The following is a 72,089-nucleotide window of genomic DNA, read 5'->3' on the forward strand; positions in this document are numbered from 1 at the left end:
TAATAGCCTCAAATTTTGACATCAATTGACAAGAAATTTCAAAAATAGGAAAAACACTTCCACTTTTTGTCCAAAAGTGAGACCCAACTTCTTGCACTTACCCGTTAAGGATCAAGAAAAATCCAATCATGGCAAGCTTGATATTTATGGTTAGGACCTTTTGTGGTATCTAAAAAGAAAGTAGAGCATTCATTTCTTATGCAAGAAATAGATGGGAATTTACAAGAATTTCCTATTCATGCCCAATTTCTTAAACCCTTTTTCTTTTAAAATGGCATGTCAAGAGTAGGGCTGATTTTATTTGCTTTCTTGTTGTAGAGATAATTGGATTCTCATCATATTCATATGAATAGGCATCCCCTGAAAGAGCCACAGATGGAGCTTCAAAAAAATTGTTCTCCATAAGCAAAGTATGCCTCATTTTTCATGCTTTAAATGTGCAATGATGTGATCTAACCATTTTTTGGAGCTCCAAATATGAAATAAAATAAGGATTCTAATTTCACAATTTCACTGAGTAGTGAATGATAGTTCTTTGATTTCGCAATTTCATTGAGTACTGAAAGTTAGCCATTTGATTTTTTGATTTCGCATAAACAAGGATTTGTTGATTCCAATATCGCAATTTCACATTAAGCATGGATTCCTAAGTTTGATTTTTCCATTTCACAACTTCTGACCTCCTAACATGCTAATTTTGTGATTTTGCATTGGGATGAATTCTTCGGGACCACAATTGCAAAAATCAATATTTTGAAGGAGAATTTATTTAGTACCATGACAAGAAATATGCATTAAAAGTCTAAGTATCTTTTCATTTGTCTTAAATTAGAACTAAGATAGATGTGACAATTTCTTTATGTCTGTGCAGGTGAATAGTTGATCGAATTACTTGCATCACCTAACTGTTTCTTAAAGGACATTATAAAGATGATTTCACCTATAACATTCTTGTTGTGCAAGATTTATTTTTCCTATGTTTTTGTAGGTCTAGGGATTATCCAACATGGGATTACCAATCTAGGCTTATAATGAAGAAGATGATCCAAAGCTAGTCATGCAACTTAACTTATCACCAACCCAAAAAGATCAATTGGATGTCATGAATAGCATGTACATGGTTGCATGGGAACTATGAATAAGCTATGCCAATTATGTCAGTGATAATCATGAACAGGAAATTGAAGAAGACAGAGCTAAGGTATGTGTCATCCATGCTGAATTTGATAACCTTCGTGGGAATCGACACTTTCAGAAATTATGGATATGATATGAGAATTATAATTTTGTTTTAAGATTCTTAAAGCCTTGTGTTGTATGTTGTAGTGAATGGTTGCAATTAGTTATTACTAGGTTTCTTTTGTAAACATCTTAAGCATTTTTCACCCTTTTTCTTTCTATTAGAAATGGTATTAGGACCTTAGATAGATATTAAAAAAGGATTCAAAAAAGAGCATTTCTTCGAAATGCATATTTACAATGTAGGGTAGACAATGCAACCAGTCACAGCGCAATTGTACTCATTTTTAGAATCAATAAAAATACTCTATTTCCTTTCCAAAGGATGAGTATTAATCATAAATATTGTCATCTACAAATTTTCTTCTTAGATCTATATTGTTGTTGGTCGATTGAAATTAGGGTGAACCCTCGATAAGAAAAACCTATTAAGGGGTTTTGTATAATTAATCTTCATCTTATTGAGGTTAAACTCAATTAATTAGGGTTTAAAGACTTTGGGTTCTCTATCCAACAACTGATGGTAGCATTCCTCTTGTTGATCTCAGATTGGTTTTGACATTTGACTGTCAACACACTTAACCAAATTCTCAAGTTGATACCGAGTATAATACAGAAGCTGAGCTACAATGTGTGTCGAGCCAGAGAAATCAATAGGTGTCAAGTAAACTTCAGGTGTCGAGTGAACTTCAGGTGCCGAGAGAAGTTCAAGTGCCGAGTGATAAGTGATGTCGAGTCACTACAAGTTCTGAGCAGAGTATAAATGCCAAGTGAAATAGAATTTCTATAGGATCCGAGTGATAGAATTTCTATATGAGTCGAGCATTAGCAACTAGTAAGTGTTGAGTAACACGGAATTAGCATATGAATTTGTATCTTCACAAACTCATATGTAAACCATTTTTGGAGCCTGCATAGGATGAATCTTAAAGGATCTTGAAGATAAGATCGAATCTTTTGCATTACCTATGTAGTCAGCATGTAGCCAATAAGAAAAATAGAGAAGGCATGCAACCAATAGAAAAAGTGAAAGAATTGAGTAGGAAATGAAGAGTGAATATTGATCATATATTCATACCTAATCCTAAGGCTTCAAAGTCTTTAAAAGGAGGACAATACCCCATTGTATGTGTGCATGAGTGAGAAGTGTATGGGTGAACTATAGTGAAGTTCAGAGGGGTGTTTAAGGACTTAGACAGAGTAGAACAACATTGCAGAATTTAGTTGATCAAGAATAGAGTATCAGAGTTGCAAAGAGTGACATATCAAATCAAGCAAGGATTAGAACAGATAGAGCAAAACAAGGATCTGGAATCAGCAATTCAGGATTACAAGTCATTAGGTCAAGACATTCTACCATACTTTCTAACCATTGTATTGTAAGAATGGAAATCCTATGTTGATAGGTTGGCTTAGCATCTATATTGGTTTAGCAGCCATATTGTAGATCCTTAAGAAGATTATAAATCCTTTAACAGGGTAACATTCCAAGTGAATGTTTGTAAATCCTTTGACCAAGTCACTTTTAATAGGGGGTAAAGTCTTTAACAAGATAGGCCTTTCACAAGGCAGGCCATTGGAAGTGGTCAAACTTTGTAACCTTGAATAGTTACATATTGTTGTAGTGATACTTTGTGGGTGTCATTCCCACCCCAGTTTTACCTTCTCATTTTGGAGCATTTCTGGGTTACCAAATCTTGTGTTATCTATTTTCATGCATGTCTTTACTTTCATGTTTATTAGATGAATTAGATGCATGTGAATGTTATTAGTTAAAAGGTTAAATTAGTTACTTTTGATCCACCCCCCTCTCAAAAGTAAATCTTCCCACTTGTAAGTTACAACAATTGGTATCAGAGCTAACTTCTCACAAGAAGGAGCCTTACAGCCTTGAGAAAAGATCTGGAAATGGAATTCTACAAACTTGGGAAGATCATAGAGAATTAGGAAATTGATATACAACTTGCTCTACATGCTTTGGAAGAAGCTAGAGAAGACTGAGAAAATCCTTAAAGAGAAGAAGAGAGATTGCCATAGCTGAGAATGATACACAATACAAGAAGATTGACACCTCAAAACTATTTTCAAATGGAGATTTCAAAGAGTTTGATGCAGTAATATCAGACCTAATGGAGAAGAATAGAGCTCAAACAGAAGAAATCAAAACACTCAAGATTGAACAAGAGTCACAAGCCATGATGCTTTGTGAGGTAACTAAATAGAAGATCAGAGCCATTGAAGATAAGGCTATGCTAGAAGAAGATAAGAGAAACCTTGCCAATAGACTAGAAGAGAAGTCCATTGAACTTGCAATAATTTCAAACATGCAGCTAGACACCCTAAGTCAGATGATGAATGCACATCATGAACTAAATGTCAAAGACATTGAGATCTCTACACTGAAGATGCAAAATGAACAACTACAAAATGACCTAAAAAGAGAGAAGGAGATTGCAGAGAGCTTCAAAAAAACCAATGAGGCTATCAAGTACTTTGAGTAGCTACTAAAATCACCAAGGGTTAGAAATGATACTTTAGGACTAGGATACACTAGCACTGAACAAGGAGAGTCATCCAAGACTGTAGAAGAAATGAGTAATAAAGGTAAGAACACTAAACCTACTTGTCATTTTTGTGGTAAAAAAGGACATACCTCTGATGTATGCAGAAGTAAGAATACCCATTAGCATGACCAACCTAAGAATGTGAGTCATTGTCATAAGTGCAAAAAGCAAGGACATTAAGCACATAACTGCAGGACTAGTACTGTCAGAATGCCAAGATTTGAAGGTCACTGCCACAGTTGCAAGAAGTATGGACATAGAGATTTTGAGTACAGATCAAAGCCTATGTGGACACCTAATCAGCCAACAAGAGGAAATAACCATGGACATCACTACAATTAGGACTACAACACAAGTTATAGCTATCATTAATGTCAGGAATATGGACACATTTTAGAAGAAACTACAGTAGATGGTTGAGTCAAACCACATGTTTTAGTTGTTTGAAGATTGGTCATATCAACAGGAATTGCCCAACAAGGTCAAAGGCACCCAACTCAAGGAACAATAAAGGTAAAGAGAAGGTAGCTATTGAACACATCAGAGGAGAAATGAATAAGACATGAAAGAAGAAAGATGGGTGTAGCACATCAAATGAAAGGATCACTTCACCTAACAGGTCAAGTGATCACACTTCATCAAACTAAGCAAAGAGAAGGCATGAGGGACTAATAAATAAGGCTTTATCATACATCAATTCCTAATAACAAGCAAGTACTGAAAAGAAGAGATTAAATGCATGATTAGAGATGCAAAGTTAAAATTTCAAGATTTCAAAAGTATTGTCAAGTTGCTCTTAGATTTTGAGTAAAATTTTAATACATGCTGAGTTAATTGCCAAAGACAGTAGAAGCTGAATGATTCGTTGAAGCTGAGTTGGTAATGGAAGTTGAGTGAAAAGGAAAATTTAGTTGAAGCTGAGTAAAGGATACTTCTGTGGATGTCGAGTGATGAAAAGGCAATGGAAGCCAAGTAATGTAGAAATCCTCCAGAAGCTAAGTGGACAGTTGTAAACGCACTATGCATTAAATGCAGTAAAAATAGGGTATATTATAGAATTTTCAATCATTTTTCTTCACCATGAATGAAGATAAAAGATTAAAAAGAGTGCTAAGTGACCTCACAGCAAAGAATCCAATTTTTAAGCAAATTTCAACAACATTTCAGCATAATTTCATCAATTTCAAGGTATTTGCATTTGTACCAAGCTACACAGTTTCATATTGTCTTTGTGTACAAACCCTAGATTGCACAAATGGCTTCTAGCTCTAGGAAAACTCAGGAGAAGGAACCATTTGAAGTCCATCTAGTGTCCAATGAAGTGAAACAACCTGATTTCTACCCAATACCAGAAGTAGCGTATAAAAATGACTCAGCTAGAGCCCTATCTATCATACCTCCTAAGGTAGTTATGGTTTAGGATCTAAGAAGATGTTACAACTATAAGATTGGAGCCATAGGTGACATGGAAATGAGGGAAGCCTATGAGAAACCATGTGAAGATGAATTTTTAAAGGAAGAATATCAAATTGTTGAAAAGAAGGGTTTGACTCATGCCGTAGAATTCCCTACAATTTTCAAGACTGAGTGGATCAGACTAGTGCTTAGCAAGATACATGATGGAAGCTTATGGTTGGAGGATGGTCCAGTGAAAATCACAAAGAGAATTGTACATAGAGTAATAGGGTACCCAACCCTAGATCAACCAAAGACCCTTAGGAGTGATTCTAAGGAGGCAATTGTGAAAAATATTGGTGCCAAGTGGAACAAGAGAGGGATGACAATAGATACCATTCAAGACCCTCTTTTTGATTTTGTTGTTAGAGTCATTGCACATAAATTCTACCAATCCATCAAACTTAATAGTGTGCCTTGCATTGCAGTGGATGTGGGCTACAAACTAGTGAAGAAGGATCATACCTATGATCTTGTAGAACTGCAACTGCAACAAATTAATGAAAATTTAGCAGCAATCAGAAGAACCTAGGGAACCCAATGCAAATTTGGTGCTATTTTGATTTGTATTTTCTTTTATGTATAGAATGAGTTTCCTTTTGAAAAATTTGACTAGAAAATAAATAGGTCTATCATAGCTCAAGTTAATGAATACATAGAACAGATGGGAGCTAATTTTGAGACCCTTATGACTAGCTATTTTGAAGACTTCAAAAAGACAATGAAGCAAAGGCTAAGAATTCTAATTTCCTTAGTAGAGAAACATGTAAATGATGTATGTTTTCTTGTAGATATTGATTACACTTATATACAAGCTACCATACCAAGAGTTAGATGGTTAAGACCTCTTGGCTATGAAATAAACATAGATGAGGCATCAACAGCAATAACTGCATTACTAGTTGAAGAAGTAGACAAGAGTGCACCATATTTTGGAACCTATGATGTGGTCAGGTCAAAGGTGGATATGGAGTTGAAATCTACCTCCACATTGAAAAAGAAAGATAAACTTGTAAAGAAATTAAAGGCCAAATTTGGTGAGGGAACAGTAGAAGAAGAAGAAGGTGATGAAGAGGAACAAGGTCAGGAAACTCTTGCATTAATCCAAGGAATGGGGGAGGATGCAAAAGAAGAGGAAGGTGCCGAGTAGGAAGCACCCAAAGCTAAACCAAAGAAAAGAAAAGCACAAAAATAGCCAACTGCACAGCCCAAGGGGAAGAAGAAGGCAACAAAACCAAGCCCAGCAAAGTGAACTACAAGGGAAGATACCAAGGCAACAACCCAAGTGGAAAAAGAATAGGAGAAGCAAAAAGCAAGAGAGCAAGGAGGGCTTGCAGAACCAAAGAAGAGAAGAAAATATGTTGCACCTCTTGAATCAAATGAAGAAAGGGCAGAGTCTAATGATGAGCAATTCAAATTGGTAAGACATTCTACCAAATCTAAATTGGAAAGCATCTATAATAACATTAGAGATAATGCAGATTTAACTGGTTTGAAGACCATTGATTTTAATAAGTCGTCAAAGGAAGAACAAAACATAGTGGAAGACTCTATCTACACTATGATGGCTAAGTTCAAGACCACCCCACTTGAACTAGACAATTCAATGCCTAAGGAGCTAAGCTTCATTGTTAAGAATAAATGGCATTACTGCCTTAAAATGGAGAAGGAAATAAGGGAGTCAACATTGGCTCATGTAGTGCCAAACCTAACTAAAGGTCAAATAACTAAGGCTAACAAGAAACATGGGAGTAAATTTGCACCTAAATATAGAGCCTTTAGAATTTTGCAAAATCAAATTGAAGATGTTGTGCAAAAGTCCACACAAATGTGGAAATTAATTTATGGCTTGACTACAGTCAAGGAAGGGAAGGAAGACCCCTTTGAAGGAAGAAATGATGAAGAAGAAGAGGAGAATGAAAAATATGAAGGAGAGCAAGAAAAAGAAGAGGAAATAATGGAGAAGACACTGGGTAAAGAGGCAACAGCTAAAGAGTAGTAGCCAGAACAGAGTGTCCAAGACAACCAACTCCCACCACCAAGTCCTCCGCATCTAGCGCCTGCAAAAACAATAATTGTAAAGGATTTTCCTGACACCTTAGGTCAGAACATCAATACATTAACTGCAGGGGATCTCAAAAAGATCCTTCACCAAACTTCATTGCAATCACAACTATGTACAAATCTTGTTTTGGTGAGTGTGGAATAATTACAAAAGGTTGTAGCAAAAATTACAAGGGAGAATGTGAACACAAAAGAACCACCTTCACAACCTCCCACAGCTATAGAAAATCAACCAAAAGAGCAAGAAGCATAGGATACAACTACTAGGGTTGATCATACAGTCATAGCAACAGTAACTACTGAGGAGCCAGCAAAGGAAAAAATAGGGCAATATGTTCCTACAGCACAAATCCAAGGTGCACCTCCTCAAATCATTTTTATTGATCAGGGCAGTAGAGAAGAGGAGAAGGAAGAGGAGAAAACCCCTAAAGAAAAGAAGCAGAAAACCCCTAAAGAAAAGGAGCAAGAGGCAATACAAACATTGGTGAAATTGCCTACCTTAGGGACTCCTACCAAGAAGCTGAGCACTGATGCAATACCACTACAAATATCAGCACCAGGTTCAAGCTCCACCAAGTTTGCAAGGGTACTTCACTATGGAGACCCTACACTTGATGAGGAAATAGTCATACCAAGTTATGACTCCAAAACAATGAATTTAACACAAATAAATGAAGTGCAAGAGGCACTTGAGAGAAGGAAGAAGCAGGAGATACTCAAAAATGAGTATAGACAGAAGCAAGCACTTGTAGAAATCAAAGATATATTCCTTGATGCTTTTAGCTTGTCAGTACCTGATGAAACCAAGTTCATCATGGAGTAATTATCCAACATAGTGGACCAGGTACAGAACGAAGACCTAGATACAAATGTTAAATTATATAGAATGGTTTGAAAAGAAGTTTCAAATGAAAGTTAATGAGAAAAATATCTAGTGAAATAGCACTTTCACAAGTTGAATTGGCTAAGAAGGTTGAAAAGGTGAAAGCAGTACTTGGGAATATATTCTCATTGTGCTCTAAATTGTGTGACTCATCATACTTCACACAAGAAACTAGCCAAAGGATTCTGAACTTGGAATGAAATCTCAAGATTTCTAGCACACAGCTACACAAAGATCCAGCTCAAAGTGAGAAGCATTTTGCAACTACGCTTCGCACCCAGAAGGAGTTAGTTGTATTAATAGCAGAAGAGACCAATATTAAGGCCAAATTAATAAAGATTCAATCTTCTATTACTCCACATCTAGAAGTCCTGCATAAGGAACAGACCTATGCAGAAAATGTTTTAAAGAAAGACCCAAATCTTTCTACCTTATAATGCCTTGTACATCTTGTAGCAGAGACATCCATCAAGCACAAATCACTAGAAATAGCGTTGGACAATTGGGATGCTTCTTTGAAGATGATCTTGGAGGTAAATAAAACATTTTTGGCTAAATTTTATATTCATTCTTGTCAAAAAGGGGGAGATATTGCATATTGCATTATGTAAGTAAAAGAGAGGGATATGAAATACATTATGTAAATATGGGGGAGATATATTCAAATTTTGAAGATTTTGAAGAAGAAATAAGGAAATAAAGCCAAAAGGATGCAAAAACTGCAAGAAGATATGAAAGGGGGAGATATTAAATATTGCATTATGTAAGTAAAAGGGGGAGATATGAAATACATTATGTATATATGGGGGAGATATACCCAAAGGGAGAGATATTCAAATTTTGAAGATTTTGAAGAAGAACTAAGGAAATAAAGCCAAAAGGATGCAAAACTACAAGAAGATATGAAAGGGGGAGAAGAAACAAAGGAGGAGATACAAAGTACAAACAAAGTAGAAATAGGGTACACAGAGACAAAGGCAAAAGAGTATCAAACACATCAACATGAGACAACTTCAACACAAGAGATTTTGGATACAAAAATGGCACATCAGCTCAGGGGGGGTTACAAATTTTTTGAGGTATATAGTCTTCTACAAAATTTTGAACAAGTTTTTGAAGTTTTGTACATATGTTGAACAGAATGTGAAGTATACTCGTAGAGATCAGATTCATAATGTTTAGCTAAGTGTTTTTGCCACTCATGTCAAAGGGGGAGATTGTTGGTCTTGGATTGATTTTGACATTTGAGTGTCAACACACTTAACCAAATTCTCAATTTGATGCCAAGTATAATACAGAGGCCAAGCTATAGTGTGTGCCAAGCCAGAGAAATCAATAGGTGCTGAGTGAACTTCAAGTACCGAGTGAAGTTCAAGTGCCGAGTGATAAGTGATGTCAAGTCACTATAGGTGTCAAGCAGAGTATAAATACCAAGCAAAACAAAATTGCTATAGGAGCCGAGTGAGACAGAATTTCTATATGAGTCAAGCATAAGCAACTAGTAAGTGCCGAGTAACACATAATCAGCATATGAGTTTGTATCTTCACAAAATCAAATGTAAACCATTTTTGGAGCCAACATAGGATGAATCTCGAAGGATCTTGAATATAAGATCGAATCTTTTGCATTACCTATGTAGTCAGCATGCAGCCAATAAGAAAAATGGAGAAGGCATGCAACCAATAGAAAAAGTGAAAGAATTGAGCGAGAAATGAAGAGTGAATATTGATCATAGATTCATACCTAACCCTAAGGCTTCGAAGTCTTTAAAAGGAGGACAATACCCCATTGTATTTGTGCATGAGTGAGAAGTGTATGGGTGAACTATAGCGAAGTTCAGAGGGGTGTTTAAGGACTTAGATAGAGCAGAACAGCATTGCAGAATTCAGTTGATCAAGAATAGAGTATCAGAGTTGCAAAGAGTGACATATCAAATCAAGCAAGGATTAGAAGAGATAGAGTAGAACAAGGATTTGGAATTAGCAATTGAGGATTGCAAGTCATCAGGTCAAGACATTCTGCCATACTTTCTAATCAACATGAATCCATCTCTCATGAGAATAAATGGAACACTTAGCACTCATTGGATCTAGGTGATGCTCACAGGGGTGAAGCACTGGGACTTCCCGGGAGGTCACCCATCCCAGTACTACTCCAGCCTGAGCGCGCTTAACTACGGAGTTTCCTCTACAGTTAAACCCAAAGCTTGCAACCCCATTTGCAAAACCTTCACCAAGTGTTGTGCTTTATGAACCATTCATTAGGAAGCCCCTTAAGCTCATCAATCGATAAGTAGGAGATGATTTCCACAGCTAGTCAAATTGTGATGTGAATATCAGGATTTAACTGTGTGATTTTGGAGTCAAACTCGATGACCCATGTTTCATGAGTAGTGATTCAACATGAATCCATCTCTCATGAGAATAAATGGAACACTTAGCACTCATTGGATCTAGGTGATGCTCACAGGGGTGAAGCACCGGGACTTCCCGGGAGGTCACCCATCCCAGTACTACTCCAGCCTGAGCGCGCTTAACTACGGAGTTTCCTCTACAGTTAAACCCAAAGCTTGCAACCCCATTTGCAAAACCTTCACCAAGTGTTGTGCCTTATGAACCATTCATTAGGAAGCCCCTTAAGCTCATCAATTGATAAGTAGGAGATGATTTCCACAGCTAGTCAAATTGTGATGTGAATATCAGGATTTAACTGTGTGATTTTGGAGTCAAACTCGATGACCCATGTTTCATGAGTAGTGATTCAACATGAATCCATCTCTCATGAGAATAAATGGAACACTTAGCACTCATTGGATCTAGGTGATGCTCACAGGGGTGAAGCACCGGGACTTCCCGGGAGGTCACCCATCCCAGTACTACTCCAGCCTGAGCGCGCTTAACTACGGAGTTTTCTCATGTTGTATTGTCAACTAGCATTTTGAATTACTATGTACTTTCTATTTTAAAAATTAATAAAATATTAATATCATCAATCAATAAATTCCCTTTTTTGAAATTATACACACACTAGTAAAAAATTATAACATTAAAAGATGTTCTTAAAAGAAGAAAAGAAAAAATGTTTTGAGCACATTTTATTTCCTATAAATTATATTTCGATATGTATATGTTTTTATTTTATGTCTCCAATAATACAAAACCTTATCTACCATTTTTTAGCACCTGAAAGTTGATTTGAAAATGGATTAACAAGAATCTAAAGTGGTTAGAACCAAGAAACAAGTTTAGTGGTAGATTACAAAAAGAGTAGTCCACAATGTAAAGTCTATCAACTACTAACAAAATGCAAATCCAAGGGAGGTTTAATTGCACAAGATATTGTTACAATTACAAAAAAAAATCAATTGCCTTAAAAATTCCAAATAATACATGATAAAGAGTTGACACAAACATTCAATAATAATGGACGTGACTAGCAAATTATCTAATGTATAGGTAAAAGAGTAATGTTAACAACAGCCTCATAGATTAAAGATAGTCTTATCAATGAAACTTTTAGAAAGGTCATATTTACTATTGTCAACTTTGGCCAAAAATACCTAGATATAATAGTTGCTACCAATAAAGTGTGTTTACCATTAAGAAATACTCTTTTACATGTCCTAGGTAGTTACCACATATACACCCAAGGTCTTAATACTAAATAATACTAGATTTTTAATTTATTTATTCACTTGTTTACTACAAAGGTCTTAATACTAAATAATACTAGATTTTTTATTTATTTGTTCACTTGTTTACTACAAATAATTTATTGTGTTTCATAATTTAGTTTTGATGCATAGGAAAATGTCAAAACTGATAAACAATTCAATTACATCTAGAATTACAAAACATAGTAAATAGAAGTTGAGACTAACATTGTAAATAAAAAATGGGAGCAACGAGTTGTCTTATACATAGGCTAATCAATTATGTTAACAACGAGTTGTCTTACATATAGACTAATCAATTATGTTAACAAGGGAAGTCACAAATGTCATTAAAAAAACTAAAATGTTATTAATTTATCTCATGATAACTAAATGGCCATGTGTGAATGAATCGGATATATTCCTACGGTACCTAAAACTTGCATCAGATATACTCCTAAGGTACCTAAAACTTGCAGAAATCATAAGCAAATTCCCCTCTACGTGGCCTAGGCAAATACTATACATAAAACCTAAATCCTATACATTAAACACAGCCAATTGATTTATATTTAAAATTATATCTATATTCAAATCCTTACAATGCCTCCATAGACCACTAGCATTCTTATATAATACTACTCGAGAAGCAGCATATGTTCTGCAGTTGCTTTCTCTACACCAAATTCTTATCTCTTCATATAAATTGTCAAAATATAATATACTCTATATTCAGTCCTGATTTTATCCATTGACTAATGGTGTTGACTAATGATGCTAAACTAGCTAAATCATGATGTCGGTCAAAGGATCTCTACCTCTACTAAAAAGATTTGTACTCAAAGCAATAAAACGGACCTCTTAAACAAAAGTAGATGTTCGCGCATATATTCCCTTTCCAAGTGATCTTTGGGTTATATGTTAAGGCATATGTAACCCAGCAAGTTTGAAAGGTACCCCATCAATGTTGTAATTTATCCAATTGAGCATTCAATGTTTAGACATATAAAGCATGTAGCATATACACGTTCAAACCCCTTTATTGGACCAAACTCATGATGAGGTCGAAGATTAAAGATGTTCACATAAATGTAAGCCGCCTGAATTAGGAAGAAATTTTGATTCCTTTACTGCTCTTCATTTTGAAATTACTCCCATCGTGTTTTATGAGCATGCTAAATGTCCCGTAAGTCTACCATATAGAGTTCACTGAATGGGTTCTTATACCATGGCATATCACCCAATTGCATGAAATATGTGCTAGATTGCCTCATAACTCTAAAAAGAATGCAGAAGTTTTAAACTAGTAAAAAGCCTTGAGATTCATGGCACATCAATATGCAACTTTGAAGATCAACCCATATCAAACCCACATCAATCAAAAAATGACTTGCGAGGGTAAGCTCATAACATCAAAGCAAACTGAAATAATAAATGTATGAAAATTAGTTTGAATACGACTATATATGCATAGATAGAAATTGAAGTATTCGCCAAACTTAGCACAAGAGCATGTCATATGTTCATCTTATTGTCTTTAACACATTCTATTAAGTTTGGACCCAAACCTAAATAGAAAAAAGGCATGGGTATGTTAAATGGTGTGAACTTTTAAAAGCATTAACATCTACACCCAATTGTAAACATATAGAAAACATAGAAAAGAGAATACATGTTTCCAATCCAAATCAAAATTAATCATAAACCAACACAGAGAAACTGGCAACCATAAAGATTGTTAATAACCAATGCCTGCATTCATGGTAGCCAAATAAACACAGAACACGTATATCACCATTGCCATTCCTAAGAAATTTATAATAATAAAAGCTGTTCTTACCCCTCTACATGGCATAGGCAACTACCATGCATAAATTATCCCCCAAAAGAATTGCAGCTTTTCTTTTTTCATCTTAATTCTGCAGCTGAACTAAATTTTTAAATTAAAAAGAGCCTGCTAAGTAGGAATGCTTCCTATATTAAGTCCTGCAATGCAAGAATGCTTACTTCACGCAAACACAATCAAACATATAATACAGGATGAAGTTTATATGTCATCAAAAACTACTATTGAACATAAAGTTGAATAGCAGATGTTACGCAAATTATAAATGACAACATTTTTAGTTTGAGAGAAGCTATTACATGCAATCAGTAATTGTTCTGTGCAGAGGATGGCACATAAAAAAGAGAATGGTCCCAAAAGGAAGCATATGGCATCATGACTACAAACAGAATCGATCAAAAACTCGTAATAACAACAGAGGCATAAGCAAATTATCACAACACAAGCCATCCTGTAAAAATATGATACCCATCCAAATACAAAATTTCATGATTTTTGCCATGAGCACATCTGACAAATGAGATGCAAATCATTTGACCATTCAGCATGGTTGAAAACCGATGACTCCAAGCAACTTCACTAGAAATGAATGTATCACAAATTGGATGGTATTCATCTATTGTTGCTCTCATCGCCTGCGCATGCCTCGACCTCGGCCTGGGAAACCACCACCACGCCCTCGGCCAGCCATTGCATTTGCAGCTCCTTCTCCTTGAGCACTTTCAGACTGATGCAAAAGTTGCTTCCATAAATTACTCTATCAAGATAACAGAAGATAATACATAATATAAGTTCAAAAAAGAAAACTCGTGTCCTCACCTTTGGATTCTTTATTGTTTCATCCACACTGAGAATAAGACAAGCAGCTTCTGTGGCAGCATTGATTGCATTTACCTGCAATATTCAATAATTGATATATTAAGAGTCGAAACTTAATGATGGTATCATCAAATTTTTAGCTGTCTAGAACTAAACCAGGTTCATGGACACTGATCTGTAACAAACCAAAAATGTATACCTTTACAACGGCAGGTTCCCACACAAAGTTTGCAAGAGAATCAGCTATACCCCCTGTATTTATATCCACACCATAAGGTGCACCCTCACCTGATAACAAATAAATGCACAGGTCAAGAACATTCCCTTTAAACATTACTAATATCATAGCCTTGTCATTGTAAACAAATTACCAGAAGGGAGTGCATGCTTCTGTCTGAGCTTATTTAGCACATCTGTCGCATCAAACCCAGCATTGTCACAAAGTTGACGTGGAATAACCTGAAAATGATAATATTCAATTACTAGAGATTGAATAGAACCACTTGAAATCTAAACTTAAATCCCTAATGTACATACCACAATTGTAACTGCACTTACCTCGAGGGCTTTTGCATAGGAGTTGATAAACAGCTGTGACTTCCCTGCTATGGTTCGTGCATGTTGTCTCAAATACCTACTAATTTCCATCTGCAAGCACTCAAACATATCTCAGCAAAGTTTAAAGGGTTATAAATTATTGTTCAAGCATGGAACTTGCATGATTTACTTTCCATTCATTAAAACACAGGAGACAATTGAAAGAAACAATTGAAACTAGAAACAATACCATACATCAATAGCACCACCACCAGCTACAACAGTTGAGTTCTTCAAAGCTCTTCGAACTATCATTATAGCATCATGCAAGCTTCTTTCTGCTTCGTCAATGAACTGACAGACATATTAACATTAAATTGATTGCTTACCTTCACCTGATATATCAAATATTAAAATAATTTTCAATGCTAAATAAATTGTAGAACAGTTTCTCCATATATGAAAAAGGATGAGTAGTACCTGATCTGCCCCACCACGTAAAACTATAGTTGCAGTCAAGCCAGATGGGCACCCACTGAATACATTGAATCTCTCATTTCCCACTTGCTTCTCTTCAAAAAGTTCACAGGTTCCGAGCACCTACAGAACAAGGCAGATTAGCACAAAATGTCCACTTTGTGACACTTAAACTAGACATTGATTTTATACAACACCATCAAACCTCAGGCACAATATTGTTCACAGAAGTTTGGACTGATCCCCCTGTCGCAGCAGCAACACGCTGTAGATCCTCCTCTGTTACACGACCAGCACAGAACACATCTCGATCGGCAAAATACTGCAGAAATAAACATAAATTTCTTTTAAATTCTGCCAAAAAATGTGTTTTGATAAAATGATCTAAAAAATATTCTAAGCCAGCAATAACTAGATTCATTTATAGCCATACTTGAGTCGCCAAATCACCAATTGCCAATCGAGACAAGATAATTTTTGCCCCACTTTTCACACATTTATCCAATTTATCATATATAATATTCCACTCTGCATCTACAATTGATTGATACTTTGTTGGATCAGACAACCTGCAAAAGCGAGGAGCTCCCAATTACAAAATATACAAATTGAACAATAATAGAATTCAGCACAATTCATATAAAGCCACATGTAGTGAAGTACAAATGCCTAATTGTTCAGCTACAGACTTACCTAACTTCTGCATTTTCCTTTTCTGATTTAAGCTCCAACTCAACATTCAACAAAAGTAGTTTGGGATGCAAAAATTTCTTTGGTTGTTGCTCAAAACCAGCATATGAAAATGTCTTTTTAAAAGCAACACCCTTAACTAAAAATGAGTCACGCATATTACCTCCCTGTACCTGTAAAATATAGTACAACTCAAGATTCATAAATGCATGAATGTTAGTTTGAAATTAAACATTGTTGTATAACTAGTAAGAAACAAAAACAATTAAATGATTGATTAACTAACAATAAAAATATGGATATAAGCTGTTGCATTTGTTCCTCCCTACTAGGGCAAATTGATACCACTGTCAAAAGTTCATTTCAATGGTTTGCTGGCCTTAGTGCAGTGATTAGTTCCAACTCAAGTCTCTAAGGAAGTGTGATGGGCAATGAAGCTGAAACCCCTATTATAGATAACTGAATTTTGATCTTGAATAATAATAGTGACAAAGCTTTCCATGGTCCAATAAAAATAATAAAATGCATCTAAATTTCTTTTAAATTTATACTTCAGAATATTTGGTAGGGTCACCAAGTGCTTTTAGCTGATCTTAAAGACTTATAGGAAATGTTTGTACACATAAATGCAAAATAGTAAAAGGAGATTAAAGGATGTTAGGAAATATCTTTACTTGGTAAATGTTATTTATTTTACTTTGTTACAAGTAGGAATATTCCAAAGTAATCCCTACAAGTCTTTTGTCTAACTAGAGTAATCTCAACATGTGAGAATGACTAATGTCTTTTATTACAATTTTGCGGAATATGTAGATTCCTCTTTATGAGGACCTTGCCATCTGTCATGCCCCAGGCTGAGATCGTGACTGTAATAAAGACAAATCTCATTTATAGATAACAAACCCCAGATAATTGAATAAATATTAGAGAGTGGACCCAAAATAAATTTGAATTAGAACATCCAGGAGTAAAATAAAAAAGGGGCTGAATAAATTAATCAGATTAAAATAGAAGTGGTTGTGTTAAGGAGGGTTGAAGAGAATTTTAGAGCAGCACTCAGCCTTGAACAGATGTGACCCTTGGGAAAAGGAGTGTTGACGAAGGGGTGCAACTTTCTCCAAATGAGAAATATAAACAAAAGGTTAAATCAATTGGAACAGGGCAGAAAAAGGGATGAATAAAATAAGAGATCAGATAAAAATGACCTGGTCAAGATAAAGGAGAAATGTACAAATCAATGGCATTCATACACATACAGATTACAGATGTATGGAGCAGAAATAAAGATATATCAACAAAATGAATTAAATGGAGTAAGCGTTTGATCTCCTCTCAGGTATCAAGCCAATAAAGAGAAGATTCTGAAGTTATATATACAGCCTAAAATTAATAAGCACATGTGTGGAGATCAAACAGCATCAGCAGCCTGGCATCACAGTACTGCAATCAGATCAGTATTGATACACGCAATCTGCATTTCAGAATGCAGCCATCTGGTATTATAGTGAATATTGTGATACGCATGACATTATCTAAAATGTAATTTCTTGTGTATTTGCTATAAAAATTATGTGAAAAAGGAATCTATATTTATTTATATTCTCCCACAAAAAAATAACTAACAGAGATGTGGTTTACTGGCTCCCCTAAACTAAGTCGACCAAACAAGGGATAGAAATGGTCATAGTTGGATATTCCTGCCACTTGAGGAATAAGAGGCAATGTTACCATGAGTGGATGATTGTGCTAAACTCTCAGGCTTAGTTGGGTTGGGCAGTTGTAATGTCCCCTATTAGAACGATTTATAGGACAGTTGGTTCAATTCCATAAACTTACAATATCTAATTTTAATAAATCTATGTAATGGATAATATGAAGATAACTCTGTACAATAACAATGAACAATGTCACTTGCTATCTCTGATATATGCAATTATATGCATGCTAAAGTGAATTGATATTACTTGCACTTAGTGCAATGATCACTTGCTATGTCAAAAATGACAATGTCGCTTGCTATGCAATGGAGATGCAAATGTATTGCTTACAGCAATACAAATTGCCTGATTTAACTCCTATAACATGCAATGTCTGATCTGTAATTATCCCTTAGCAATATATTTGCTGTTTCTAATGAAATCTTTCAGTCCATGAAATTGATTAAACTTATTGCTGCTGTGTCTACTATGCCAATATGCTTATGCACTTCTGAGTATGCTTCTACGTCCGATAAGGTTGATCATTCTTGCAACAAGGTGCTGTCTCTGATCTTCCTTTGTAAATATGCAACCATTAGTGCCAAATAGGCATACTTGAAATAATTGACATGCCTCTCACTATCTTTCTTGGAAAGGTGATCATCATCTTGGAGTAATCCTTATTCCTTCTAAGGCAACTAGGAAAATCATCTCATGAATAAGAGTTTATGATTATGGGTGTTCTACTAATAACGTATCTACTTCTAACCATCCAGTTGCTATGTATCTACTTTTTCTAACTTATACAGGCTATAGATGTTCAAGGGCTGCTACTCCTTAACCAAAAAAGTACTTGATTACTTATATATTTTTGGGTTAAGGATGGGACCATCACAGCAGTTTACTGGCTCCCTTTCGAGTTCCCTACCAAAATAAGCTACGATTGGTTGTAAGATAGTTAACTAGTCAAAATGCTTACCATAATCTGCTTATTTACTAACTAATGTATTTAATCATTATCTCAAATTATTAAGTTCACTTTAGTATTACATTGGAATTGCTGTTTTATGTGCAAGCAGATTAGTTCCAATTTGGGACATTACAACATCTTGCACACACATGGGATGAAAGGCAACATGCATAGACTCAGGATTTATTTATGCAACTCCTTTATCACCTCTATTTACTTGAGGTGCTCATCTCATTCTTCACATGCAGCATTCAATCTTGAGTGCTCTCTCCCATTCTCTCATTGTATAATTATTAGGTTTTATGCCATCTTCATAATATTGATAGTTTATTCTTCTTCTCCCCTTACAAAATTGTGTCTCCTCTTGGTTATTTGGTCCACAAGCTCTTGGATATTTTTGTTTACACATTCAATCATAAACTACCCCTTCAAAAAATTGCAAATTCAAAAATAAAAGTATATGAAGAACACAAAATTCATAGTTGCTTTGTCAAAAACACTCGTAACACTTTAATAGACACTAGTAAAATACTACAAACGTGAGGAGTGAAAAGAAGCAAAAACAGGGTAAAAGAAAAGAAAATATTAGCTAAGGGCCTCACAAAAATTGAGGCCATAACTCAACCAACAAACAGAAGAAAATGACAAAACTGACCAAGAATACAAGCACTTATATAACCCTAGACCAACACCGCTAATTCAGACATCAGAATTGTATGTTAGCAAGATCATAATTATGAAAAAAGAGTTCAAACCTTACAAAAAAGGGATCAACATGAAGACATCAGATTGATCGATGACATGAAATGCAATTAGTAAGAGAATAAATCACTCAAGGAAAAAGTAAACAATGTTCTAAACACCATGTAAATTGCTCAAAGAACTATCCATTAAAATTTCAATTCATCTTTATCACTATAATTGATCAATGATGAAGTATCATACCATCAAATGTATTTACAATTCTGTGAGAAAAATCTTTTTTTTTTTTTGGTAAAAAGTATATAGCTGTACCCAAACATTACCCACCCAAGGAAAAAAAATTGTAATACTATGGTACCGTACCCGTACAATTAACATAGAGCCTGGAACAATGATGTTAAACAAAATCTTCCTGGTCACCAAAGCTTCATCTACCTCTTTCATATGCTCAAGAAATTTTGGAACATCTCTGAGGCAGCTATGTTACAAGCTCTACTGATAGGAAACTATCATGGGCACATATTAGTTTTACACTATGTTATGATTTTCTTTTTCATTCTTGCCACAAATGTGACTATGACAAGGCATTGATAGTTTAACTTTTACACTATATTATGATTTCCTTTTTTATTCTGTCCACTTGGGCCCTTGGCAAACAATTGTTCTGTGCACAAATGAAATAGAAGATAAATTGACAAATCTAAGACTAAAAATAGAGAAGTAGAAACCTACCATTTTAAAATTTTAATCGATTACTTTGTATATATCAAGCTCAGGAAACATGTTTTAAGCATGCATTTATCAAGTTGGAAACCTTCCCCATTGGAGTATCAGACCAAAATGAAATAGGTTTTATTGTGATATGTCTTTCCTCTCCTGAACAAGATTTTCCAATTCTAAAATACAACCATCTTTGAAGAGGACATCATTCTGCAAATTCTCTGACAACATACACCTGTCCTCAAGCTCCTCTTTAATGCCTATAAGCATTAATTATTTGAGTTTCCTGACTGCCAAATCCCCTCTGCCCCTACTTGGGCACATGCATCCCTGTATCCGTATTATAACGAGTACATTGGATTCCCAACCCGTGTGCCCAAAAATCCTTAATATTTCAACTGTGTGAAATACTTTGTGATTTGACTTTTTAAAGATTTCACAGAAATCTTCCTTGAATCAAAACAAACTTCAATCATGCAACTTTATTTAGTTAGTATAACTATAAAGAAAAACCTATGTGAAATAAGGAAGACAAATGAAATGTTTTAACTTTTTCTGTTTCAGCATGCCAGTTTTTTGGGTTATCTTAGGAAGCAACTCTATATTTTTAAAATATTGTAAATATTTAAACCAACTTATAATTATGTATGTAGCAATTATATGTCTAAATTGCTTTTGAAGTAATAAAAATATCCTCTAATAACTTAGAAAACTGTGTTAAATATAGGCCTATTTGTGTTTTATGAATGTTGTATCTAGCCATTTCCATATTGGGGATCTTCAAAAAGGCCATATCCATATCCAACACAGTACCCATATTTGCATCCGTATCTGTATCCATGCAACTTTGCAGATACGAATATTATCTGAAAAATCTAATTTTCTTCTTATAAAATTTTCCAACTGGTTCACTTTTGCAATATCTGAAGGCTTTATAGATCTTATCAAATGATAATTAAATCAAGTGACTAATAAAGAAGGTATTCTTTCATCATAAGTTGGTTCAGATGAGATACTAGGTCAAGAATTGTATTGCGTTATTTAGATGAATTTTTGCTATCATAATTTGTCAAATACAAGAAGCTGCAGCTTCCATCTTCACATAGGGAACTCCTCTGAAACCTTTCCACAAATCCATTTTGTGGATATCCTGCATCTACAGCAGCCGCAACTACAATATCCAACACAATCCCTCCACCTTCTACACCAAGTCTTGCTTGGCAAGAAAATGGAAACCATGCTCGTGTGCCCTTGGGAAGGGTTGGACTACTTCTTGTGACCTTTCCACACATCGCCCCATTGCAAATGGTGACCCCCTACTTTTTCAGTTCGCTTGGCCCTATTTAGTTTTTTTCCTATGTAGTTTTGGTGTTGATTTCCTAAGCCTCCCTATGTTCCAAATGAGAATTGGTTTTGGCTAGGTTTGGAGTAGAGAATTGCTTCATGCCTTTTAATGTTCCAATTTTCATTGCTTTTCTGATTGAGAATTGTGATTTACAATGAGAATTGAGTTGAAAGCCCTTCCAAAGATGAGCCAGTAGAATTTTAGGTCCTTTGGTGAAGTTCTTATTATAGGGTTTGCTATTTTTAGTAATGCTCAGAATGCTATAATTTGGAGTTTTAAAGTGGTTCCTACTTTCTAGGGACATCTATTTTTAGTAACCTCAGATCGCCCTAATTCAACTTTTAAATGAACTTCCTATTCTTAGCAAGCCAGTTGTACACTGGCTAGGAATGAGAAAATGGATATTCTGAAACATAATAAAAAAAACGCAGTTTGAAAATCGCAAGGCAGAAAACTAGTTCAAAAAGTGAATAAAGTACTGAAATGAGGCCAGCACACAATACATTGCTCACTTCTACAAAAGCATGAGAACAGGACTAATAACTATATAGAGGGACAATGTTCAATCGTTGGGCGAGCTCCAACATTGGAAAGAAATGCAATGCAATGAGCAGAGTTTGGAAAACTTGGGAAATGAGCTGAAATGACTAACTGCGGGTCAATACCAGCACTGGTAAGCATGAAGAAAACATGAAAAAGAAGAATAACAAAGATGATCAAGCATTGATTTAAGATTGAGGGGAAAGGAAAATGTTAAGTATGAGAATTCATTGACTTCTAACCTTTGTATGTGCCCAAGAATGATGCAGCACAAGCATCCAAGAATTCTCATGAGCAACAAAAGGATCCTCTCTCAAGACCAAACACACTTAGGGCACAATTTTGTGGCAGTCAAGAAAGTTCTAGGGATATCAAAATCCTTCCTCGCCCACACAATTGTGCTAATATGCTAAAGCCTGACATGACCCCAAATTTTAATGGAATGATTTAATTTAATTAATTAATAAACTGGTCCCAAAACTTAGATAATATAATAAAAGGATCTTTAATTAGTTACTTTAATTAATTAATATGGGGCCAAAGTTAATAATATTTGTATTTGTAGTTTCAATTGATTTAGTATATCTTGGACCCATTTTTATTTTTTTTGTTTCCGAAAGTGTTGCCGTCGGCTATCTTTGTAAACCGTCGGAAAGTTTCTTTGAAGGGTATTTAAGCACAGCATGTAGGTAGTAGTAGGTATGCAATTTGGATTATTTCTCTGCACTAGGAATTCCTGTTTGAATTATGTATTGTTCTCCATTTTGGAAGTGAAAGATCTTCCCTACTTGGTTTCTCTAGTTTCGGTGGGATTCAACCCTCACCCTATTCCGTTGTATTACTTTGCTTCGGATTTAGTAAATCCGAAACATCATTTTAGTTTGGAATATATGTGTGCGTGTGTGTGTTTATCAAAATATACTCTGGTGTCTCTTTCTACAATTTCCTTGAGTTGTCAATCCATTTTGGAGGACTTAGCTTGAGCGAATCTGAAGAACAAGTTGTATTGCATCTCCTTCGTCATGTGCACCATCTTCAATCCCTCACCATGCGAGTCATCTACCATCACCATACGGCATCCTTCTGTCACACCGTATAGACACTCGATCTCTACTCTAGTTGCCATATGGCCTTCCACCAATCATATTGCATGTATCACCAACCGTAAAGCTTGCTATTTCCATCGTACGACCCTACTTGGTTGTCATCCTACTACCTGCACTCCCTACCATACGGCCTTGCCTATGGCCACCGTACAATCACTATCCTCCCCATCAACTGTATGGACACCAGTTTCACTTCCAAGCCTAGCAGAAGTCAATTCCAAAGGTGCAGTTTTGGAGCGGATGAAGGATGTCCTTGTTTATTGCTAGAAAGGAACATTACAGTAGTATCAAAGCTGGTGATTCTGCCAACCTGTTGGTAGAATGGAGATCTTTGACTTGGATTACACTATGACTCAGTTTCAAGCCGATTGGAGGGCACATCTGTTAGTCGAATACTCCAAGAATAATTTTGTGTGCCAACTATTGGATGGTCAAGTATAAGATGACAAATACAAGGTGGTTAGCGAAATCATTTACCACAAAGACAAAATCTACTTGGTACCTGAGTCCAAGATGAAGGAAATGATTCAAGAAAAAGGTACTTGCACAAATATCATTGAACCAATGCCCAATAATCAACTTGATGGAAATTTAGGTTCCACCAGCGACTCTCCGAATAAGCAAACCCTACCGGAAGTTGTTCAACCTCCTAGTGATGCGAATTCGTTCGAGGATTATTTGCAAGAGCAATCTTTATAGTTGGTTGCCAAAGCACGAAGCTGTCAAAAAGCATAAAAGACAAATTATGTCTACTCAAGGGGCTCTACATTGTTCCCTGTGAGTTGTGAACTAGATTGCTTAGATAGGGCAGCTAAGCATTTCCGACATTCAACCTTCATGTGCCCATACTTGTGGCAATAGTTGCATTGAATGTTCTTTTTTCAAGAGCCTTTTGAATCTAGAGTAGAGGATGTTTGCTGAGAAGACTACTGATGGTACTTGAGATAATGTTCCAAAACTTAACAAATGAGCATAATGCTCCAAAACAAACCGCAAGAAGATATGATTTTTAGGAGAAAATCAAAAAAACCGAACACAATTTTTGGAGTGAAAAATCAATCAAAACCCAACATGATTTTTGAGGTGAAAAATCAATCAAAACCCAACATGATTTTTGAGATGAAAAACCAATCAAAACCCAACATGATTTTTGAGATAAAAAACCAATCAAAACCTGACAATACAAAGCTTCATTTTTTTAGGAAAAAATGTAAAACCCAACAAATAATTTTTGACGAAAAAATTACAAACCCACAAAGGACTCCCACACAACTTTGTGAATTACAAAATCAAGATTTTTTAAGGGAAAATTTATAGAAACCATAAAATATTTCTTTTTAGGGAAAAAAATATGAAAACCCATCAAAAAAACAAAAACAAAAAATTGAGGAAAAAAATTATGAAAACCCACCAAAATTTTTAAGGGAGGCAAAACACGAGAAGCAGCACATGCAAACAAAATGCAACAAACATGCAAGTACATGCAACCCTCAAAAAGTAGAGACCCAAAAAATTTGAAGGGTGACCCAAAAGAGAGCTCCAAAAACCCAGAAAAAATATGTTGTCAGCTTTTGGATCGGCTGGCTCAAAAAATTGAGATACAAAAATCGAGGCACCCAAAAAAATCAAACGACCACCCAATTAAGATCTCAAAAAGCCCACCAATAAACTATAAAAAAATGATCCGGTAGAAAAAAATTTGGTTTTTGAACAAAAACGGCCTTGCTGCAAAAAAAAATCGCAAAAAATGGCAGAAATGTGCAAAAAAACATACAGATTTGGATAGAAATGGGTTGCAGAACCGAACCAGAAGTCGGCGGATTCAAATATCTCTGAACGGAAACCCTAGTCAGACTATAGAGAGAGTTGGAAGCAAATATGCATGTAAATAATTTCAAAAATAAAAGGCAGATAATTTCAACCAAGAAATTATAATTATTTTTTGAAAAAAAATTAGAATATTGGCTTTAATACCATATTACGAAGTAATTGGAAAATATTTGCTTGTTATTAACAGTGATCAAGACATCAATTTATATAAGAGACTGAACGATGTTTCCTTAAGAAACAATCGTAAAAAATAGAAACATTTTGTTCTAGAAACAAAAAACTAAATATTAGAAACATTCTAATATTTACAGAAGATTACAATAGACAACCATTAGATACTAAACAGAGATCATAGACACTATCTATTATTGTAATATTTTCTTCATAGCCACATAGACTTTCATGATATCTGACTAACAAGATAGTTCTGCTAGAAGTCACCACATAACTCACAACATATGACGATCCAGAAAAGGAAAAAGTTGGGACTTGAAATCCCTATCGCCATAGGAGATGAAGATGAGATGTGTCCCTACCTACAAGCAGTCGAAAAATCAGCAAATGAGCCACATTAACTATTTTTGGCATTTTACCCAGCAAGACTAGATTACGATCCCTACAATAGAACCAAAGTGGTGGCTGGTCTCAAATACCAACACAAGGTTCACCTTGAAGATTTCTAGGGCAATGATGCAGAAGCATCTTGCATGGGAAAATTATTGGAAAAAAAAAAAAAATTTGAAAAAAAAAATTTGAACAAAAAAAAAAAAAATGGTTGACATTCCATTTATCGAGGTGTGTGGGAAGAATTCTAGAAAGTTATGAATATTGTAGAAAGTTGTAGATATTGTAGAAGGTTGTGGAGGAACTCTAGAAAGTTGTGGATAAGTCATACATGGGGTGGTAAGTGCCTATTTAAGCAAGGCATATGAGCATTTATAAATCAAGCTCAAGGGGAAGCTTGAGGAGTAGAAGCTCAAGGAGAAGCTTGAGAAGTGGAAGCTTGGAAAGGTGAAGGCTTCAAGGTGTGAAAGAGAAAGAGGAGAAAGTGAAGAGTGAGTTTTCCTGAGACTGTGGACAGAGCACTGAATGTGAGGCAGTTTACAGCAGGATTGTGATGGAGTTGTGAGTGTGTAGACAGAGCGCCAAATGTGAGGCAGTTTACACTTGGATCTTGGATTAAGTTTGTGAGAAGAGCTAGTGACTGCGATTTAGAAACAAGGAGGTTGCTTGGTGGCTTGCGAGCACAAGTTGAGATCTCAGAGGTTTCTACCAGAGTGTGGATCTGGACTAGCTTAGGCTTGGATTGGATCTTGAGAGATCTTGGAGAAATGTTATTGTAATTGCTATTGGATTTTCAAGTATAATAAAATTGTCTTCAAATTGTTGCATTCTTGGTTGTGATTTGGTAAAGGTGGTGTGGCCCTTCATCAAGTGGAATCAGAGCGTACTTACATTAGTGGTATCAGAGCAGTACTTCATTAGTGGTATCAGAGTTGTACCTTCATCAGTGGTATCAGAGCAGGAGTTCCTGAGTGTACAAGCAGATCGCCGAAGTGTGAGGCAGTTTGTACCAAGACCTTGGTTGGGTGCAGTTTATCAGAGCAGGAGTTCCTGAGTGTACAAGCAAATCGCCAAAGTGTGAGGCAGCTTGTATCAGGACCTTGGTTAGGTGAAGTTTATTAAGGTGGGATTTCCTGAGCGTGTAAACAGATCGCCAAAGCTGAGGCAGTTTGCACTAAGACCTTGGGAGGACATGCAGATTGATGGATTGATGCGGAGATGGAAGACTGAACTTGTTGAGGCATGATTGTGGAGAGCTTGTGGATTGCAAATCCGTTGTCCTAGACTTGTGATGTGGTTCTTGATTGTTCATGCGAGGTGGCAGGTTGCGATCTGACTTGCAAACAATTTGGTTGTCACAAGGAGCGTGGGAAGGATTTGTTGCAGAGGGTTTACGAAGATTTTGGGAGATGGCTCTAAGAGGATTGGACCCTAAGATGATTGCGAAAATCCATGATATAGTGGAGAGGAATTTTTCTAAGATGTTTGCTCGGTTGGATGCTAGATTGGCTGATCAAGCTAAGAAGGTCAAGGTGGAAGAGGTTGGTTTTGCTGATCAGTTTGTTGAGTCTAATGCAGAACCTGCAGAGCAACTAGAGGTTGTTGCTGAAGATATTCCTAATGTTGTTGATGTTGGGACAGAGGTTGGTTTTCATGATCAATTGGTTGAATCTGACATGGAGATTGTGGAGCACTCGGTCGTGGATGATCCGATTGTTGTTGGAGGTGAGTTATGTATTGCAGAGCATCTTGTTGTGAGCAATGAGGTTGCTAGTGTTGAGAGTTTGGCATGTGTTGATGGAAATCTACATGTGGTTGTTGATGTGGAGTTTGTTATTGCTAGTATGGATGCACTAGTTGTTGATGTGAATGGGAGTTTGCTAATGCAACATTATGTTTAGTTTGTTCCTGGGAGTGAGCACGCTGATTGGATGGTTGAGATTCTGGTGTTTGATAGAGTAATGCAGATGTGGAGGATTTGCATGGTGGTTTTGTTGTCCCTATTGAGGTGGAAGCCTTTGGTGAAGATGAAAATGGTGGTAGATCTTACTTTTGGCGTCAAAGTGTGGGACACACTTTTCTATCTACCGGGGGAGTCTGATGCAAGAGCATCTTGCATGGGAAAATTATTGGAAAAAAAAAAATTTTGAAAAAAAAAATTTTGTGAAGGAGAGAGAAAGTGACGAAAATTAGAGGAGAAATAATAAAAAAATAAAAAAAGGGGAAAAAGGAGAAAAGAAAGGAAAGGAGAAATTTCTATTTTCGAGGTGCATAGGTGGCATAATAGAAAAAAATTAAAAAATAAATGGTTGACATTCCATTTATGGAGGTGTGTGGGAAGAATTCTAGAAAGTTATGAATATTGTAGAAAGTTGTAGATATTGTAGAAGGTTGTGGAAGTTGTAGAAGGTTGTGGAGGAATTCTAGAAGGTTGTGGATAAGTCATGCATGGGGTGGTAAGTGCCTATTTAAGCAAGGCATATGAGCATTTCTAAATCAAGCTCAAAGGGAAGCTTGAGGAGTAGAAGCTCAAGGAGAAGCTTGAGAAGTGGAAGCTTGGGAAGGTGAAGGCTTCAAGGTGTGAAAGAGAAAGAGGAGAAAGTGAAGAGTGAGTTTTCTTGAGACTGTGGACAGAGCGTTGAATGTGAGGCAGTTTACAGCAGGATTGTGATGGAGTTGTGAGTGTGTAGACAGAGCGCCGAATGTGAGGCAGTTTACACTTGAATCTTGGATTAAGTTTGTGAGAAGAGCTAGTGACTACGGTTTAGAAGCAAGGAGGTTGCTTGGTGGCTTGCGAGCACAAGTTGAGATCTCAGAGGTTTCTACCAGAGTGTGGATCTGGACTAGCTTAGGCTTGGATTGGATCTTGAGAGATCTTGGAGAAATGTTATTGTAATTGCTATTGGATTTTCAAGTATAATAAAATTGTCTTCAAATTGTTGCATTCTTGGTTGTGATTTGGTAAGGGTGGTGTGGCCCTTCATCAAGTGGTATCAGAGCGTACTTACATTAGTGGTATCAGAGCAGTACTTCATTAGTGGTATCAGAGCTGTACCTTCATCAGGCAATGTTGCAGATGAGTATGAGGTCAAAAGGAGGTTGTTTCCCAGATTGCCACCCAACATGATCAGGACATGCAAAATCATCGAAGTGTCAGACCAAGTGGAAGAAGATACAAATGTGATCCAATTTGGATATGTAGCGGAAGAGGAGAAGATCATCCAATTGTATGATTGGTCCAAGAAGGAAATATTGAATCTTGATTCAATATCAAGATGAGTCTTCAATTTTACCAATGTTACACTAGTACTAGGGTACATCAGGACGACAAGATGGTGGAACAAGTTTCCAAGACAAGGGAAAATGGGCCTCATTTTCGAGACAGCAGGGTGATGGTTAGGGGACGGTGGCAAGGGGAGGACGAGGCAAGGAGGAGTGTTGTATAGTATACATATAGAACTTGAAATGCTTGTTATGAAATGATGTTTCAATAGAACATACCAAATTAAAATACTTGAACATAGCCAAATTGCAACATGAACTAGAAACATTGAACATTCAACATAGTAACATATTACATATCCAATAGTAACATTCAAAAAACAAAAGTCAAATAGAAATCGAAGTCCCCATACTAGCGGCAACATGATTGCTGAATGGTGGAGGTGGAGGTACTTGGGTACGTGAGTACCTAGTGCAAGGACGTCTCGGGGACGGGTACTCCGAGGTTTGAGAGTGGTGTGCGAGTCCCCGTGTAACACTGAAATTTACAAAATTGTAGGTTGAATGTCAAATTGGCATACTGAACAAGGTCAAATTGGCATATTGAACCTGACTAAAGATAGCTTGACTTATATATTGATTAGACATCAGATATTGCAAGATGATAGACCAAGGCAAACACTGGAAGTTAAAATCAAAGAACAAGAAATTCCACCAGAGATTGATCCTTCCACAAGGTGAGAGGTTGGAATAAGTAGGAGAAGGATGTCACAGGAAAATCAGATGACTACGCCAGTGCAAGATAGAGAGAGTATCAATGCTTATCAAGGAATCTGCTGAAGGGACAGAGAGCAAGAGATTGCCATGGAGGAAAGCCTTGGGGCCACATAGGACAAGAATTGATAGAAATGGAAGTTCCTACGACAAAGATGGAAGTTCCTACCATAGAAATTCCTGTCCCAACAGCAGAAAGTCTCATAGCCCAAAAAGAAATTAATGAAAGGATGGTGAAGGGAAAAGAATAGCTGTCAGTCCATAATCACGGTGTTGCCATTCCAGATTTGGTTAAGACAAAGGTTGCAAAGGAATTATGAAAAGGAAATTGACCTTGCATTGGAATTATAATAAACCTTGGACTGAGTCAACAGGCCAGAAGATAAGGGAAAAGTGAAAAAGTATGCAAAGTTCATCAGGGGTGAATCTAGATCCATGACTCTACAAATTGCAATTCTTACAGTTGAATAACTAAGGAACAGATCGCTACCAACAAGTACATGGTGACAGAAATGGATTTAGGACATACCTCTAGTGACTGTCCAAGCGATAAAAGAGAAAATGAGGTAGGAGGAAAATTACCAAAAGGTGAAACGTGTGAACAGGGCTTTGTGTGAATATCTGAACAACTTATCTCTTCCAATACTGAAAGAAAGTCAGCCCTTTGTTCCTCCTACAGCTCTTTTAGCTGAGCCATTGGAAGGTATTGAGAAAATGAGACAAATTTCCCAAATAGCAGAGGCTTAGATGGAGGAAATTCAGAAAGCAGAAGATAAATTTGCTGAAGACTTGGAACTGAAATATCAAATGGCATTAACCGTCCTTTCCAGGATAAATTGCAAAGAAAGTGAGACATGGAATGATGAGAATATTTATCAAAAAGATGAGCATATTTATTAATTTCTTTTTGAAGGATGACTTCGAGACCTTTTCCATATTCTCAAATGTCATGCACATGTCCCAAGACTCAATGTCAGATTGGGAAACCATTTGCAAGTGCAAATGAAAAATGACTGTTTTGTAGTTCAAGCAAATTTTGGCACAAAGTGTCAAAGTAGATGAGTCGGAGACAGTGTTGTCCAGATTCCATGTATTCAAGGAACAAATGCTATTCTTGGCAATGGAGCATTTAATGCATGGATGGCATTCATATCACCTCACTCTCCTGTTGAATGGGCTAACATAGTGAGCATTTATTACCCCACTAAGGAACTCACTTTCTTTTGGTTGGTCTGTGCAGACCCTCTCACTAAATGTAGATTCTCTCAGCTTAAAATTTGATACAAGTTGCTCATTGTAATTTGAGAACTATATAAAGGCCTCACTTCAAATTTGTAAACGACAGAATTTTGAAATTGTTGCCAGTGAGCTATTGAGATGATCAAGCTGTCATTGAAGTTTGGTGATTTCTTGATGTATCTCAGTGCTTTCACGTTCTCTCTGTTCCCTTGCTTAGATTAGATTTGTTTTCAAGTGCTTAGATAATTGCAATTGTAATGTTGTTATGGTAAAACCGGCTTGCTCATACCTTTTGTTCTTAGGTGATTCTTAAGCACGGTGTCAGGTTGGATCTGAGTCATTATGTGGATTTTTCACTTCTATTTTTTATGCACATTGTTTTTATGGTGTTCACTAGGATATAAAAACTATTTTAACAACCCTTGAAGATTGCACTAGCTTTGTGCAGCTGAATTTGGTGAAGCAAAATTTGATAGATTTCATTTTAACAACATTCATCTTTCAAATTGTTCAAATTAAAACAGAATTCCTAGACCCCACTACCCTTTTCTTTCTACATATTGCCAAAAACCCCAACAACGTAATCTCATTGCGATATCATTTGAAAGCTCCCATAGCCAGTATTGCTTGAAGTCGACTTGAGAAAATTACATACGGTCCCTGTGATATTAGTATATCATATCAACCAGAGAGCTTATCTGTAGTCAAGAACTGACATAAAGTATGATCTTTCACAATCTTAGCATACACATGATTTTGATCAAGAGAGTATAGGATATCTCAATATTTGTTCTACTATTGATCAATCATAAAACACACATCAACACTACTTCAACTAGAAGTTGTACAGGTGACTATTTGTCATGATCAAAAGATGGTTGGGTGGTAAAAACCCCTGATGATACTCTTTTGCCAATGATGGATGTAAGCTAAAGAAGGAAAAAATGAAAAGGGACAGCATATACAGGTTCTTTTCTTGTTAGTTAATTCATTTATATCATATTCAATATTCTATAATGTTTTACTTCCCTTGGAAAATTTATGGATTTGGTTAGATTCAGTTGACATGTCAAAAGCAAGTAATGACTTATTTTGGATTGTTAATGGTAACTTACTTTTCATGTTCATAGGAAATGAAAGTTATTTCGGTTTTTATTGGCATTTTCTTTTCTTGCAAGTAATTTCTGGTACTACAATGTGTGGCAACCTAGAAAGTCCTGATGGTTCACTCCTATAAGCATCATCTAGATGCAGCGAGTCCTAAGCAGACTGTTGATAATTATAAGTGCTATATTCATGTGAACCACTGCTCATGAATGTGTCAATGAGTTTGACTGAGGAACTACATAATTGAATCCTGTTAAACCACTATAACTTGTCATACTACAAAAAATACTCCCTAATTGTCAGAACTATAGATTTCACTCTAAGTTGTTCCATTCCAAGATATATAATCATCTTAATTTTGTACACTACAAATCATACATGGGAACATCATTCATGAGATACTTCCTGCTTGTCAGGCTACAGATTCAACTCTAAGCTCTTCTATTACATATTCATCTTAGTTATGTGCAATACATATCAAAAATAGGAACATCATTCACATGATACTTATATACAGGTACCGATTTCCTATGTGTTAAGGTACAAGCTTTAAAGTTTTACATGTGTAGTGAATGTTAATTCTGAGGTGCAATCAAATATGCTAGCTGTTCTTGCTTGGGCCCAAAGTGGCAACAATCCCCATTCTTGACATACATACTATCATTCATGTAATGCTGCTCTTATGTTTTTCCTAAACGGTTAAAACAGTAATTATCTACCTACCTTTTTTATGCCTATCATATTTAATCGATCTTCTTGACCAATTGAAATTACAGAATCAACAACCATCTTGGCAAAGAATTCCTTTTCTCCTCCAATAAGTTTAGATGAGAGTGTAGTAGCAGCACATTTCTCCAGGAGGCCTTTCTTTTCCTCAAGACTTTTTCCTTCTATACTGATAGAAGATTCTTTAACTTTGTTAATAGCCTGCATAACATACTTCTTTTGATTAGAAATATAAATTCATTACAACATATTAATTTCAGCAGCACATTTCTGAGAAAATAGAAATAAGAAAGCACATAATAATACAAACCAAATAAGCTGCTGTCCGATAACTCCGAATAAGGCTTTGAGGATGTACACCCTCTTCTATAAAAGGCTTTGCCTCTTTAAGGAACTCTCCCGCAAGAAGTACAACAGTTGTAGTTCCATCACCAACCTGATCATAAGGAAATCATATAATCAACAGTTTAACTTTACAAATATCAAGAACCAACTCTATCCAGAATTCTCATAAGCAAACAGCAATATATTCAACTCTGACACACGAAAAAGGGATAACTGGACCACTCCTTGGATTTCAATATAATTGTATTTTCAAAAAGATTCAAGAATATAAAACGCAACATTTTTCATTTCATCCATGCAAATAAATGTGGCAATCGGGAAAAATGAAACCAAAGGACTAAAGGCTACACAAAAAAGAGAGCTACTAACTTTCCTTTGAGCACAAACATTTATGATTAAAGATCACCATAGCAGATGCGGCTGTAAAATGCAAGATATCTTATGTCAGTGGGAATTCAACAGTAGCCATCTAGAAGGATCAGCAGCTTTCTTAGAAAGCTCTTGTTACCAACATGTATGAAGGAAAAAAATAGATAGTCGTAATGCAAGGGGGAAGCTTAATTTTGACAGTGCTTCCCACTGTAACCCAGTCCATCAAGTGTCTTTCATGTGTTCAAAATTACTTCACCTAGTTTCTTGATTGGGGGCGCCCATGATATTGGCATCAAAACTGGTAAAAAGGAGGAGAGGGAGGCACTTCTAGCTGGGCTAATGCTCGTATACTCTAAAGGATACCATAATATTACAGTGGAAGGTAATTCAATGGTTGTCATTAATGCCTCAAAGAAGGCTCATTGCACGAACTGTAAACTTAACTCTGTTCTGGACGAAATCCTAATATGGATGAACAAATTTGGTTCAGTTGAGACTTGAAATTGCTATAGAGAACAAAACAAAGTTGCAGACCTATTGGCTGACCACAGAATCGAACAGACTTATGTTTCTTTCTTTGGAAAGCCATGAATATCAAAATGGTAAGGGACTGCTAAGCTCATTGAAAAGGACTGTCCCCCATGATTTGAAGATGATCCCATTTAAAGCCAACATAGTTGATGAAGCCGGATAAACTCTGTTGGATGTACCAGTCGCACACAAGTTTCAACCTAGCAAGCTTGTGGCATATCATATAATAATGCTAGGGGAATTTTGGTATTTAACTGGCTGCTAGTTGAGTTCTTCCAACTGCTTAGTGAGCTACCATTTTATGCCTGGCATCAAAGTCTGTATCAATATGGTATGTGTGGCTGTCTCCCGGGAATATTCACTACCCCTAATGTGGCTCTGCTGAAAATGGTATGATCCATTCTAGGAAAAAAGGCTTAGAAGGTATTGCACATAATGGAATGTTGCATTCTCAAGCAATAATATTAATAGAATTCAAGCAAAATGCAAAGTTGCACCTTAGCCTGGATCGACTTCTAGCATGGAGAGATGATATCCTGGAGGGTCCTCTCTGAGATAAAGGGTGTGTGCTCCAGACCTCAGGTGGTTCAGTTGATCATGAGCTCAAGTGAGGAATGAAATCCTTGCCCTTGATATTGATTGGCAATTTTTACAAATTGTCTTAAAATTAATGTCTGGTAATTAAGTACCTAGTGACTTCCATAGCAAAAGTTTATTGAGCTGGTAAATAGAACATGACCTACAGTAGCCCATGCAATGACCAGAAATCATCAAAGGCATAAGATTGGATGGAGTGCAAGACTCTGATTGGCTGATGCAGACCAAGGTTGTGGCAATTTCCAGGGTGTTCATAACAGAGTGTATGATAGATGAAGATGACTCATACTTGTTGGGGTTTATCGCACTGGGGTTTATCAGAAAATTATTTACTGGGGTTTAGTGCAATGGTTGTTAGCTAATTTTTTGGGTATGGATTCTAGGTGGCTTCGTAGTGTTCTGGTTTGCTCACATTTCCCTGTTGTGAATACACTCAATTAGATTGCTCTTGCCAATCTTTTTCTGCACTCTATTGAATGATTCTTCTAGTAATGTTTTGAGCAGGTGGCCACAATAGAACCCATAAAAAAATAATAAAAAAAAATGTTTATAAAGAAAGTTTTGCAATGATGGCACATGGTAACATCCATTACATAATCAAAAGTTTTCAAATCTTTGTTTAAAGGAGTGTTGGATACGCATAATGCTCAAAAAATTGGATATGAATGTCAATACCAAAGCCAGGGACCCAACTGTAATAAGGCTTGTGATCCCCAATATATCTAAACCAAAGAGCAAAAATTAAAAAATCTGTTGTCTCCATTAACAGTCTCATCTCCGTCAGACAATCAATTTTAATCACAAAGATCCCACAATTTCAAGGCCAACCTAAAGCACAATGAAGTAACTTTCAACATTACTTAGCATCTCAAAATGTGTGTGCTAGTTTTCAATATTATTATCTCAAGATATAGGAAGAGCGCACTAATTACCACTACTTAAATCCAAAGAAAAATAAAAATACCAAGCAAATGTTAGTTCCAGCATAAGGAAGATAAATTCTATCGCTACTTAAATACAAACATAATCTCAACAAATGGAATAATAAAAATACCAAGCAAGTGTTAGTTCCAGCATAAGGAAGATAAATTCTATCGCTTTTAAAGGTACTATCAAGGACTTCATGCATTACCATGTCACCTAGTTATCAAAATAATAGAAAGACATTATAAAAACAAATTCTAAAGTGTAAGAGAGATGAAAAACCAAGTGAATGAGGATTTTTAATAGGAATTACTTCTGTTAAATATTTGCCAGAATGATACATAAAATGCAGAAAGCTCATGTTTCCAAAGGCAAGTATGCTTGTACAGATCCAATTACTTTTAAAGGTAATATCAAGGACTTCATGTATAATCATATCATCTAGTTAGCATAAAAAGAGAGTGACATAATAAACACAAATTCAAAAGTGCAAGAGAGATTTAAAACCAAGTGAATAGGGACGTTTAATAGGAATATATTTCTGTCAAATATTTGTCAGTGTGATACATAAAATGCATAAAGCCTACGTTTCCAACTGTAAATATTCTTGTGCAGATCCCATAACTGTCCCAAACGTGTCTAGGTCTAGGTCCAAGGATGTATTTGCCTCAGACTGGTGGGTATCAGGCTATAAGCTTACCTAAAACATCTTACCATGTGTGATTCTTCCCTGAATCCTGACATGTCTTGCGATTTCTCTCTTCAAGATTTTTTGTTCAAACTTACTCTCCTTTCCTCATCATTCCAAACCTCTTTAAGTCCCAAACTAGCAACATTTTTCACATTCATCTCACCTACCTCCAAGCATGTCACTTACACCACTAATACACAATCCTAACAATGTAACTTCCTGTAAGGGGTCCCTTTATGCACTATGTGCACTTACAACCAAGATAACAAAGGAAGTTCCACGATTAATGTAGTGACTAGGGTTTTCAAACCACGAGGCCTGATGCAATTATAACTAAAGACTAGTTGGTCATTGGTATCTTAGTCTAGTACCTTTCAAGTACAGCTCAACATACATCAGCAAAATTTCATGCATGTCATTTGAAGAGGCCAATAGGTATGGGCATCCACATCTGCATGCCTTCTTGGTGTTCATGGGCTTCAATGCAAGTCTTGGCATTCTTTCTGGAGTATTAAGGATTCAGAGTTGAAATAAAGAGATTATTTTCAAAATACATTGTAACTGTATTTAGAAAACCCATATTAAGCTCTTATGTTCATAATACCAGATTTGGAAACAAAAGCCCTAAAATTTACAAACAATCAAAGGATTTAAGATCATATTGGAGCTTTCATGGCAGTGGCTATGGATTGGGTCAAGCTTAACTGAATTGCAAGAGGTTGTGGATGTATATGTCATATCTACAATTTATCAGAGCTGTTGTGGCATCACTTGTCACGTATCACAATCATGTTGAATCTGAATGTCAAAATGTCCTACAAAAATTCTATATTTTAAAACCAATTTAAATATAGGGTATCAATTAATGCACAGTAATGTTTAGATTGTAGATTTAAAACAGTTGTTAAAACACTTATAACTAAACTTTAATTGTCCTGAAAACTACAAATTTGTTTAGAACATTAATAAATATTTGCTGCATAGTTAAACGATGGAAAAACAAAGCTAAATTGGATTACCATTCACAATTAAAGAAGAAGAAGAAAAAGAAAATGACACCAGTTTTTAATTATTAAAAAACAAAATTTATCAAAGTTAAATCCTCTTACAATCAATATTCTAGAAACCAACTTGAGACATGAATGAGGATTTTCTAATCCATGTAGAAATTTTATAGAGGTGTCAGGAACACAGAAGATTTAAATGCCAAAATCACAGAAAACTAAAACAGATAAACTATCAACTCCATACAAGTTGAGGTCAACATAAGGTCGGTGACTGATTCTGCCTTGAAAGTCACACAAGAGACAATATTCTATGGATTACCAAAAAGTCTGATAAAATATGGTCAAGCTTTGTCAAAGGGATGTTTCAAGAAATGAAAAAGATATGTGCAAGCTCTATCAAGCATCACAACTATGATGGAATAGAAATGAAGGCATCTAACAAGAGGCCACTCAGATCAAGCACAGGAAGAAGCTTTAAGAGGGAAGATAACCAAGTAATATACAACTATTCAGTATTCACATTATTTTCTTGCCAAATATGTGAAGCAAGTGGTACAATAATGCTGGAAGCTGCATAAAGTAACTGAATAATAAAGGCTGCAGCCATCAACAACAATCCTGACGCCTCATGCCCTGAAATATGAATACAAATTTGTAAAGCATCAATCAGTGATCCAATATCTCAGGTCCCTCTAAGTTTTCTCAACTGTAGCACATGTTAGATTCCCCCAAATATACAATAATCCTACACTTCTCAACCTAGCTCCTCTTAGTCATTTATTCCAAAAAGTATTTCAACATGAAGGTATCCAATTAAAAGAGTTGAAGATCCTCATCATAAAAATTAATCACTTATTAAATTTTTAACTTGTGTTTGTTGGGCATACTTGATCTGTTGTTTTCTGGATTCAACTGCATAGAAATGTTTTTTTCTCCAGCATCTGTTGTTTTCGGGATTCAACTGTGTAGAAATATCTCTCCAGCATTTTAAGTTTTACCAGTAAACTAGTTGATAAGGATAAAGCTTTAGCTTTAATGAATAAGCAAAATTCTTTATTTTCCATAAATGTGTGATGCAGGGAAAATCTATGGGTCAGCAAGAAAAGATAAACAAGATCATATATATTCCAAACTGAGTTTTTTTTTCTTTTTGATAAATTCAAAATTATAGTCCAAGGGGTTAGCTTAGTTGGTTGAAGCAATGAGTTCTCATTGTAGACACCTTGGTTCAAATCCCAAGAGGGACATCTTTTTGGAATTCTAAGTTGTGACCCTTGGTCTTCTATTGGTTGTATTCGTCTCATTTGTAAGAAGTGGATTCTAAGTTGTGACTCTTGGTCTTCCAATTATTGTTTCTAGTGTGATTGCTCGAAAGGAGCTTGAATAAGTTGTAATTGTTGCTCTTAAGGAGCACCCGATATGTAAACAATCTTAATATAAATTCAAAATTATGAAGAGATGAATATCTTGGTTAAGGAATGCAGCAGCAATCATTTTTTCTGGCACGATTCTCCGATGCAATTAAAAAAGATTCGGCTCTGTCCAGTACAGGCATGACTTTTCTGTCAGAGGTGGTAGTCATGCATGTAGCTCAGATCAAAATCATTCTCGACAAGATGCCCCACCCAGTCAGGGAGCAAGCATAACTCCACTTAGGCATGACAGCTTCAAGAAAAGTCCATCCTTTAAATTAAGTGCAGATGTACTACTTTTGGATGTCCAGTGGTTTAAATCTTGGACTGCTGAGTAAAAGCTGGAAAAGGCTCCCTGTCAAGCTGGCAATAGTAGATTTACTGAGATAATAATTCCATCTCATCCTGCGACCGTTAATCAACAAACAAGCATAATGGCATCTGAGATCATGTTATTTACATCACGCAGCACACTAAAGGAGCACCATATGATGTATTATAACTTTGTGCGACTGCTGCACAAACTGTTACAGATTCTTGCAGCTGCTCTGGGAACACCACGAATTGCTGCATTTGCTGCAGAACAATGCAAATTGTTGCACATGCTGCATTAAAACAACAAATTGCTGCGGACATGCAAGAACACCATGGGGACCATATATCCAGCCCAAAATCTGCTTTTGCAGAAGAAACATACTGCTATTAGTCTTGGTCAACAAGTGGAGGTGGGCCACTCTTATTTCTGTTTTCGTTCCCTCTCCTGATATTTATTCCTGGGTGAAGATCAGATGAAACTGGATTCGCCAATTTCAAAAAAATAGAATCCTCTTCCTCTCGAGTTTTCTTATCAAGTTTTCAACTATTAAGGTCTCCATTTCCACTGTTAATCCTGCCACAGGGTTGGTCATTTGGGTAGTTCTTGCAAGCAAAGAGTTGGTAACAAACTTGGTATGCTGTCACTCCATGTTGCCACTACAAGGCAAGAAATTTGTTTTTGAGGGTCTACCCTCGCATGTACATACTTAATTTTGGTGATTTCATTTCAGATGAAGAAAGCGGTTTCTCCAAGCAAGTTGTATAGTGTCATGACTCCTAGAGATTAATCTACAGCTAGGCTAGGATGAAGGAGAAGAGATTCTGGAAGGCATGGGTGGCTTGGAAAGATCAAACTTGATTTGGTGATGGAAAGTCAATATGCAAGAAAAAGACATGGCAAGACTGAAACATGCAGGTATCTATTAAAGCAAAGGTGGAAACAGATTCTTAACAAATAATGGATGGTTATGTGACACATCAATGACGGAAGCTCCCTCTTACTAAAAGACAAAATTGTTATCTTCAATTGTTAGGGGCCTCGGAAGAAGGGGTTTGAAAAATATCAATCACCGATACACGACCATAATGTGGTGTTCTTCCAAGGAACTAAGCTTTCTTCCAAAGATCTTCCAGATTTGCCCTCCCTATCTTAGAATTATGGAACGCTATTTGAGCAGTTTATGGAACCCCAACAATATGTGCTGAACTGTACCTAAATAGCTTATTGCTTGAACAGTTAAAAAATATCACAAACAGGCTGGAACTGAATATCATTCTGTTTTAAAATAATGGAGCATTTCATATGCACGGCATACAAATACTTGCTCGAATGACAGAACATACAATTCACCAAATTAACAACCTCTGGATGAGATTGTCTTCAGGTATAAGGGTTCTTGTCGTCTAATCTCCCAAATCCAAGGGTTTTTGCTCATGGTCGTCAAAAAGAGAAAACTATCAAATTTAAGAAAACTATCAAATTTAAAGGGGTAGGAAAGGAGACATACTGCTTGTGATTGCATAAAAGAAAATTACGCTAAGTAGTCCTCTCAGCTTGGAATCATGACCAAAACACAACATGGAAAAATGCAGAGTGAATGCTTACTGATGGATGTCGTTACTTAAAAACGGGGATAAACCCCACAAATATTAAAAATCCTTCACAACAATGTTTTGGCAATTAAGTTACCTCTGAATCCTGAGATTTGGCAATGTCTACAAGGATTTTTGCAGCAGGGTGAACAATGTCAAGAAGCTTCATGATAGTTGCCCCGTCATTAGAAATAGTGATGGAGCCCCGATCATCGTGAATAAGTTTGTCCATGCCGCGAGGTCCCAGCGTCGTCCGCACCGTATCAACCACCGCCGTGCACGCATTTATGTTGCTGATCAACTGGGCTTTCCCTTGGGATGTATCTGTTCCTTCTTTGAGCAAAATTATTTGTGGTTGCTGCGTATACAGTTACACACATTTTAATGCCATGTTTCAAGCATTTCAGTAAACAAGTGGAAACTAAAAATGCTTACCAACATGGTCGACATGGCTGAACTGCAACGACTGTAGAGAGAGTTTTCCTGTAGAAAAAATATTAAAACCCTCGCGTAATGCTTTGCTTTGCTCAAACTATGTTCTATTCTGCGTCTTGATTCTCCCCAAGGCCAATGGAGAAGGCGTCGCAGAAAAGTAAAATTGAGTTTAGGGCTTGCCAAGTAAAACTATGGAAAATGTTTTTATGTTTTTTCGTGTACCTTTTTCGTTTTAAACAAATTCACAATGCTCTGGAAAATACTCGAGGAGTCAAGTTTCAATTGTTTTTTACTCTTGGTTTGTCTATTTTTTAAATTATTAGGTACAATACTATAGTTTTCAATTTCAATTGCTATTTCAACATTAGTTTGCTCTTTTTATAAATTGTGTAATAATATTCTTTAAACATGTAACATTTTAAAATTTATGTATTAAAGTGATTTTATAGTTTTTTATTTCTTTATTCTATTGGTTATTAGTAATTTGTAGTATTTTTTCTTTCTTCATCAAAATATTATAAAAAATATATATCATGGGTTTGGTGATTTCAGATGAGACAAATGACATTTTTAAGATGCTACATATAGCCATCATTTGTGTGTTTATTTTTTGCACATCATTTGTATGAGCTATAAGTGGGCAATATGGCAACTGGCATATGAAGTGGAGCTTTTGCTATAATTTTGCATTAACTTTTATGTCATTATGAAGTTGTGTTCATTTTCCCTTTAATGTTCTTTATTTAGGTTTTATAGCTTCTACTCTAAGTCACATATTTGCAAAGATAGAGAGCGTGTTAGCAGCGTTGATCTAGGTTTTCTACATAACTTGTTATTATTGCAAAGTGAAACACATTCCTTTGAGGTTTTATATTCAATGTTTTTCATGTAATCTATGATTTCCTATTTTGCCTACATATCGTATGATGTTTAATCTTATAAGCTTGGATGAAACTGGTAAATGTTAAAAAGATTGATCTATTTCCATGATTTGAGTACCTTTTATGTTAGACATTTTCTAGGATTATTACGGTATTTTCTATAGCTATTTGTGGAAAAACTGGATTATTTTCTTTGAGGATGGAGCCAAAAAACCGGTGCCCCTCCCACCTCCTCCTATTAGATTTTTTTCTCAAAAGTGATTTTTTTTGTTTTGGTGTATTATTGTTGTAATTTTGAATGTTCAATTTATTTTTTCTATTGATATGGATTTTATGCTCTTGACTATTGTGCTCATATCATTTGGCCTCTATCCCCGAAAATCTATGTTTTATTTTAAGGATTTTCTAATTTCCTTGTATGGACGGTGTGTAGTTTCTTATTTTCAAATCATTAGCATTCTTATTTATAATTCATGTTTTTGTAAAGCTCCAGAATTAATATGAAGGTTAGCTATGAGTTTTCGGCAACTCCCTTAAGGATTTTGCATTCCAAAATTAAAGAGTCACGTGGTTATTTATTCTCTTGCAACTTTATTGTTCTTAGCTTTAAAGCCATTAGAACGTTCCATTAGTAGGTAGTGCCTTTAGGTAATTTTATATCTTTTTTATTTTATTTTTCACTTTGACTCCTTTTAAATTAGTTGTTTGATTTGATATAAAGGTTGTAAAGCACTTACAATGAATCTTTGGAGAAATTTTTTGAGTATTTAAATAAGGTAAAATATTTAGGGATAAATACTCATCCGTAAAATACAAGCAGTTAGAGAAGGTGTCGACTAGGATATGTCAAGAAAACGAGGTGGTCATTTGCAGAGGAATGGTCATATTGGTTTGTGGATCGTGCCATTTGTCAATAACTCTCCCCTTTTTCTTATATCTCTTTTAAAAATCTACTAGAAAATCAAAATTCTCCAAATATATAAGATTTTTTATTTTAAACATATATTTTTATATGACAAGATTATTATATTTCTTCATGGTATAAGATATGTGTATTGCATACAAGAAATTGAAGTTGACATGATATCAATATTTTTTAGCTTATAGAGTGATTGAACAATTATTGCTAGTAAATTTATTGCAGAGCTTTAATTTTTTTACTATTTATCACTAACCTTTTAGTGTGGATGTGTTTAAATATATATCAAAATGATGCCCAAAAAAATCTCTCTTGAAAAGTTATTTAAGAAAATGCATAGTTAGCTAGATTTATTTCTTTGAAAGTTTCATCATTCGATACGATGACTTTTAAGCATATGAAAAATTGAGAATTCCACTTGCACCTATCATCTCTCTAAAAAAACTCATCCTATTTGTGTTAGAACAACTAATGGATTCTTTGATTGGTTGTACACACGTGTTCCAGAAGGCTAAATTGTTGTAAGGGATAAAAAGTTGATGAGTTTTGGCTATCTTAGTTACTACTTTTACTCCTACATATATGTTCCACCCATTGAATATTCAAGTTTTTTTGCTTTTTACATGACAATTCAATTTAAGGACTTAGCTTATAATTCAATAGAAGTAATATACATTCAAGAATCATGTATTTGAGAGCCATAAATTTGATTTCTATTTCTTGCAATATATGTAAATATATAACATTTTCCTCCTACACTTTAGGCATACTATTGATTTTGCTTGTTAGTGTATTTTTTATTATCATAAAATTGTATGTAGTATGCAATTGTATTCTTGAAATTAATAAGGGTTATAGCTGGGGAATTTTTTGTGAGAATAATTGTTCTGTGCTTGTAAGCTTTGGCCTATAATTTTTTTTACAAGAGAATAGAATGCTTTCTTGAATGTATATGGTATGATAAGGGTTAAAGTTGGGGCATTTGTTGCAAGGATAATAGTGATATGATTGCAGACTCTTCCCTGTAATTAATTTACGAGAGTATATAATGGTATAATAGTTATGAGGCATGCATCACATCCTTCGACTATTATGGGTTATTACTATTCATATCACAAAAAAATTAGTAGACTTAATTTAAATGATAAATTATAGAGATACATTACATATGGTACTATGACATTTAGTATTGTCTTCTGTGTTTTTGCACGTTTTCATATTTTTCACTAAAATGTTTCTAAATGAGGAATGCAAAGATATGCATGCCACTAAAAGACTCAAGTTTATAGCCTAGTATTCTATAATAGGTCAAAAGTACTAACTGAAAATTGAAACAAATAATAATTGCTATGAAAAATCTGTACCACAAAGCAAAGAAGAGGCTTAGATAAACCCCATTATATATTTGATTTAGTTTTATATATTGTATATGATTAGTAAAATTTAACAATCTAATGGAAGATATTATTTGTTTAAAGGTAATAAGTAGAGCAACTTCATGACACTTATTTTCTCTTTCTATCCATAATTTTTAGTAGATGCAAAACTAGTTTTATTTCCATATTCACAATTGTATTCTTAGTAGTTTAGGTCATGTTTGATCATAAATTAGATTTCTAGATAGCACATCTTTAATGGTGCAAAATGGTTATAGTTTTTTTTTTGGCAATTATCACAAGTCATGCCACTAGTTTGGCATGGGAGAGATTAAATGTTAAAGCTAATGTCAATGAATGCAAACATTTTTGACACACCTTGGACACAATTACCTTTTCTATTTGAATATGGGATTAATCATTTTGATTGGGTTTTATTGTTTATTGATTTAACGTTCTCATAATATTTAGGGCTTCTTTCATGTCATGTTCAAATATTGTTTTATTATTTTTCTAGAGTAAAAATTAGAGCCTATAGTTAATATTCTATGTATTTTCATGGTGATAGATGTGCAAAAACTACATTTGATTTATATACTTATGGAATTAGAAAACGTTATATTAGTTTCCTCATAATATGTTAAGGAAAATAGCAACATTATATCTCTAGTAAGTGTTTGATGTGAAATTCAATAAGGATTGATAAAAAGTTGTTAGAGTGCTTTATTTGTTTGATAAGAAAGATAAGTATACATCAAGATTATCTCATATTTGAATGTGTGACGAAAGGAAAATATCTACTAAAATATATTGTGCATTTAAAATTTTGTTTACCTTTGAGCCACAAAATTCTTTTCTTGAATTCATCTTTTATTTTTCTATTTTTCATTACACACGCACACACACACACACACACACACACACACACACACATATATGCATATAAAAGTAATTTTAGATGTACTTATAATAGTTGTTTTAGAGGTTTCAAATTAGTGTTTGCAAATGGCACTTGCATATGAAATCTAAAAAATGGTTGACATTTTATAATTCTAGTTTTTTCCTCAAGGAAGGGAGTTGTTTTGATTTGTTTAGATCAAACTTACCATTAACATTTCGTATTTTAGGAATGTTGTTTGAAGACAATTCATCTTTCTTAAAGATGAACAACCCATTTAGCGTTCGCTAGATATTCAAATGTTTCTCATTATCCATTACTGATTTGACTGGAATTTAATTGATTATAAGAAAAAATCCTACCCATTTAAATTAAATAACACCACATTTAACGCAAAGCAAGAACACCAAGTGAATGTAAATTGAATCATACATGTGTTGATCAATCCTATACGTGTTTGGTCAGTGAAACAGGTGTTTTGTCCAAGACAAATAATATTTCCTAGAGAGGAAATTTTGGCCTTCATGATAGGATTTAGGATCATTTTGTCAATGAAAACTTTCCCAAGGTGGGGATTTCTTTCTCCTTTCTATGACAACATCATTTAAATTAAAGATAACTTATTATGATTAAGTCTGTCATAAACATGCATGATCCTTTTCCTTCAAATGCTTGAAAACATTTATGTTAACATGATAACATCACATGTGTTCTTATTCTTTTAACAAGAATTGTCTCATTTTGATTCTCTTTTGGTTTTCTAATAGATGTATTATTTATATTCAGAAGGATTTGGTGGTTGGGTACCATGATGAAGGCAACAATATCAAGTTTTGTTTCCCTAAAGCATTCATCATCATGATGTTGAGTTGGAGTGTGATAGAGTATTGACATAAGTATGAATAAATTAGAGAGCTCCACCACATCAAAGAATTAATCAAATGCAGAATAGACTACATGCTCAAGACATTCAATGCCTTAGCCACTAAAAATATTGATGTCATTTATTCACGGGTCATTAACTCTTCCCTTTATAACCATCCAATCACATGGACTACTTTTTCTCTCATATGTACACAATTAAATCAATTCATTTCATTGAATGAAACCCTTATCTATGTGTAGGTGGGGCATGTAGTCAATGGATCAACCATTCCAGATGATCATTACTACTAGATGAGGCCTGAAGATATGGACTATATATGCCCTATGTGTAACACCCCACCAAGGGATTCAAAAGAATTAACCTAAAGTTTTACTAAGTTTGCCAAACAATTTTTTTTTTTAAGAAAGAATAACATACACATCAAACATAAAGTAGTGGAAGCAACAACTTATAATCATAATTAAGCAAACATCACAGATTACATTCCTTAAGGATCCCAAGATGTTGAATCACATTTAAATTTAATTAATACTAAGTCTAGCAAATACCACATCCACATGAAAGAATAATTAAAGTCCAAGTCCATTTACATAATATACATTTGTTCTGAATGCCACTTGGCAATAAAATTCGGAATGCTCAATCATTCACTGTACATCTCACTAGGTATGAAAGACTAAAAGAATATACATTTATAAAATAGATTACATCATTACTCTCAGATCCATGAAACAAATTACAATACAATAAGTGAAATCATCCATCATAAAGATATAACCATCCATCATAATACGCAAGAATAGAATGAAAAGAAATGCAAACAAAGAACTCCAACCATGACATCAACAGATGGATCTCAATGGTAAGAGTAAAAAGTACTACCACCCAACTACATGGTAACCCAAAAAGGCCCACTCCCACTGCGCTAAGGATATACTCTCAAGTCCCAAATAGGATATCAATCCAAAAATCAAAAAAAATATCTATGTCCAGGAAACCCTAAAAGTAATCTAACTTAAAGGTTCCAAGATAAATCAACATCTAGACCTAGAGGCAAACACAAACACGTAGGAAACCTACTATGTAAGCAAGTAACTGTCATCACATGAATCAACACTAGAGTTACCCTGGTACTCTAACTTGACCCCGGCCCCCTAGTAACTTTATGTGGCACTAGTATCCTCTTGTACCGACAAGGCATACTAACGCTGTATGATCACAACCAAGAACTCTCTCTACTTCCATCCTAGACTATACTAGAACTCGAGGCATGGGTGAGAACATACAAAGACTCTTATTAGCTTCATTTTACTCTCATTTAGTGTAGTGTTTTTACTTATTAAACAACTTATGATGGGTTACCCTGGCAACCACTTAGGGCCCCAGCCTCCATTGCAAGCCACTTCCCAACATTACATATAGATAACCTACCCTAAGCTCATGAAATCATAGATCAAAGAATCATATAATATCACCTCAGTCCTATACAAGTGACTAGAAAGCATCAAAAGATAAATCACAATAACCCATCAATTCTCTACAAGCAACTGGAAAGTATCCCAAAAATACTGATCAAAGACTCAAAATGGTTAGCCAAATATATCATAGCATTCATCTCGCTATATCACAATGACAATGAAAGCGATAACCAACAATATAATAAAACTCATCATAGAGCATACCAACACATTACCATGGTTGAGTTTAAAAGATCAAGATCAAATCAGCATAATACCACAATCACAGAACTCTCAAGCCTCTAGTAGACATCCTAAAACTGATCAACACTCTAGTCAACCCAAACCCAAAACATAGACAACATACATATAACATAGTAGTTTCATAGTTTGGTTTGATTTTGAAAGCACATAGTTTTGAGTTAATAGTAAGGTAAAGTTTTCGTTTTAATGTATGTTTCAAGTAGATAAGATTCATCATTTACCCCTACAATTTAACCCATTCTTATATTCAAATAAAATGCACAATTACCCCTATTCGATTTTAAGTCAATTATTCAAAAATAATTTGGGGGTAATTATTTATTTAAATTATTAAATAATAATTATTGATTTTTAAATAAATTAATTACAATTTAATTAAAAACAATATCATTAATTAATAATAAAATAAATCAAACACTTCGTTAAATAATTTTATTTTTTGTTTAAACTTAATTAAATACATTAAATTAAATTAATTAATACTTACCTAAATTAACTATATTAACATTCATTCATTATTTATTAAATTAATAAATATTAATAAAATTAATAATTAATAATTTAAATTTAATTTAATTTAAAATTGATAAAATTAATAATTAATAACTTAAATTAAATATAATTTAAATTTAATAAAATAATAATAATAAAACAACTTTTAAAAAACCAAATGCATGTGACTAAGGCTCGTCGGCCAGCCTTTACAGGCAACTGTTGTGCGGCCGCAGCCTGTCTATTGTCGCATGCAGCAGTATTTAATATTGTTGTTGCGACAGCAGTATAGATTGTACCACAAGTAGCAATAAAAGTTGTGGGAGAAGGTAAGGTTGGGGGTGGGGGCGGGGAGGGGGTGGTGGTGGGGTAAAACCCACCTCCTCCACAGTATAATTTTAAAAAAATTATAACACTTTACAAAAATGCTCCCGCCCCATATAATAATTTTGTCTAGTTTATTTATTTATTATTATTATTATTATACATAATATTATCAATACTCTGATAGAGGAATTACAATGGACTAAACAAATTTTTAGTTTAAAAACCTTGAATTAAGCATGGTGTTGGTGATTTATCTATGTGTAGGTCGGGCATGCAGTCAATGGATCAACAATTATAGATGATCATCGTTGTTGGACAAGGTCTAAAGATATGGACTACTCACACCCATATTTTATTCTTTTATATATATTTACATATACTGAAATACCATATTTATATTTAATATAACATCTTCATAGAATATGGATAAGATAAATTATATTTTGTTGTTGTATTTTCTTATTTATAATAGTATTTTCCAATAATATAGTTGATATGATATTGTTAATTGTTCATTTTATGCATTATATTATTGAATAAAATTGGCATATTCGAAATTGAATCACTCAATAAGATGTTAGTTTAATATCACCATCAAAATCTCTTGTAATATAGCTATTAAATATCTCACATATTTCTTTTTCAGCTGAATCATCTTCAATTCACAATATAAGAATTTTTTACATGACCTCCTCTATGTATTCGAAAATATTTTCTTTTGTTTCTTTTCTTTGAAAAAATGTTAGTTAGTCAATGTTGTTGAATGATGGAGGTATAAACAGAATAAAAAGATACTGAGAGGGGTGGGGGGGTTGCGAATCATAATCTTAAGCACTTTTTGTTTTCACTGATTCATTCACACATTCACTAGTTAACCTATGCATGTAAAACTTGTAATAATAAACTTGTTGTATCATATAAATCTAATCCATCACATGCATGAAAATAAAAACATAACACAATATTTGTTCTTGTCTTTGCTTTCACTGCTACGATTAGGTCACTTGCTCTATTAAGTGATAATAGAACCTTTTCACTGACTTATGATCTAATCTCAATCCTTCACTTCACTATTCACATATTACTCCTTGTTTGCATGCATACACTTCTCTTATTCATGCTATACCACACGACACGATCTAGGATAAGATCTTCTCTATTTAAAGAGTTTCATAAATAGTTTTCTAGATACGTCCATATTTTGCCTCTTCATCTGAATTCTTGATCACAAAACATAGAGATTTGTGATCCATGCCATTAACGCGTAAAACTATCTGCAACAACCTCTTCATATATTAAATGTTCTTTCCAAGTTGTCTTGAAAATATTTTACCTCAAATTTGTTCCATTCCTGACTTTCATGTAAACTTTGCTTGCTTGGCCTTTACTATATTTTAGCACTTGACATTGTTGTTGCTCAATTTGTATAGTTCTACCCCTAAGTCTTGTGACTTATGCCAACAAATAATGAATAAACAATGAATTTGAAAAAAAATTCCTTTCCCCCTTTCAAATCTTGTTTTTGAACACTTATGTCATGACTGTTGGGGTTTAATGGGTGGAAGCAATCCATATTTGTCAATGAATGCCTTGTGAACTTGGGTGATCATGGACAAGGCATGATCCCATGTGGTTTTTGCTACTTCTAGAATGTGATTTTGCAGCTGTAGTCTTGTAGCTAAATTAATTAAATTAATTAAGTTGTTAGCCACAGAAAGGCTATGATCTTCTTTGATAAGATCCTGAGCTGATTTCATTTCCCTCTGCATGAGCTCCAAATGAGGTATCATCATTACTTGAACAGAGATCAGTTTAGATCGCATATTGCTGTTAGATGACTGAAGCTTGGCCAAAGTGCCTTGAGCATTCAATAGATTATTGTAATGAATGCTAGATCTTATTGACTGTGAAATAATATTGTTGGATCTCTTCATCTCAGCTTGAATCTGGTTTATTTGTGGTTAAAGATCACTTGTGAATCCTGACATGTCTGACAAAATGTTGTACAAATGTTGTACCTTATGTATTAGTTATGTCATAATCTATATTCACTCTTGCAATTGCACTTTTTGCTTAGCAATGGTTATGGAAACTTTGTCCACAACCACATTCTTGAATCTTGTTGCAAACCAATAAATCAATTTCTCATTTGATTCCATATTACCAGCATTGACTTGATGAACTATATTTACAAGTTGGGTGATGATCAAAGCGCCTTTATCAAAGTTTTGTATGTCAAAAGCATCAACAAAAATATGTTTTACATCATAAAGTACCTACTTTTGCTTTAGCTCTTCTTGTCATTTCTTCTTTGCTAAAACTTCTTATAGCAAAATTATTTGCTCCAAGGTGAGAATTGCCAAGTCTAATTGTGGCATCTCAATTATTTCATCCAGACTAACTTTAATATCTGGTGAAGTGTCCTGTATTGTTCTCTTTTTCCTTGGTGAAGGAGTGCTACTGCTTTGAGAGTTAGTGAAGGAGTTTTACCACTTGGTCGTGCTTGTGCATCAATGCTCGAGACAACAATGGTCGCACTCTGTTCAACTTTACTTATTTATTTATTTTCCTCAATATGAGGTGCTAAAATGATCTTACTATCTACATTTATTTATTTTGCCTCAATTCTTGCCTCTTTATTTATGAGCCTTGATTGCTCGGCCTTAGACTGTCAGGAGTGTTGGCATGTACTGGTGACATGTTATCTTGCGGACTCAACACACCTGAACTTTCTCCAACGTTGTAATCATCTTCAATGTTTACAGTGTCTTTCTCTACTCCCTTGGTTGATAGCCCAAAAATTCTATTCCAAATGAACTCGTCCTATTGTTCTACAACTTCCATTTTATTTTGTAAGATCAAAAAAAATTTGTACTTAAGAACAAATTTGCTCCTATACTTTTCCAAAAATGTGTTATGTTAATCCTAGGACAAATTAGGCATAACTTTGACTAACGTATCAATTCTTATCCTTTTCTCTTCTTCTTCTGCCCACTACCATCTTCTTTCTAGTCTCTCAAATAAATCTTTGGGTATCTTCTTCTCAATTTCACCAGGAGCTAGCTTATGATTTAAGATCATATCTATTATAGCCTCCTCAACTTTGATTCTATTAGCATTATCCAATGTATCGTACTTTACAAATCTAAAACTAGATAATCATATAGATCTTCTTAGATCTGCACATACCTCTTTAATTGACTTTGTGTGCCTTATGGGTGGTCCTTTGACCAATCTCCTTCTATTAGTTTTAGGGGCACTGGGCACTGTAGTCTCTATTACTCTATGTTTTGCAATATGCTCGGTACTAGCAGCTACCCTAGTTCTTGGCTTAATTGGTGGTGTAGGAGAGAGGGGTGTCACTATTGGCTTCTTCTTGGTTCCTTGAGCTTTCTTGCTCGATGGAGTGACAAAAACTAGGGCTTTACCCTTATCACCTTCTTCCTCTTCCTCTCCAAGGCCTTGTGTTAACTACAGTGGTTCCTTTCCCTTGCATAGGGTGCCCAATTTTGCTTCTAGGTCTTCAATCATTCTTTTCCTTTTCTTCTCCTTAGAATTTATCTTGATATTTACAATTATTCTTGCTTTATCTTCCTCATATTTCCCAAAATGTTTAGCCTCAGTGTCTATCTCTTCATTCAATAGTGCAACGATGTTTGTGCTCACTAAATCACTATCTATTTCATAATCAAAGCTTTGTAACTGAGCCTTCCTCGGCTTCACTACCTGTACAAATGTGTTGTATGTATCTACAAGAAAGTATATGTCATTGTAATTCCTTGTGACCAACTCTTTAGGTATCCTCATCCTCATCTTCATTCTTTGCTTAAATTCATCAAAATAAGCATCCATTAAATTCTCAAAATTTGCTCCTAATTGAGTGATATATTAATTTACTGTCTTGTAATTGGTTTGTCTTGTTTCCAAACAACATTACCAACACCAAGAAAATACTTCTAGATACAAAAGAAAATACATAAAATGAGGGATCTAAACTTACACATTGGATTCGTTGTTTTTCTTATAGATGATAGATTCTCTACTAGTTGTAGTCTTTATAGCTCAATAAGATCATACTCATGATCTTTCATCATTGTCTTCCATGCTTGATCCACTGCCATACACGACACACTATTCAATCTACTTGATTGGTAGAATTTGTGAGCTATAACCCTCACTACAAATTCAATTAGTGGATCAAAATTATTTGCAATGGATAGACCTCGTCCATTCCACTTAGCTCCTGTGTTTGCCTCAATTTCCTCTCGACTCATGCATGGTTTTCATCTTGTCTAGGGTTGGATGCTTATAACCATATGAATCATTTTCTTTGTGATCTCCATAGGTCCATTTTGTAACCAATACTTCATATCATGGATTCTACTTAGAACAATATTAATCCATCCAATCTTGAAATTTATTGGGAATTCTAGGGTGCGAGTTAACCATTTGCTTTCAAAAACTTTGAATTCATTCTTCGAGATTCCTCCATTAAATAACTTCTCCTATGCTTCACTAATCTCAGTCTCCTACTTATCTGATCTTACACATATAACAATTTTTAACATCATGGATTATAAAAACTTTGGGCGGTATCAAGGATAGTGCACCCATTGAATCTCCTTTCATCGCAATTTATGGAATAGCACAAAACTTTGGTGGAGGAAAAGCGTCACTCTTCACCAATTGAATTCCACTAACCTCTTGGCTCATTCTAGTGGTAGATGAAGCTGACATTTTTGTTGTTAGGGTTTGAAGTCCTTTTTTCTCTAAATTACTCAACATAGTTCAGATCTTCACTTATTCATGCTTCTCATCCAAATTTCTCTTGAGATCTTTTACTCGTTGCTCAAATTGCCAAATTGCTCTATGCTTCTTGAAATCTGCATGCAAGGTATGAGATAATGTCTTCAAAATTTGATATATACCTTCTTTTGATCGATTTAGGGTCTTCATAAATGTTGTGTACTCAGGTAGGTGGAAGCTAGTTGTCTTGATCGATATTGATGCCTTTTAACTAGGTCTTTACTTTACAACTTAGTTTCTACCCTAACACTTGGTCTCTACTATTTCACTCAGTCTCTACCATTTTACTTTTGAGGTGCTCGATCAATTTTGCAATGCTTGATCAACTTTACTAGCGCTCAACAACCCTTCATAAATATGTTCTTATGCATCTTCATAAATGCAAATATGAACTTTGGCACACTACATGTAAGGAACTAATGCATGATATATCAATTAAATATACAGTTCCATACATACCTTTCTTACTTAGTTTGAGATGATATGATCACCTTCTCCATTGGATTGAGTGACCTCAACTTCATTTGCTTCACTATTTCCATCTTATGCTTTCTTTTTCCATTTTTGATTCATTTCCTTATTGATTTGCTCAATCTCTACTTTGCCTTTGTCTTTTGTTTGATTTGCTCAATGTACTTGAGCCCTACATTTCTTGCTTAGATGTCTGTGATCTACATTCATATGCTCTATGCCCATACTTCTGATAGTTATAGCAATTTCCTTCAAATCTAGGTGTAGTAGATGCATTCCTCATTCTTGACCTGCATTCATATATTTGATGTCCTTGTTTCTTGCAGTATAAACAATAACCAATAAACTTAGGTTTAGGATTTTGTATACCATGTTTGCTTCAACAAATGTTTGCAATATGACCAAATTTTCCACAGTGATAGGATGTTGGTTTTTCCTTTGACTTTGCATTCCTTAGCTCTCCATTCTTGGATGATTCTCCTTGCTCAGTGCATGAATGTCCTGACCCATTAGAACTACTAGATGACTTCATAAGTTCTTCAAAGTACTTTATTGCCTCTTTTGGTTTGTTGAATCTCTCCATAGATTCCTTCTTAGTTTTCAATTCATTCTTCATTATGTCCCTCTATGAATTAAGATTTGCAATTTCCACATCCTTGTCATTCAATTCCTAATTTGCAAGCATTAGTTGGTTCATCATGTCCAACTGTATGTTTGTGAGCTTCTGCGCATTTGACATCCTTTCTTCAAGTTTTGTAGCCATTACTCTTTTGTCTTCCTCAACCATAGTCCTATCTTCTTCAACATTCTTTTTTTGTTCAGTCACTTCACATAATCTTATTGATTGGGTTTCATGTTCTCTTTTTAGTCCTCTTATTTATTCATTTAGAAGTTTGTTCTTTTCAAGTATATTTGCATATGCTTTTTCATTTGGATTGATTGATTCAAACAACCCTTTAGTTGCAACTTCTTCGGAGGCAAAATATTTTATCTAGAAAGTAATTTCCTTTCTCCTTTTAGGGAATCCTTCAAATCTTTTCTTGCTTTCTCAAGTTTTTGTAGTATGAGTTGGATGTCAATCACTTGATTGTCAATAACCTTGTCTAGTTTAAAAGCCTCCATCTCCAAGATCTAATCTCCAAGTGATTAAGCTTTTCTCAGAGAACCAGATGCTCTGATACCAATTGTTGACTAATGGAGGTATAAATAGAATAACAATCTATATTGGGGGGAGGGTGGGGGGGGTGTCAAAATCTTAAGCACTTTTTATTTTCACCAACTCATTCACACATTCACTAGTTAACCTATGCATGTAAAACTTGTAATAATAAAGTTGTTGTATCATGTAAATTTGATCTATCACATGTATGAAAATAAACACATAACACAGTATTTGTTACCCAAAAACCCTCCAATGTGAAGATAAAACTGGGGTGGGGATGACACCCACAAATATTCTCTATTGTAGTAATTGTGGATGCTTAAAATCATTTCAAACGTTATATTAATTCATTTAATTTTTTGTTTGACATTATAATTAATTAATTATATTTGTCATATTCTTCTACTTATTTAATTAAATATGTTCATTTCCTTAATGTATTTAAATTTATTTTGCATACATCCCCTCTAGTGTATTAAATTTGTTTAATACATAGTGCTCCATAAATCCCCTTTTAAATAAATTCTAATTTATTTAATTCCCTCCACTTTATTGAATTCTTTAATCCTATGATTAAGTTAAATCTTATTTTATTTAATCCTAATCCCATCCTAAAACCTAGTATACACCCATCATTCTCATCCTTCTAAGCCTATCCTTAATCCCACTTTATTATCCTAAACCTCTTTTAATCACCTCTTTAGCAACTAAGTGGTTGCTCACACATGTGTGAGCAACACACAGCTCAAAGAGCCTCCTTTCATTAAACTATCCAAGAAGGTGCTCTTACACCTTTGTCCCCCACTCCTTTCCCCAAATCTCCTCACACATGTGTGAGCACACCTTGAGCCTCTCAACCATAAAGGTTCTTTTTGACTTTTGCATGGTTTTTTCTTTAGCCCTTGTGTCTCCCTTGTGGCACCTATGTGAATGCCACATAGATGCCACCTCCCCAAGGCCTCTCTCAAACTTATAAATAGATCCCTTGTCTCAAGCATTTTACATCTCCCTCATTTGCATTGTTATCACGCTAGTTTAGAGTTAGAGCTTTCTTAGTAATTTGCATGTTGCTACTAGCCCTTTGGTAGTTGTTTACTTCTTGCATTGCTTTGCTTATTCATGATAATATTGCACTCTTAGATTTACTTTCTATATCCACTTCCATTATCCATTGAGTGCTCTCAAGAATGGTTGCTTCCATAGCCATCTCTTGAAGTATTCTTCATCATTTATCTTAGTTGCATGTTCATTGTTGCATTTTCATTGCCTTGAGATTCAATAGTTGTGTTTGGGAGAGCACACCCACATCTCACAAATCTAAAACACACCAACAAGGCCTCTTATGGGTGCCCTTGTTGAGTTGCTTTGAGGTTGTGTTGGGACTCTTTCTTATCGGTTGCATTAGTATTAAAACACAATGTTAGTTAGTAGTTTTCTTGATTTTGATATGGTTTTATGCACATGTTACTAACGTTTTATTATTTACGTGTGCTCTCGATAGGGTAGGTTTTCATGCATACATTTTGGCACGCTTGGTGGGACCCATGTCCCTTTTCCATTTTTTAAATTGGTAAAAAACTTAGAGTTTTTAGTAGAAATGTGCACTGTTGTTTCTGTTAGGATGCAGTGTTGTCTAGAAAGATGCTTTGTCATCTCCGCAGATTTGTATCTCTGTAGTTTGGCATCTTTGCCTGTAACAATTTTTTTTTAAAAACTGCTTCATACCGCAAACCACAACTATTCTATTGTCTCTGTTCTATTATGTCATCTTCGTATTTTATATTGTCATCTGCACTATTTAACCTGTTATGTCGTCTACATTGTGGGCGACCAAAAATCTATAATATTTGTTAATTGTTGTCTCTAAAGTTTGGTGTTGTGTCATCTATGTGGTTTGGTGTCTCTGATCTACATTATGTCATATGCGATCTGCAAGTGTAAGTATCAAGTATACCGTACTTCTTTTTATTTTGTCGTCTCTGCCTACATTCTATTGTCTCTAATTTTTATTTTAAAAAAATAGAGTATAAATCAAAATTTGACTTTTTGTGAATCGATAGGATTGGACCCATTCTAAGCTTATTTACATATATAAAAAATGACCAAAAAAAAAAAGTTAAAATAATTTTTTCCATAGTTAGCTTTCATTTTTTGAGATTTTGTTGAAGTTAATCAACTTGTTTATTGTAGCATTGCAGATGGGAGCATTTTAGAAACACCTAACCATATTTTCTTGTAGGTTTTCCTTAATATTTTATTGCTCTTGGGAATGAACTTGAATGCTTAATCATTTGTCTTGGAATTTATGTTGCAATTGATTTGATAAATCCAATACACTCTTGAATGTCTTGAAGCTAAAACAATCCAAATTTAATCTTGAATGTCTTAAGGAAATTCACAAACATTTTTTGAAATGAATGCTTAGAAGTCAAATACACTCTTGAATGCATAAAGGTCAAAGAACAATGATATGACAAACATTTCAATTTGGGTTTAACATGAATCTCATCAAATCTTGAATGCTTAAGGATCCAAGAACATTGCAATGAACCTTTGGATTTAGTGCTTGAAATGAACACTCACTCAATATTGAATGCAACAAAGGAACTTGCTCTATCTCTATTGATTTTCTTATGTCGATGCTGATCGATTTATTTTTGTTGATGAATCCTTAATTTTATTATGTTGACAACACCATCAAGTTGGAAAGAACATTGTATGCTATAAATACGAGTGTCTTCAAAAGTATATAGAAAATCTAAAGCTTTATTGGAAAAGAACAAGTGTCTTTTAAACCCCAAGGCCACTTACATATTCTCTCCTCTCACGCCTTTAGGTGATCTTGAGTGCACAAGAAATAAGTGCTCTTGTTTTCATTTTTAGGAGGCCTACTTGGGGATTTCATCACCCCTTGGGATGACCTCAACTCTAGCGTTTTGGCAGAGTATAAATATCAAGAGGTGAATCGAAAGACACCTCTCTTGGAAGCAAAACCTTGTCACTCTTGGCTAAGCCCCAAAGAACTTTATACCTTTGGGAAGTGAAGGTGGAGATTTGTGTTATCGTCTCCTCCCGGCTGTGTGGCATTATTTTATTTCATCTATAGATTTGAGCCTCACATACCTTGTGTATATCGAGGACACCCCTAACTAAGCTTGTATTTTTAGTCAAAACCTTATAGGATTGTTGGTGTGTTCGACATGCTAAGTGTTCAAAAAACCTCCCCATTTTAAGGGGACACATCATCTAAGATTTTTCATATATATATATATATATATATATATATATATATATTATTGTATGGTTTGCATCTTATGTTTCATAAAAAATCCAAAAACATCATAAAAATTCAAAATCCAAAAACATTTCAAAATTAAAAAATTACAAAAGAAGCTCTTTTGTTTTCTACATCACTTCTTCTATTCATCCATTTCATGACACTTTTCAAAATCTCTAATCATCCTAATCATTTCCTTATCTTCTTAATCATTCAATCAAATTCCTAATCTTCATCCTAGCCATGATTCATAATCCACATCAAGATCCAATTCACTCATCCAATGCTTCATACTCATGATTCTTAATCCAATCTCTTGTCAAATTCATTTCTTTCTAATCAATTACTAATTCGATCCGTTTACATCTTCATCCAAAATCAATCTTTCTAATTTCATCTATTCAAATATTCTTCTATTTCAAATTTTCATCAAATCTTCTACTTTGGACTTAGGAGCACCATCATAATCCTTGGAATTTGATCCTAGTTATCTTGAATGAACCAAACCTTATCAAGGTTATCTCAAACCTTCATCCAATATCAAACCAAATCAAATCCAATCCAAATCAAATCAAACTCAAAGTCCAAAATTGCTCCTAGTCTCGAGTTCATATTTCATTTCTCATCAAACCTCTCACCACCCCTCATCGAAATTTCATGGATAAGAATTGGCTTAACCGAATGGTTGGGGACCTTCAAAGGCAATATGGAGTCGCACCTCCAACACAAACCCCATATCAAATCAATCCTCAAAACTTCATATCTAATTCTAATCCATTTCATGTTCATTATTCTTCTACCTTTGACAAAGGAAATCCACCTCATTATCCTTCAACCACATACGATCCCATTCATAGCCCACACAATTCCTCAAACAAAAATGTCATTGACAAAGAAATTGAGGAACTCAAGAATTCTAACTTGAGCCTAGCAAATCAAAAGCAAAAATCTACCATTCAAGGCATATGTCCTCTTCCCCCATGTTTCAAAGTCCATAATCCTCATGTCCCATCCAACCCAAATCCTCCATGCAATTCCCCAAACTTTGAGCTTAATGTCCAAAACCATCATCCCAATCCCCTACCTATACCTCCACCTCCACACAATCCTTATTCTCCAAAATCAACATCATCCCTACCTTGTAATAGGTTTATCTCACTAGAAACCTTGTCTAAGTATAAAAATAAAAATAAAGTGATCCAATCACCCAAAGTCATACACCCAATACCATCTCAAGAACTTGTTCTGAAGCATGCCATTATGGATTCCTCACCTCCTTTAGATCCAAGCAATTACCCATCCCATAATTTCCTTATCCCTCAAAATCCATTTATCCCTCTTATCCCATCTCATGATCCCCTTCCTAATCAAGATCAAGGCATTCCATGTATCGTGCACATTACTGATTCCATTCCATCTCAAGAGTTAGCATCCATATATCCTCCACTTCATGAAGATGATCCTTCCACTCCATCCACTAATACTCCTCCATGACAAGATCAAAATGTTCCATCTCATAATTCCATTCCATCCACTCCATTATATGTTCCTATCCCACTAGATGATCTAATAATTCCTTCCATTCCACCACATGATGCTCTTTTAAGTCAAGATCAAAGTACCCCTTCATTTTCATTTCATGATCTCGATCCATCTCAAGATCCTATTATCCCTCATAATCCCCCTCGTGATCCTAATCCTCCACATGATCCTATCACACCTAACCAATCCACTCATGAACCCCATATACATGGACTTGCATCTTGTATTGAAAATGATAAGTATCCATTTGAAGAAATAATACCTCAAGATGTTGGTACAGTTTCCACTCCTTCCAAATCCAAAATTCCTCTAGTCAAACCTAAATGTTCCCATCATCCATATTCCAGGTCCATTTTGGGCCCTTATATCCATATTCCCATTCCTTCCTTATTTCCATCCATTTTGGGTCCTTATATTCCAAAGCTAAACCCTTCATCCATTCCATCCATTCTGGGTCCTTACATACATCCATCTACCATATCCAATTATTCCACTTCATTCCCTCATGCTCCTAATAAAGATCAACAAAAGCACACATCCTTGAATTCCTTCCAATGTTCACCATCCATAATCTCTCCATCCCATTTTTCCTCATGTTGTCATACCATGGCCAATGGAAGAAAATGGGATGCCAAAGATAAAGTGAATCAAGCTAAAAATCTCCAAAATTTCAAGGATCAACATGTCACCTCTAAAAGACATGTTCAAGATAAGAAAAATATGATCTAAAACAAAATCCAGAGGCCACAAAGGCTCAACATAAAACATTCAAAAATTATGTGGATTCCAAAGCTACTTAATGAAGCAATGAATCTCAGGTAGAACTTCAAAATGGCATCCAATTTTGCTAATCCAAATGCTTCCTTCATCCATAAATCCTCAAAACTTCCATTTTTTGAATCCATTTTGGGTCCTTACGTACCCAAATCCACCATCCTAAATCCATCATCTCTTTCATCCATTTTGGGTCCCTATATCCCAAAGTTCAACATTTCTCCTACATATCCTCCGAGACTTCCTCCTTTTCATCACCCTTCAAGGTGTGTGTCAATATTGATCTTTCCACCTCCTTCATCCACTCATTCACAAATATTCCAACCTACAATCCATCAACCATGTCTTCCTCCCAACCACTCCACCCTCTCAATCCAAAAAAATTCATAAGTCCTTGACCTTCATTTACCAATCCACTTCATCCTTCTTTTCATTGTCCTACCAACATCTATGAGAAAATAGTCAAAATTTCTTGAAAATAAAAAAAGAAAGAGAAATAAATATCAAGGGATACCATCCATGTATCTACATGCTCGAGTCCTCCCTCAATTTCCCTATCATGTATCCACCATCTTTTGAATTCATATATCCACCCATTCACTGTTCCTCTTCCACTTGCACTGGAGGCAAGCTCCATCCATACCACACTGCCTTATATATCGTCCATATTTCCATCATCATTTTCTATCTTTGATCGTGACTATGATTTTATTTTCATCCATCCATGCTCACTCGACATATCCCTTGCACATTATCCTCCATCCATAATCCTACATACTTCCATTCTCCTTTCATATGTCTTTGGTCTTGATTATCCTATCCATTTCATGTCCCACATTTCATCCATACTCTTCATATCATTATCCCTATTTCATACCCTCCCTCCCATGTCTCTTATTCATTCCACTTTCAGGCCTATGCTCATGATCAATACTAGAGGAACAACAACAAAATGTTCAGACATGCTTTATAAATGCACATGCCTTCCCTTCCTCCATAATAACCTTCGCACCATCTTTCTATGTTCGTTCATCCTTTCCCACCAGTTTTTTTTCCTTCCATTTTTCCTATTCTTCATATGGGGCATTTTTGGTAACTCCTTTGAAACATGGTCCTTGGCTCCCCATTGTCCTATACCAGACCCTTTGGTCCCCCATATTGTTCCACCATTCGGATATCCCAACCCTTCCTATCCATTTACCATTTCTTGGTTATCCCTTGTCATTGGTTCTAATCTATTCCACCTACCATTAATTTTTACTTCTTCTAATTTAATTCAATCAAGTCATTTATCATCTAATAAAATCAAATTCCCTTCTTCCAATCATTTCCTACAAATCAATTTACATCTTATTTAAGTCTCCTTTTTCTTCTCATCAACATCATTCAGCTCATTCATTCAAGTTCTTCTATCATTTGATCACATCTTGTCCAAAGTCTTCTAGTTCATCATCTAATCTCACGACACTAAGCTTCAACCATCAAACTGAGCTTATCAAAATAGTGATTGCAAACAAACTTACACAAATTCACACTGAGACTAAATGATTTGAGAACCTTGTTCCTTTCACACAATTGCTAGCAAACAATCACAAACATTTCAATACAATTTCAATCAAATAATCAATTTTTGCCTTACAAGATGAATCCTTCCTACACAGGCTTAACAAATTCACTATCAAAATAAAGTTCATGGCAAGAACTGTGTACTGAATGATTACTTGGTCATAAGGCCTTTTGATTTTATCTTTATGTGTCAGTTATAGCCTCCCCATGTGTGCCTTGATCTTCGATATCTTGATATCATTTGAATGGTTTAACCTGATTACATTTGTCATTTTGTGACATGATCTATTTTCATGATTATTTAGCACATCTTTGTTGGTTTTTGAGTTATGGTTATGCATTGCTCACTGGGGGCAATGGGTTAGCACACTTTCCACCAAGATCCCTAACAAGAATTTGGGTGTGCCCAGACCTCTCTAGTGCGTATATGTCATATTTTCCATCATGACTATGAAACCTACATTTATGTTCCTAAAGTCTCTATTTTGTTGAGAGTCTAGTCCACGCCAAGGAATCTTTCCATCTATGCTACTATAGCATTTGATGCATGACTCCTCTTGCAATATCAAACTAGGGTGTGCTCTCCCATGCGAACACAATTGAATCCCATGCATTTATGTAGTTAAGATGCATTTAGATTAAATCATTATCCACCTCGCTCTACTTCATTTTGATCTTACCAACAAGACATGCAAGGTCATTTTTTTGAGCCTTTTTGTTTCCCTTTTCCTTCCTATGTCTATTTTCAAGAAAATGGGGCAAAATATATTCCTCTTTCACCCCATTTCCTTGAGGAGGTACCCTCCTCCCTTGTCATTGCTACGACATGACTCCTAGGACTCCTATCCTCTCTGGAGCAACCTATATTTGTTTCTTTGATATAATATCGTTCTGACATCACATTAAAGAGGGGCAAAATGTAGACACCTAAAATCGTTGCAAACACTGTATTAATTCATTTAATATTTCCTTTGACATTATAATTATTTATTAATTAATTAATTATATTTTTCATATTCTTCTACTTATTTAATTGAATTTATTTAATTAAATAGGTTTATTTTCCTAATATATTTAAATATAACTTGAATACATCCTTTCTAATGTATTAAATTTATTTAATACATAGTGCTCCATACATCCTCTTTTATATAAATTCTAATTTATTTAATTTCCTCCACTTTATTAAATTCTTTAATCCCATGATTAAGTATATCCTATTTAATTTAATCCTAGTCCCATCCTAATACCTAGTCTACACATCACTCTCATCCTTCTAACCTTATCCATTTATTAATCCCACTTTATTATCCTAAACCTCTTTTAATCACCTCTTTAGCAACTAAGTGTTTGCTCACACGTGTGAGCAACACAAGGCTCAAGGAGCCTCCTTCCATTAAACTCTCCAAAAAGGTACTCTTACGCCTTTGTCCCCCACTCCTTTCCCCAAAGTTGCTCACACATGTGTGAGCACACCTTAAGCCTCTCAACCATAAAGGCTCTTTTTGACTTTTGCATGGCTTTTCCTTTAGCCCATGTGTCTCCCTTGTGGTACTTATGTGGATGCCACATAGATGCCACCTCCCCAAGGCCTCTCTCAAACCTATAAATAGAGCTCTTGTCTCAAGCATATTACATCTCCCTCATTTTCATTATCATGCTAGTTTAGAGTTAGAGCTTTCTTAGTAATTTGCATGTTGCTACTGACCTTTTGGTAGTTTTTTACTTCTTGCATTGATTTGCTTATTCATGGTAGTATTGCACTCTTAGATTTGTTTTCTACATCCACTTCCATTATTTATTGAGTGCTCTCAAGAATGGTTGCTTCCACAGCCATCTCTTGAAGTATTCTTCATCATTTAGCTTAGTTGAATGTTCATTATTGCATTTTCATTACCATGGGATTCAATAGTTGTGTTTGGGAGAGCACACCCACATCCCACAAATCTAAAGCACACCAACAAGGCCTCTTATGGGCGCCCTTGTTGAGCTGCTTTGAGGTCGTGTGGGGACTCTTTCTTATTGGTTGCATTAGTATTAAAACACAATGTCAGTTAGTAGTTTGCTTGATTTTGATATGGTTTTATGCACATGCTACTAATGTTTTATTGTTTACACATGCTCCTAACAGGTTAGGTTTTCACACATACAATAATAAAGTTAACCTGTTATGGTTATAATGTTTGATCATAAAATATGATCTACCTTGTGAGGTGTCTGCCATGTTAAAAGCTTAAGAGATTTTTAGGTCTCACCTTGCTAGAGGATTTAACACTTACAACACCACTCTATTAAGAGATTTTCCCCAATTCAAGTTGGTTAGAACTGATTCAGTTCCTGACTCTTAGTATGCTTTGTAAGTTGAATTCGAGTCTTCTCCTTGTTAACTGATCCTCTCCTCTAATCTAAAAATACTTGCCTTCACTTTCACTGCTACGATTAGGTCATTTGCTTTGTTAAGTGATAAGAGAACCTTTTCACTGACTTCTAATCTAATCTTGATCCTTCACTTTACTATTCACATATTACTTCTTGTTTTCATGCATACACTTCTCTTCTTCATGCCATACCATATGAGACAATCTAGGTTAAGATCTTCTCTATTTAAAGAGTTTTCTACACACTTTCATATTTTGCCTCTTCATTTGAATCGTTGATCACAAAACATAGAGATCTGTGATCCATGTCATTAATGTGCAAAACTTTTTGTAACAACCTCTACATATATTAAATGTTCTTTCCAATTAGACTTGAAAATGTTTTACCTCAAAATCTATTCCATTTCTGACTTTCATGTAAACTTTGTGTTGCTCAACCTTTACTATTTTTTGATACTCGACATTATTATTTATCGATCTATATAGTGCTCAACACACAAACTTGCTTGGTCGTTGTTAAGCTCAACTCATATGGAAAATACTCAGTGACCATATACTTACTTGACTCCTATAGAGTTCGGTATATGCTTGTGTACATGATTTGACCTATATAGAGTAGCTCGGTCGCAGTGATGACCATCTAACTCTGCCTTGTAAATGACTAAGTGTTTGACACTAATAGGCAACAATAGTTAGAGATACTAACAAATGTCCCTTTTTAAAATTGTATCCTCAATATAATACATCATTCATGTCCAATTTATTCTTTGGCAACTATATTTTCCAACTATTGCATCATTCCTATCTTATCACACATCATCCCTCCCTTTTAACACATCATGCAGTCAAATCCCTAGTGTTTAGGCCTTCTCACTCATAATATTTTTTATTTGTATTTATTAAGTTCTCTTTGATGCTTATGCAATCAAATCATCTTGAGCATCTAGTAACCATTGACTTCTTTTTTTCTTCTTTATCTGCTTTACATTGATTAATTTTTTTCTATCTATGAGATGACTTTTTATCGTCACTTGAAGAATTTGTTGAATTCCACAGCTAAGGAAATGGTTCACTGCTAAAAAGAAGGAACAAAAAAGTTACAATCAAGATCCTCAAGGGGTAAAAATATCTTTATATTTTTCCTTTCAAATAGTCACTAGTTCATATGATTTCTATATAGTCATTTTTGTCTTTCTTATTTAGTAATGTTGATTCTCATGCAATCGAGTAGAGTTTGTGGTCTATACAAATCTTGTTAATCATTGACCAATGAGAACAAAATTTGTTGATACTAGTAAAATACGATCTAACCTTCTGTAAATGACAAGTTGTGTTACACCTAAAAGGAAGCCAATAGCATTGTGTACATGTAAATAGAAAAATAACAATAAAAAAATGTGTGTATAGTTTCAAATAATCACAAGAAAATTATAGTTGTAAATGGAATTAGGAAAAGAGAGAATCTTATAGCTATAAAGATATCATTGGCCATTACAGAGTATGGAGACCAAATAAGTGTGTTTAGCATAATGAATAATGAGACTAGAAATGACACGTACTTTACACTTTTGGTTTTGATAACATCTCCCTGGAACAATAAATAGTAATTTGTTGGAATATTAAAAATAACTAGGGGGGTGTGAATTAGTTATCCTCATGTCCAGATGTACCAATTTAACTTTTAACAATTTCAAAAAACTTATTCACACTCATTAAATCACTTGGCCAATATAGTAACTTATTCATTCATCACTACCTCTTTGTTCAGTATATGTTGACTAACAAAACTAAATAACAGTAAATAACATGCATCACAAAACAACATTCACACTTATATGCCATGAGGATTTAATGTGGAAACCTAATTTTGGAAAAAACACCAACTTATAACATGCTACCACTTTTCACTCTTTTGAAGTGAGATCAGTTAAGAACCAACCCTATTACAAGTTGCAAAACTCGCTATTAGGTGTGACTTGGTTAGAGGATTTAATCACCCTTTTAGGAGTGGCCTGGTGTAATGTCCCCACTTGAGATGATTATATTTGAGATTAAATAAGAATGACTATCACATAAAATGATGAAGATTGACTCAATTTTACTATCCCCTGCTCTTAAAGTCTATTTATTCAACACATATCATGTTTGGTGTATAATAATATTCCAATTCTTCATGTTTATATTTTGCATGTATTTATATACTTACTATTTTTAAAGAATTTTCTTTATTATAATACTAATTTATATTTATATAAAAATGCAAATTCCAATTCACATATATATATGTGTGTGTGTGTGTGTGTGTGTGTGTGTGTGGGAATAATTTTTTCATATATTAATAGTATTTATTCTTAATCATTTGTCTCATATATCATTCTTTTGGTTTTCTTATTATCTTTGGTCTTATTTATGGTGGTATTATTCCTCCCTTTTCTTAATGCAGAATATATGTTGCACGTGGTTTAGGAGGATAGTCTCCTTTTTCTTTTCCTACGGTATAAGGTTTTAAACAAGTTTATTAAAACATTCTCTTTCTATGTAATAATTAAACATCCTTTTATTTTCACGTGAATGGGATTATAAATAGTAGTTTTCTACATTTATTTGTATCTTCATGTTTCTTATGCTTTTTCTGCTGATTTTCTTCCTTCTCTTGCTTTGCTTGCATTTTATGCATACTTTGTGCCTTTTGGAATATGGGTCGCAACCCATTGGAAAAGGTTTGTCAAATCCTTGATTTAGGTATTTATTATCCTGCTGTTAGTAATTGTTTATTGATGATTGTTTATATGTACTTTTATTTATTTATAATGAATTTTATATTTAGGCATATTAAGCTGAATCAACATTTATGTTCTATTATTTATCATGTATATTCAAAATATTAAGTTTCTAATATATTTATTGATTTATCAATTTGGTAAAATATACATATATTGTTAATTATTTATTTTATTAAAATATCATTCAATTATCTTATGTATAGATTTATTTGTCTAATAATTAGTTAGCTATCATGTACACATCCTTACAAATAGGACATTCAATTATGATCTAATATTATTAGAGGGGATGTTACACTTGGTTAGAGGAATTTGGATCATTCCATTAGAATGTCACCTTGATTAAATGATCCACAAATGATTGTTAGGTCAACCTTGGTTAGAGGATTTTACTACCACAATGGTTAGAATGTAACAACTAGGTTGATCTATCAAAATGCAACTTTGTAAATTCAGATCTTAATTCTACTCAATTTTTGGTTCATTTATTGGACTTCATTATATTCTTCATCTCTAATCTACTTGGTAACCCTTCGAGCAATCACACTTCACCATTCTTCTCACTTTCCTCTACTACTTTATTCTTCATAGGTTCTCCATAAAATCACCAATCAACAATGAACCAATCTTAATAAACACCCCTTATGCCTCCTTAAATAGGTAGCTTTGATCTTTTTTTGCTTAAACATCACCATAGATCTTAGTGTTTGATTAGACTTATTGAATATGTCCATCATTTTGTCTCTCTTCTCCTTTCTTGAAACTACTAGAAACTGTTGGAAATGAAGAGTGTAACTGAGATGGGAGGGGTGAATTAGTTACAACCAAAACAATTCCCTATCCCTAGATGTCAATTCAAACTTTCCACTAATCGTGCAAAACTGTCCAACTTGGTTAATGCTACAATATTACTGTCACTCAGTTAACAAAGAAATTATAATTATTAATCTATTATAACATTTAGTAACTTAGTTAGAAAAACATAAAGCATAAAGAAAATAACACGAACACAAATGACACCAAGATTTAACATGGAAACCCAATTTGGGAAAATCGCCATGCAAATAGTTACAATGCTTTTTCCTATTCTGAAGTGACCCCAGTTAGGAGCTAACCAAAACATTGTGTTAAGTATGACCTTGTTAGCAGATTTAGATGACCCTATTAGAAGTGGCTTGGTTAGAGGTTTTCAAACACTTTAATCTTGAAATATCACCTTGTTAGAGGATTTACAACATGATTGTTAAGTCAACTCTGTTAAGAGATTTCTTAACTACTACAATGGTTAGAATGTAACAATAATTTGACCTAATTTACGAAGAAAATCTCTTTTTAGATTTAGATCTCTATTATGGCTTGACCTTTGGATCCTTACTAATTAGATGCTCTTTGTAGCTTATCTTCCAAACTTCCCTACTCTGCCTTTCGCTCACATATCCATCTTATTTCATAATTCACTTGTACATCTTATCCTCACAACTTGACCTTTCTTATATATCATAACCTAGGACAAGTTAGCTTGAATACCATTTCAAATAATCAATAAACATCAAAATAGTTAGCCTCAATCAATTAATTATCAGACAATTGCATTTTGTTGTCACTCGGTCAATACTAGGATTAAATGCTCAGTTAATACTAGAAGTTCTTTGAAGCCCGACCACTTGGTTAATACTGCAAGTAGGATATCCTTCATTAACCAACTGCTTAGTTAGTACTGAAAGTTCTTCTTTACCCAACTTCTTAGTCAATATGGTAATATGCAAGGTTAATAATACAAACTCTTCATTTCTCGGTTAATACTGACATTTGTGTAACATCAATGACAACATACAATTGAAGAATTGTTTCCAACAAACTCCCTCTTTGGCATTGATGGAAACACAGTATGTCAAAATAAACTTATAAGAGTATGATAAATTAGATAATATCCTTAGTTTCATTCAGATTCTCATCCATACCAACTCCCTATGTGATTATGCTTGGATTTGTTCTAGCTGCTTCCACTGTCAATACTCTTTTGTGAACTATTATCATTTTCTCCCTCTTTGTTAGACATTCCATCATCTGAATATATTTCTTTCGAGATACAAATCTCTCCCTCTTTTAATTCTCTACTATGAACTATTATCATTTTCTCCCTCTTTGCTATACATTTCATCATCTGAATATCTTTCTTCTAAGGTACAAAAGTCTCCCTCTTTTACTTTGACATTAAATCTCCCTTGTTCTTCCTTGATTAACTCTCCCTTGTTATTCCTTGTTCATACTAAACTCTCCCTCTTTGACATCAAATGCAAAAGGATACAAAATTTGAAGTTACTATGTACCTCATGTATTGATTCATATGCAATATGCTCTGCATTTCACACCTGAAGTGTGACAATCCACATCAACTTGATATATATTTAGTGGAACTTGGTTGATGCATCACTATATTTTGCTTTAGTGAGCATTAGATAGGGGAATAAATCCTAGTTTACCCATTAGATACATAAATGCATCCTTAGGTAAAGCCTTAGTAAATATATCTGTTATCTACTCCTCGGTGTTCACATATTCCAATCTCACCTCTTTGTCTTGAACCGATTCCCTTAAGAAATGATACTCGATTGCAATGTGTTTTTTCTTTGTGTGCATCACAAGATTTTTGGATATATTGATTGCACTTGTGTTATCATAGTTGATAACTACTAGTTCCTTGATTTCCTTCGTCATTCCTGATATTAATTGCTTGATCCATATTATGTTAGAACAATTGATTGTTGTAACAACATACTCTGCCTCTGCTATAGATTGAGAAATATAATTATGCTTCTTGCTTGTCCAATATACTAATCTCTTTCCCAAAAAGGATGCTCCTCCACTAGTACTTTTAAAATTATTAATGCTTCTTGCCCAATCTGCATTAGTAAAAGATCTTAACTCAAGATTCCCTCCTTTCTTATACCATAAACCATACTTTTTAGTCCCTTTTAGGTATATTAGAATTATTTTTACTTCCATCATGTGATTTTCTTTAGGATTAGCAAAAAATCTTGCAACTATACCAACTGCCAATGCAATATCAAGTCTGGTGTGTACCACATATTGAAGTTTCCCAATCTTTGATATGTAGGTAGTCTAATTTGCATCCTTTCAAATTTTATGTCTAGTAGACATAGGTGTTCCAACTAGCTTGGAATATTCCATTCCAAATACTTTCAATGTTTCCCTAATGTACTTTGACTAAGTGATGAATATGTCATCCTTCTGATGAACTTGTAGACCCACAAAGAAATCAATCTCTCCAAACCTAGACATTTCAAATTCTTTCCTCATTTCTTCAGAAAATATTTTGCATAACACCTCATTCCTCCAAATATGATATTGTTAGAATAATAAAGTTTTTTTTCTTATTAATTAAATCATATCGATTTAATTATTAAGTCACTTATTATGTCTAGTTTACTTAAGCTAAACTTTAGGCATATAATAATCAATTATTTTATTAATTATTATCATGCAACCTATGTTAGTTACATATTAGGGTTTTGATCTACTTTATAAGGATGATCTGTCATTGTAATTATTGATTCACTTTTAATAATTACAATTTGTCTTTTTGCTCATCAAGAATGTCTCATCTATGGATCTAGGAATTCTAGCCTCCATAGTTTTTTGCTTCTCTCTTCTGTGATAGGTGTTTGCATGTAGGTGATTCATGGGAGTTGTGGAGTTGATCTTTCATCAATTTCAATAGGGTATTAGATCTCTAGATCTTCATGCCCCTGTTCTATTTGTGAGAGATTTGGCATCAGTTTTTAGATTTGTGGCTTTTAGAGGATTTTGTATTAGATATGGGGAGGACTTATTTTTGGAGCACTTTGAGCCCAAACGGACAATATAGTTGAGCTCAGAGCACTTGAAAACCCCTATTTCCATCTAAAATATGTCTAGTTTGGACGTTATTGAAATCAAAGGCAATTTTTTCCACCCAGGTCATTTTTTACCTAGGTACATAAATCAAGAATGGTGATTATTCAACAATTTTATGTGACCACTGGAGGTTGTTTTGCATTTTACATGATGGGTGGATTTATTCATCGAACCCTACACTACCTCTTTACCTTAGAGGGCATAATCGCTATTGTGTTTGCATGCCTTATTGTGCCACATTAGTGCTAGGTGACTTTTTTTTTTGGGTCCTTGCGATCCTTGGCACTCCCACCCTTGGGTTTTGCATTATTAAAGATTGCCTTGACATCTGAGTTATATGCATGGCATTGGGTCCTGTTCCATGCCTTCATACTTAATAGTTTGGGGTTTTTTTTTTGGATTTCAAATTTACTTTGTAACCCACCTTTCTACCTCACCATCTAACATGTTAGCTGTGCATGCTTTGGTGGACATCAGTTTTTTTTGCCACCTTTATTGGAGTTATGCAGACTATTTGGTAGGCAGTTTGGAGGTTTGATCTCCCTAACGTATGCCCAATCAACACTGGAGTCAAAGCCTCTACCTCTGATTTTGGCACTAGTTATCCTTGGTCTTATCCACCATAATTGGCAACATTACTTGTTCTTTTTTTGCGCTTTATATTGAGCAGACGCGTGGTGGTTTTTATGATTTTTTTGCTTCATTTGGTGGTTTGCCTTTGTGAAAGGTAGATTGTGGTTTTTGGAATGCTGCCCAAAGTGACTTGCTCAGCTTGGGCCCCCACTCTTCACACATTTTGAGCATGTGATTTGGCAAAGGAGAGGCAAGCATTTTTTGTGATCATGTGCCATGCTCTTAGATGCAATGCTCATACCACCTACGGGACATGTCACATGGCTTAGAAAATGTTTTGTCTACTTG

General features: G+C 34.7%; 1 protein-coding gene across 1 annotated transcript; it reads right to left on the reverse strand.

The window, feature by feature from the left end:
- Window positions 1-13,963: 13,963 nt before the first annotated feature.
- Window positions 13,964-41,119, reverse strand: LOC149571194 (TCP-1/cpn60 chaperonin family protein). Its single transcript, XM_089812770.1, has 14 exons — window positions 40,992-41,119; window positions 40,654-40,914; window positions 33,080-33,205; window positions 32,767-32,970; window positions 16,231-16,400; window positions 15,971-16,106; window positions 15,743-15,859; window positions 15,541-15,660; window positions 15,316-15,414; window positions 15,082-15,171; window positions 14,895-14,982; window positions 14,723-14,811; window positions 14,524-14,598; window positions 13,964-14,431 (listed from the first exon to the last, which is right to left on the reverse strand). Exons 1-14 carry the CDS (start codon window positions 41,004-41,006, stop codon window positions 14,333-14,335), a joined length of 1,689 nt encoding a protein of 562 aa, XP_089668896.1. The 5' UTR covers window positions 41,007-41,119; the 3' UTR covers window positions 13,964-14,332.
- Window positions 41,120-72,089: the final 30,970 nt, after the last annotated feature.

The sequence above is a fragment of the Cupressus sempervirens genome, chromosome 2 (assembly GCF_028749045.1).
Source record: "Cupressus sempervirens isolate cs-2001-9-10 chromosome 2, ASM2874904v1, whole genome shotgun sequence".
NCBI lineage: Eukaryota > Viridiplantae > Streptophyta > Pinopsida > Cupressales > Cupressaceae > Cupressus > Cupressus sempervirens.

Coding starts and splice junctions, on each gene's coding strand:
- LOC149571194 (XM_089812770.1), bottom strand. Junction 16,401..32,766: donor ATATGATAGGCATAAAAAAG/GTAGGTAGATAA, acceptor TATATTTTACAG/GTACAGGGAGGTAATATGCG. Junction 14,432..14,523: donor AAACAATAAAGAATCCAAAG/GTGAGGACACGA, acceptor CTTTTGCATCAG/TCTGAAAGTGCTCAAGGAGA.